Below are 72,089 nucleotides of genomic sequence, written 5' to 3'. Positions count from 1 at the left end.
GTCGGAGCCAGTGGTCCGGGTGATCTGGCCGATGGTGAACGTGAGGCCGTTCGGCATAGCCATGGAGCCGGGGATGACGACCATCTTGTTCGCTTGGAGAGCAGTATGCACACCCCCTACCTAGCGCGCCACTGTCGACGAAATATGGTCGGCAGTCTACCTAGGGGTATGCTCAAGGTAGTAGATTGTCGGCAGACAGATGCGCAAGCTACAAATAAGATGGTGACGCAAGACAGACACGAGGTTTTATCCAGATTCAGCCACCGTAAAGGCGTAATACCTACGTCCTGCGTCTGATTGTATTACTGTATGTCAATGAGAGATGTTTTTTAGGGGGGGTCCCCTGCCCGCCTTATATAGTCCGGGGGGCAGGGTTACAGATCTGGAAACTAATCCTAACCAGTTACAATTGCCATAGGTGGCCGGATAAGAATTCCTATTCTAACCAACCAGGATTTTGCTTGATCTCCAAATCTGCCTTGATTCCTTGCACGGGATTCCGAACAGATTGGCCGGGCCGCGCGTCGTCTTCTAGTGGGCCAAACCCCCTGGTCCGAGCCGGCCCAAGCCTAGCCGTAAGGGTATAGGGGGTTAATACCCCCACATATACCATCATCATTGACTTTGCATTGAGAAACGTTAGAAGAAACTTTTAACTCAATTTAATATGTATAATTATTTGGTACAAATATTGCTTTTAGTGAAATGTTATACGTGGTAACATTTTATATAGATATATACATATTGAGAATTATTATTATCATATTTATAATGGAGTCCAGATATGCTACTTTTCTTAAAAGTGAATACGTCTAGTCATGAACCTATAATACCCCATGAGTAATTTATTCTGATAGAACAAATTGAGGAATTCCATGTGCAAAATCCTGAGGAGGAGGATATTGTAGTTACTCAAAAGAGTAAGAGACAAATGTGTACCTTGTCGATGACACCAAGAACCATTGAAGAGGCATATTCTTCTCTTGATGATGCTGACTGTTGGAAGGAAGCAGTACAGATTGAGATAGATTCAGTTATGTCTAATGGAACTTAGGATTCAGTTATGTCTAATGGAATTTAGGAAGTCATTAAATTTGATGAGTCATTTGAGCCAAGAAATTGGTAATTGACAGTTGTACAGAGTTGGTACAAGTGGATGTATAGTTGCAGACCATCGAGACAGAACAATTATAGTTAAACAAATAACAATCTTTTTCAAAAATTGTTATCAAATTAAAAAATATAATGCTTTACAATGAAAAACACTAGCATCCCATGTTATTTGTGCAGGTCATCTTGTTAGTTTTTCTTAAATTTGCGGTGGGAGGTAATAAATTTTGTTTTCTTGATTCCAAATTTTCATTTTGTTTAATTTCTCATAATTGGTAGGACAAGTTATAGCATATCCAAAGGGCTTCGGTCTTTGAAGATGTTCATAAGCGTAGGACTTACGTGTGTGCATTTATAGAGGTGAGTGTGCTTGCGTTGTGAGTAGAGCGTTGTGCTATAATTCACCCAAAAAAATAGCTTAAGAGCCTCTTCAAGAGCCATTTTTAAACTTACTCTCTAATATATTATTTGAAGAGCTATTTGTATAATAATTGTTTTCTAGTATAACTTTCACCCTTATCCGCTTTTCATCTTATACGTACTCAAGACGGCTAGACTTGCTCTTCATCTTTTTCTAGCGAGAAATCCATAGTAAAAGGATGGCTAGATTTAAAGATCTCATTAGACAAGCTATTGAATGATATTATTTTTACCAAGATTAGTAGGAAGAATATAAAGAGGCTCTTTTTTTTAGTCCTCACTTCCAAACGAACTTAAAGATTGGGATGACATTGCCGTGAAATTTCTGGTGCTTTACTGTGGCCTGTGGATTGGACCGAACGGGCCCTTAAATCCTGTGATCAATCAGGAAACGCAAATGGCCCATTTATTTATGGGCCGGCTGAGAGCACCCGCTTTGGGGAAGTGCTGTTGCCTCGTCAGCTCCCTGCAGAGCGGTGGCGGCGACTCCTGCGAGCGCCGGCGTGACCACTCCGGCGACCTCCGGCAGGTCCGCTCCTGCTTCTTCCCGCCTTCCCCGCTTTTTAACCGCTATAAGCCTTCCGCTCGTTCTCACCATCTTCTTGCGCCGCCGCGACCCCCCGTTTGTTCACAGGCATGCCTCCGAGTAAAAGGGCAAAGCTGGACGGTGCGGCGTCGCCGGATGCTGGCGGCGATCGCATCAACGCGCTCCCGGACGACGCCCTCCATCACGTCCTCTCGTTCCTCCCGGCGGAGGACGCCGTGCGGACATGCGTGCTCGCCCGGCACTGGTGCCATCTCTGGAAGTCCGCCACAGGCCTGCGTATCGGGTTCGGCCATGGAGATACACCGCCGTTCGTGGACAGTCTCAGACACTTCGTCAATCATCTGCTCCTCCTCCGCAAGCGCGATTCCTGTCTCCACACATGCGAGCTCAGATTAGGGCCCCGGGTATACTGGTAGGTTGAAGAGCGAAACAATCTGAATCTCTGGATCCGGCATGTTGTAGACCGTGAAGTTCGGATGCTCAGGCTCGAAATCCATGACTCCTATTATGGATTTCACTTAGACAACCTGCCTCTTGTCTCTCAGCACTTGAAAACGCTAGCACTTATCGGTGTGTGCTTAGATAGTCTCTGCAACTTCTCCAATTGTCCGAATCTGGAACATCTAGAGATTGCTGAGTCTTACATTTATGAGGCCCCCCAGGATCTCGTCAAAATCCCTGAAACACCTGAGCATCAGCGATTGCTATTTTAGTTATAAGGGATTGCACACTCTTATTTGTGCCCCAAACCTTGTTTCACTTAGGCTAGATGGTCATTTCGCCTCGGTTTCAGTTTTTGGTAGCATGCCATCATTAAAGGAGGCATTTGCCAGAGATCATATTTGGGATTGTGGAAGTGAGGATTGTTTCTCTTGTAATGGTTTCATACCTGACGAATCCGACTACAAGAACAAATGTTTTCTTCTGCAAGGATTGTCGGAAGCTGAGAATTTGACATTGATGTGTGACTACAATGGGGTACGCTTACCTACACTTTGTCCATTAACACCTTTTATTACGTTTTTCGATTATTATTGTTATTTCCTGTTTTGTCTGATTATTATTTTTCAATTGCTATGCTGTCCAATTATCATTTTTTCCATTCTTATGTTGTCTCATTAGTCTGATTGATTTTATTTCTGCTGTGGTATTTATATCAAGTTCTAGATATTCATAAAAACTAAAACAGGGTCTGTTTTCACACTGAATAATAGTCGTTTTTTTTTTCTGTCTGCATTTTGTCCAGCTTGTTTTCCACAGGGATTTGGAGTGGTGCCCAACTTTTAACAACTTGGGGACTCTATTGCTGAATGAATGGTGGTGCTTGGATCCTGACTTCTATAGGCTAAATCTCATTCTCGAGCACTCACCGGTTCTGGAGAAGCTCAACCTTCATCTTTTTACTAAGGCATATATATTTTATGTAACTACTGCTTTGTTGAACTAGTTATATGTTATTGGTTGACACCGATGGATTATTGTGGTTTATCACAGGGACCTCAACATAAAGTTCAAATGATAGGAAGGTACAATCAAATGGAGAGATCAGCTACTATATTAATACACCTGAAGGAAATTGAAGTCAAATGTGATGTGGTCAACGAGCAAGTTCACAAAGTTTTGAAGTATCTTCGTACATTTGGCATACCTAAGCGAACTAGCAAAACACTTGGTGTTCTCTACAATTTATTTAAACTTTCCTTCATGTGTGCAAATTAAAGCAAGCATTGAATAAGCTCCTAACTTTCTTGGAAAGCGTTCAATTAACTTAACAATGAGGGTGACTGTTATCGTGGGAACGTCTACCGTCGCCGTGACAAGACCAGTGGCTGAAGAGGTGGGCCGCACGGGAACGCTGGTGCGCGGTCACCAAGCTGAGGGCGCGCCAACCGCGGCGCCCAGGATTTGCTCCGTCTGTTAGTTGATTCGAGTGATTAGGAGAAATACTTTTATTTGTTTGTTTATTCCTCAAGTTTAGCAGATGGGCTGTTAGGATTTTGTTATAAGTATTGAACACTTGGATGAATAGAGATTTAGCCAGAGATTGAGTTCTTGTAATACATTCACATGGCCTATTAATGTATAAGACTGTTGAGTGAAGTGTGTAACAGCTATTGTTTGTGTCAGCCACCGCGCAAGCTATTGATGGTAAGATGAAGTATGCCTTGTGTTGTTGCTGTATGGGAAATATTGCTTTTGGGCTGCTTTAGTTTGTTCCAGTGCTGCTTCCATCTGAGGGACCTTCAAATTTAAAAATCAACTTGTTATGCATGTTCTGGAAAAGCTAATGTTCATTTGACATTAGTGCTACCTATGTCAGGATTAATGGATTTAGCTAGATATTGTAGATAATGAGATAAATCATTTGGGCTAGATATCTTCTGGTGGTGTTTGTAGTGAATTGCATACTATGTGTTTGTTGTGCAAAGGGCCTGTTAGGACCTGTTAGGAAGCAGTAGCTTCATGTCCTTGTATTGACCAAGGACTTGTTAGGATCCAACTAGTAGTTTCATGTTGACCTGTTAGGAATGAAGCATTGCAAATTAAGTTTTCCCCTAACTTTATTTGATAGTAGCTTCATGTATGACTTTGGTAGCAGCAGCTTCATATAGCTTGATCCAAGGAACTTTATCTCATGTAATATTTTGATGATGATTACATATATGTATTGACATTGCTGAATTTAAATTTAGTGCCTTGTGGTTGAATGGCTATTTGAGCTAATGTGATATTAATTTGCATAATAATTGGTATGCAGACAGACAGTGAGGCCAACGCTTGTCTAGACGGTGTATTATTGAGTGGGGAAAGGGGTTTCCCTGACGGTATGTCACTGACAGGGAGGGCAATGAGGTTTCCTGATGGGTAAACGACCGACAGGGAAAGTTCAATTTTTCCCAAACAGTAAACCAAACCGTCAGGGAAGAAATTCCTGACGGCATATGTAAAAACGTCAGGGAAAGTTTACCGTGACGGCTGAAACCGTCAGGGTATAATCCGTGACAGTTTTCTGTCAGGAAAGGCTTACCTTCCCTGACAGTTCATCCCCGACGGCTCATCCCTGACGGTTACCGTCACGGAACAGTATTCCTGGCGGTTTCTGGTACTTTTCCTGACGTTTCTAGCCGTCACGGAAAAATTTCCTATGGTAGTGTTGTGTGTAAAACGCGAGATTTGTTTACCGAAGAAGAGGTGGAAAATAATTACTCCCTCCATACTAAGAATTAAAATAATTTTGAACAAGGCTTAGGTTAAACACTGAGAATGTAAATCATGAATAACTTTTACGTTGTTAAGTTTGAAAATATAAAAACCATATGAATAGATATGTCTTGAAAAATACTTTTTTAAAAATATACATATATCACTTTTCAATAAATATTTTTATAAAAATAAGAAGTCAAGGCTATGCTTTGTAGACCATGTCACTCTCCAAAACGACTTCTTTTAGTAACTTGGAGATAGTATATTTTTTAGACCAAGGAACCAAAAGTGTTCTGACCTCCCAAGCTCACGAGTGAATGAGTATAGCCCAACAAACAGACAAAGGTCCATGTGACCAAGTACCGCATATTCGAGCTCACGCTTACGTTACATCAAAAGCATGGGACACTCAAATATAGAGAAAGGCACCACATCTAGTTCTCTAAGCTCATCCGATAACTCCGACCCGTCTTCCAAAGATTTCTAGCACCATCACTTCTAACTGCTTGCAACCACTCTTCAAAGCCGTTCTCTCTTCCTCTTTAGACGACTGTGAACACTGTCTGATCCAATATGTCCCGTTGAATATTACCTGCAAGAAAGAGTTAGTAGTTTTTCTTATTGAATACCATATCATTTTTGTTCAACCACAAAGCCCAGCACATAGCTGCATGCTAATACAACTACGATCTAATTTCTTAGACTAGGAATAAAACTCCTCATCCATGAACCAAACAAGTATAAATTATTTTTGGATGGTTGGATGTTAAACGTGATGAATAGAGTATTCCACAAGAAATGAGCCAAACGACACTCAAAAAGAGATGTTTAACCGTCTCTTTTAGACCACACAAAAGCTACGGCTCTCACCTCCTTTTCCACCTCTCTTTAGCAAGTTATCCTTTGTCAAAATAACAACTCTTTTTAGGTAGTACAAGAAACTAACACACGATAAGAACAAAGATTTGTTACCCTGGCCGGCCGATCCTTCAGAATCACGTGTCACGATGGGCAATGGGGTGGGTGGCGGGATGGTACGGTCTCGGTTTTGTCGGCTCAATGGTCGGCTATTAGCATGCCCGGCTGTGCAAGGAGAGAGAATGTGGCGGCATCGCATTGGGATGGGACATCTGCATGTTGGTGAGCCGCATCGGCACGTACCAAGAAGTTGCGAGAGGATACTTTTAGTTATATGTAACAACAACCTTGAAATTTATAAGCATGTGTCACTTAGGTCCACGAACTTTGAAAACACATTTCTAGGTCCCTAAACTTGTCAAGTAATGCACTGCATGTCCATACCATCTGCATGGGAGATTCTTGCTGATGTGGTATGCCCACATCACATGCTTTTTTACATGTAACTCATCTCCTTCCCTCTTCTCATGTGAATAGATCCTTGTTTCCCTCTTCTCTCGCCATCTCAGGCGGACCCTAGCCCGTCGGACATTATGGCTACCCTCACCTTGCTATTGCTCTACGCATCACCCTTCTGAAACATCCTCAATTTTCCTTGAAGGGAAAATCCATAGAATGAATTTTAATATGATAAAACCAAGAAATGATTCCATCATATTATCATATTTCAGTCGATGTCACAGTCATACATCGTAAGATTACAAGAATACAAGATATTATATCACTGGGGAACACACCTATTACAGAGCTAATCTAGCGGAAGACTATCGAGCGAAGGCTCCTCCTTCACGGGCATCATCAGAGTTGGCGTAGTGCAGCGTAGATTCCATCTCCGAACCAAACTTGAGCGTAGGCACGAGACCTCCTAATCCTTCTAAAGTCAGCATCTCTGAGAAGCAGGAAATCTGCACACCGCCAGATGTGTGCAGGCCATGGTCAGCACCAATAAGCTTTAGTGGAAAAGATAAACAAGGGATCTGGCGATCCTAATATTTGGCTGTGGTTTGCATCCTTAGCGCATGAGAAGTAAATAACATTAGTAATATAATAATAATAATATCCAATTTTTAACACCTTCACCACCACACCATCCATATCCATCCACCAACCATCCATATCCATCCGCCAACCATCCATCCCAAACCATCTCCACACCACCACACCATATCTCATCCCACACACTCAGGTCGACAGGCCAACTCCCTCTCGGCCTTGTCTCAACGGCCCGCAGCCCCCAAGGCTCACGACCGGAAAATACCCCAACCCTAGAGGGAGGAAAGAAGGACTCATCTCCTATCTAGTTTAAGCGAAACCCAGGAAAGGTCCATAGCCGACAAGTTGGTATATGTATCGATCGATCAACCATACACTCTGCAGAGGTTTTACATACCCACAAGATTAGCCATCCTTGGAGTCCAGAATCTCCTAGGCAGAATTCCGGTCACTTGCTAGCCTAGAACGATGCCACCCTACCTCTCAGCCCTGGAACATCCCAAGTCTAGTCTGGGATGGCTGATACTGTGAGTCGTAAACAGAGCCAGGGCCCTTCGGATGTCAAGAGCCGGGTCCACAAGGCCTCATGAAGTTTCGGAAGGGTGTGGGGGAAGCCGTGCGCCCCGTACCTCCTTGCACACATTCGCCTAGCAGTAGTGGCATTGTTCTACCAAGTAGTCCGACCGTCCCGCACCATATAGGGCGAGTGGGATGTAAAGGATTCCCGGTAAGTCTGAGTACTAGTAAGTCCTTAGGAATTGACCAAGCCAGAATGTCTTCATCAAGGTTTCCATTTTACGTGCCACCACAGCACCTCTACCCCGGGCTCCACCTCTCCGAGGTTCACACCCAAGGACACCTCCAATTACCATTTACCCGCCACAGGTATTCCATATCCAAGTGCCTAGGTAGCACCACATAGCAAGACTCGCCCCAAGCTCGTCGTTATTCCAGCTCGGTCGACACAACCCTCACTCTCCACGCACCCAAGACACACGCAGCACGCTCACACACCACCAAGTCTGGCACCCATAGCCAAACCATTCCCAGGGGGTTCACCACCAGCATCATATCCCCGACATAATATGAAGTGGAGTTAATAATAAGTATAGTGGTGTAATATGCAAGCAAGCAGGCAAGTAAGCATATATAAGTGAGCGAATGCGTAAAGCAGGGTAACATGGTAGAGTGGGTTGCATCAGGGTAATAATGGCTCAGGTAGTAGCATGCATCAAAATACTATCAAATGAATAATTATAAAGCGCTAGCAGTTCTAGATATTATGCAATGTCTAATAGGATTCTCTAAAAGAGGGTGTTGCCATGACACCTGCGATGTAGAGGTAGTAGTGGTACAATTCTCCATTCGTTGGTGTTCTATTAGCGGGGTCACCTCCTCCTGCGTTGACTCCATTCCGCAGTCCTTGTCGTCGTCCATGTTCTCTGGGTCCGATCGTCAGCTACTCCGCGAAGCGACACGCCAGGCAAGAGAGCACTCAACACTCGAAAAGACGACAAGACACAGGAAATCCAATAACGTCATCGAGACAATAAGAGTTACACGGCTTAGCCCTCTCGGCGGTTGTCCTATTTCCTCGGGCCAAAGAATCACAAGTGGTGGTTTGCTAAGCACAAGCTTAAGTCATGGCCAAGCCAGTATGGCTTTAGAATAGATGGTTTAAGCCAGAGCTTATCTAGAGCAAACACCACGGCTCATGATCTTTCGATCCGGTGTCATGGAAAGGGCAGGAATCGAGGGACAGGCCCAATGAAGGAAGAACAATGTGGTTCGGCTCTTATAGTCTTTTCCCATAAGTCACTTTTTGGATACAAGAAGCAGACAGGAATGAATGACACTTTTGTGACTTGACTCCAATGTACTTCGGCTCGTCCGCTATGGTAGAAAGCAGTAGCGCAAAGAGATTGGAAATCAACGGTTCCCCCTCGATCCACATGACACAATAACGTCGGGAGCCGAGAAGAGGGTCGCTCAACACGGCAAAAGATGCGGGGGGTTAGCTAGGCACATCCATGTCATGTTCTCAGACACATCTTCAGGAAAGATGGTTTTAGACGGTCGATCGGGTCGATACGCATGGGTCCGAGGTACAACTTAGACCATAGCTTCGCTAACCCAAAGGGAATAGTCTAGTCTTTGATCCAATCGTCATGGGCAAGATGGAATCAAATAGAGCGGCTAATGGTGCAACAAGAGCAAGAACAACAAGGGACAATGTCTACTTCTTCCAACACTCGTGCCACGACGAAAGACGGGGCATTGGAAGGAAGTGACAAACACCAAGTGTGCAAACCACTCGTAGGGTACCCGACTTAGGTGCACTGGCACTAAGACATCTCTCTAATTCATAGCGGTGCGGTTGTCACCATGGGAATCAAAGAAATGCGATGGTCATACAAGGTACAAGCATACGGGGTTTGAGCACGAAGAGGCAAGTAAAAGCAAAAGAGTGGCGTAGCTCCATGGTCATGGCGAGGCGAACTCATGGCCACAAGCTACACCAACGAGTTGGCATCCATCGTTCCATGATTGTTATCTCCCAGGTCATCTCCCACAGGACTTGGTCATGGAGGGCTCAAAGCGTGCAGGTGATATCCGCATCGATGTTAGTATCGACATCGAATCCATCACGACCATGTTCTAGGGCCGAAGACAGGAGCTAACACTCGTGGTACTATGAAGTCAGCTAAAAAGCGAGGGGTCGAGTTACACTCGGCATCACGGTCATGGCAAGACGGATCCCACGATCATAATGTCCGAACGAGGTACGATCCCTCAGCCGGCTCGAAGGCTCGGCACACAGGCAACAACACCAACAACCAGCGATAAGAACCAAACACGACCGAAAGACGTAACAACTTGACACGACTATGGAGTAGCACATTCCATAGCTCGGTGATAGATGAATTCCTGCGATGTCGAGAAAGTAGTGGCACGCATCTCTAGAAGTTGGGGTCGTCCACCAACAGGGTCCATCACCTCCGGGTGCGTTGTAGGATCCATCTTGAGCTCGAGTCGTCGCTTGGATGAGCGGCGACGAGAGATGAATGGGGGGCTAAACAGCTGCCTCGACCGCGGCACGCATCTCACGGGCGAGCAGCTTCGGCTTCCAGGCTTCGACAGTGCGGCAACTTAGCAAGGCAGGGTCTAGGGCTAGGGCTGCTCACGATGCGTGCGTCTGCGGCTAGGCGGAGGTGTGCGGTGACTGCGAGGCGGTGGCTAGGAGCTGTGAACGACAAGGCGGGTGGCAAGGCAAAAGGCATGGCCTTGACTGTGATCCCTGGGTGACGGCGACAGGGCAACGTGCTCGTGCCGGTGGCCGGGCAGGTGGACTGCAAAGCAGCGGCCTAGCCGCTACCGTGCTGCGCGTGTGCGCTGTGGGTTTGGAGTTCCGTGTTCTTCCACCGGCTAGGCGAGGTCTGGGGGTTCCTCGTGCTGAGCAGGACGACGGGACTCAAGGGCGCGGCGGGTAGAGCAGAGCCGAGTACCGCGGCGCGTGCGGTGGTGCCGGGTCGCGGGCGTGTGCAAGGCTATGCCTTGGCCACGAGGGTGGCGAGGCAAGCACGGTGTGGCGGCGCTGAGGTCGTGCGGTGGCCATTGGTGGCTACCGGCGTGGATGCGTTGTGTGTGTATGGCCTCGGTGGTGTGTGGCGCCTTTAGGGCGGGTGTCCGTGTGTGTGTGGCTGTGCCTGTGTAGGTGCGACAGTCCGCGGCCGGGGCGATCTCGCCCTCGTGCCATGGCTCGATCGGCACGCGGGGCGCAGCGGCGTCGCGGATACGTGGTGACCGGCTGTCGCGACACGATCAGAGTAGCGCGATGGCCGGACAAAGGAGAACGGCATGAAGGACGGGTAGGCAGGTGGTGAAATAGGGGATGCTCACCGGGGGCTTGTCGGCGGAAGGTCGCGTGGTGCAGGCCAGGCTCGGTGCAGGTAGCGTCGAGGTCGCGTCGATGCCGTACGCACGTGCTCACGGTTCAGCGCAGGGCTCCGGCCGGTGACGAGGGGCTCCGAGGGGTCGTTCCGGCGTGCAGGAAGTCGTGTGGTGCGGGTGGCTCCGAGACGGCTTCGTGTCGTGGCCGTAGTGACTCCCGGTGCGACTCAAGGAGATGGCGCGGGCAGGGAGGAAGCTCGCTGCATTTTGGTGGTTTAGGGTGCTATTGTCCGAGTGACGCAGGGAGAGGTTGACGCAGCGAAGGCTCTGTGTCGCGGCGGCGGCGTGGTTGGCGCCGTCGCGACCTCAGGGTGGCAAGGCCATGGCGTTCTAGTACTGGGAATGGAGGCAGAGAGGAGACGGGAAGAAGCGGCGGTGGCTTGGAGGAAGAAGAAGAGGGGCGGCGGTGGCTCGGCTATTTATGCTCGCGGGCTAGGGCAGCCAGGGGTCGCGGACAGCAGTGATTCTCGGGATCCGCGCTCCCCGACCACGCGGTGCGCATCAAGCGGGGGTGCAGAGTGAGCCGAGGGCGCGGGGCTTGGCGTTGCGCGCACGCCAACTCGCAACGGGCAAGCGGCGGCGGCGTGGGAGCGGGGTCGCGGCGTGCTCTGCCTAGGGTTCCGGAGGGGCGACTTGGGCCGGCTGGGCAAGGAGAGGGGGGGCTCAATGAAAGGGGGCGGCCGCAAGGGGGCAGCTGGGCCGACCTTGCTGGGTCGCTTGGCTGTGCGCGCACGAGCGGGCCTGGCGGGGATGTTGGGCAGGCTTGGCCCGCGAACGCCGGGGAGTGCTGGGCCAAGCAGGCCGTGCGGGTGAGGACGCGAGCAGGCCGGCAGGTTGGAGAGCTGGGCCATCTACGGTGCTTGTCTTGGGCCAAAAGGAGGAGGGGCCTCGGCTGGGCTAGCTGAGAGAGTAGGACGAGCTGGGCTAACTTGGCACCTAGGGCCGAAATGGCTTTCCTGTTTTCCTCCCCTTTTCTAATTTCTTTTCTATTTCTATTTTCTACCTTCTAAATAAACCAAGGGCTTCTATGTGGGGTCCAGTCAAGGGTTGGCAATTCACAGGCATTGAGTTGATAAAGATAGTTGGTTGATTATACAATTTAGTTCAAGGGGTTCGAAACTAAAGAGATGAATTGAGAGAAAGAGAGGTAGAAGGATTCATGAGAGATTCCAGAATGAGTCAAAGGATTTGCTACGGACTTGTGCCCTCCAACACAAAACCCTAAACCACTAAGGAACTCCAACAAACTCATACAAGCAACACTATACGTATGCAACAATTTATTTATAAAGTGTTCTTTGTTTGACCTAGTATCTATATGCTTCAAACATTTGCATGAAAAGTTTTAAAAAGTTCGTATTTTTGGCTTCTCCAAAAACCCAGTTTGTTACACCTTCCGTCCCACCACAGGACAGCACCTCATCATTAGCACAATCATTAGTACAATCATCCGTATAACGGGGAAACTTGTCACTGCCGTCAACACGCGTGGAGAACAGCGCATCAACTTGTCGGTGGTCAAAGAAGAGTGACTCGCCGCGCATGTACTAGTGCTGCTCCATCCCCACAGGATATAGATCGACGCGTCTGCAACAACATGCATGCACGTGTGGACTTGCCGGGCCACCGACCATTAGACAGTAAAAGATTTGACAACCACTACTGTCACAGTTAATTACACTATATGCATGCATATGCATATGCGTCAGCATGACGCGTTGTAGCAGCGAGGCGAGGGAGTCTTGGCGTCCACGGGCTATGGTCACCGTGCGAGAAAGAGGGAAGCAAGGAGAGGAAAGGATCTATCTGTGAGAGCAGAGGGAAGATAGACGCTTAAATGTTGAAAAATATGCTGCCACATCGGTAAGAAACTTCTGCGTGTCTGGTATGGAACTACGGTGCACTCTCTTATTTGATACGGGATTGGAATGGCACACTCTTATTTGTGATTTTGATACGGGATCGGAATGGCACACTCTTATTTGTACGCCAAACCTTGTTTCACTTAGGCTAGATATGCATTTCAGCTCGCTTCCTGTTCTGGATAGCATGCCGTCATTAAAGGAGGCTTTTTTGAGAGATCCTACGGAGGATTGTATGGATATGGAATGTTACACTTGTTACGACGACGGACTGGCTGGATACGAATACACCGAGTGTATTCTTCTGCAAGGATTGTCGGAAGCTGAGAATTTGACATTGATGTCTGAGTACAATGGGGTACACTTACATTTTTGCCCTTAACATCTTTATTATGTTGTTGGATTATTATTATTTTCATTGTTGTGTTGTTTCATTATTATTTTTCCATTGCTATTTTGTCTGGTTATGCTGTCCGATTATTATTTTTTCCATTGTTATGTTGCCTGATTAGCCTGACTGTTTTTATTTCTGTTGCGGTATCTATATCAAGTTCCTGAAGCTACGTCTGTTTTCACACTGAATAATAGTCGATATATTCTTTTCTGCATTTTTTTCCAGGCTTATTTTCTCAGGGATTTGAAATGGTGCCCAACTTTTAACAACTTGAGGACTCTACTGCTAAATGAATGGTGTGTGGATCCTGACTTTTATGGGTTAAATTGCATTCTCAAACATTCACCGGTTTTGGAGAAGCTCACCCTTCATCTTTTTAGTGAGGTATATATTCTGAATAATTACCTACTGCTTTGTTGAACTAGTTATATGTTATTGGTTGATACTGATAGAATATTGTGGTTTATCTCAGGGACCTCAACATAAACTGGAAATGATAGGAAGGTACAATCAAATGAAGAGATCAGCTACTATATCAAAACACCTGAAGGAAATCAGAGTCAAATGTGAAGTAGTTAACAAGAAAGTTTACAAAGTTTTGAAGTTTCTAGGTACATTTGGCAATTGGCATACGTAAGTGAACTAGCAAGATACATGGTGCTCTCTATAATTTATTTCAATTTTCCTTCATGTGTGCAAATGAAAATAAGCACTGAATAAGCTCCTTACTTTCTTGGCAAGCGTTCAATTAACTTAACAATGAGGTTGACATATTTGAATCTTTTATTTTGGCAATCGTTGTGCAGAGAGCTACGAGATATACAGAGAGGAGCCAAAATTAAATTGCTCTGCATAAATCGTATCACATTATCTTCTGTTAGTTCTTAGTATTTTAATTAACTGTCAACATAAACACAAATATCATCACTGGATTATTCCATGATATTTTTACATTATTCTAAGCTTCCAAAGCTCTGAGCGCTACCTTCATAAATGAGTATCTCACACTAGATCTATGAGATGTTACATTCCCTTGTTAAAATATCAATCTTATTTTTGTTTGTAGAAACCAAGTGCATGTACTTGATTAGGCAACAAATCCATTCCTTTGGAAATATAATGGTAGTATTTGTGGTTTCTCAAATACTTGTAGCTGCATAAATAGTAGTGTGGTATCCTTACACCAAATCTTAGTTTCTGAATGCTCTCTTTGTTCTTGAGGAGTTTGCATATACTTATGTCCCATTGTCTTCCATCATTTCCTTTTAATTTTCTTCCTGTAGGAAATTGCTTATGATTTGTTGCATTTCGTGCTTGCCTTTATTTTTATAGGTTGGAAAGCTGTACTAATGTTTTTAATCATTTTATTTGATTTTCCTTCTTTCTACCATTCTTTCTACAAATAGTGTTAACAAAACACCAGTTTGGTTCTTGTTTGTTGAAACTAACAGCATGCATTTGATTAGGAACAAAAGCAATGCCATTCGGCATACATTATTTTTGGATTATGCATTCATTCATCACCTTCTCAAATATTTGTAGTTGCGTAGCTAGTAGTATGGTATCCTTACACTATAAGCTTAGTTTCTGAATATTCTCTTTGTTCTTGAGGATTCTGCATAACTTATGTACTAGTTTTTGCCATGATTTTTATTAGTTTTCCTTATGCAGGAAATTGCTTAGGTTTATCATACGATTTATTTTGTTTGATTTCCCATCCTTCTGCCGTTGCACAATATATTTTTTTTTTCAAAATAGTCAATTATGTGTTATGTGATATGCTCTGCAATACTATTCTCGTGGCACTAGCATGCGGCACTAAAGCATATGTGCTGTGTTTATGCGGATAGTCCTAACAAGATCCTCTATATGTTATTTAGGTTTCTAGAGCCTCCTTTTTTGTTACCATGGTGGAATTTATGGCACAAGGCCAAGGTACCAAAAGTAATGGGTGTTGTTGGGTTAAAGAACCTTAAGCCTGCTTGAGGCATCCTTTTTCCAAGTAGTGTGTGTATGGTGCTCAACTCGGCTTGTGGCCTCGCACCCTACCATCTTGTCTATTGAAGAGACGGATTCTTAGTCTGTAGGGCTCTGTTACTTGCACTTTTGTTTCAGGTTTTCTACTATAGCAGAAACGATTACCAGATGGTGATCAAACCGTCTTCTTGATGATGTCCCCCCACCCTGAGCTCAACTACACCGCAACAACAACACCTCCCTCTCTGTTGCGCCGCAAGATGATCCTTTGCACCCTCCATTCTTCTGTGATCCCAACCACCACCTGCAACCAGGGTGGAGTCATGGCTATGCAGAGCGTGCTGTGGGCGGCAGCGTGGATGGAGGTCTCCTCTGTCGACACCTGCACAGATCTCTGACGTTGGAGAGATAATGGAGCCCTGGTCTGCACTATTGCAGTTGCCTCATTCCTCGCTGTGCATTCTTCAGGGAAGCTGAGGATGATGAGGAAGAATAAGGAGCTGAGTCCTGAACATAGACAAAGACAAAGAGATGAGGGGTCGTAGACGGTAGTGATTTCCATGGCAGAGAGCTGCCGGAGAGGAGACAGGATAGGTAATGATGGGAGGACAGATACACAGAGGTGGCCTTATCACGTCTGTCTCGTGGTAAATATTTTCAGCTGCAGGTGACGCTGTTGATCGCACACCGTTTGCACGCATCCCAGAATGTGGGATTGATCATTCAGATAGCTAGTGAGGCGGACAACAAATCCATGCTGAATTGTGGCACAAGGCAATGATACTAAGGGCTCCTTCGGTTAAGTCGTTTTGACGCCAGGAATCAATCCGGCCAGTGGAGCTTATATAAATTAAAGTAATGATTTCGGACGGAATTCTTCCTGAGCTTCATTCCCAAAGAAGCGAACGGGGCTTAAATGTGGTTGGCTGGGGCTTGGGTTAAAGACCCTTAGGCCATGATACCAAGCAATAATTGTATGTGTGCAAACAAGACAAAATTATATTTTAAACCATCCATATGGTAGCGGCTGCAGCTGCCCTTATCACTTTTTCTACAGCTTTTTAGTCTTGCACTCACAACAGATGAAGCAGCGGCGGCTGCAAATAATAGATATCGAACAGGTTTGCGTCCATTGATAAGAAAATTACATTTTTGGGCTTGCAAAACTTGCGGCAATGGCCTCGTTCGCTTCGCTGAAAAAACAAGCCAAAACACTGTTTTGGCTGATTTGTTGTGAGAGAAATATTCTTCCGGCTAAAAAAAGCTGAAAAGTATGGATTATAAAAGAAGCAAACAGGGCCAATGCAAGCAAGCTTGAACAATATAAGTCGTCAACAATGCAGACTTTTTTTTTCTTCAAACGCCCATAATCTTTTTTTTCATTCGTAACGATTCACGATTTCCAGAGGAACCACACCATTTTGGAAAATTTTCAGCATGTTTAAACCAACTACCTGGCACAGCTTGTTTGAACCAACCTTGCTCCTCATGTTTTTTGTATTCACCCTTGAAGGATTAATAGGTTTCTGGGAGAGTAAACTCGATGCCTTACAATTTACAATAGTAGGTCAGAGCGCAGGACTACTGGAGAGAGCAAGTAGATTGATATATTTATCTGATTCTGATGAAAATAACGGACGGCAGGCACTAACCTAGTGTTGTGACTGTGAAGGAGGAGGATGGGGTTGGGCTGGTTTTGGGTCTTTGCCGAAGCCCATGAGGGCGTGGGTGAGCAGCATGGCGCCCCGCCGGCCGGCCTCCGCGAGTCGGCCCCACCAGCCACTATGTCAGATATGCTTTGTAGGGGCGGCTAATATGTATTTGTAGGAACGGTTTGGCCAGCCATCCCTACCAAAGTGTGGCTACAAATCGCCGATTTGTAGGGGCGGCTGTAGTACCAGCCGCCCCTATAATACTTGTTTGCAGGGGCGGTTCAATCTAGAACCTTGAACCGCCCCTACGGTACATTTTTTCGTCAAAAAAATTAAAATTTACAATTCAAATTCGACCAGAACATAATTCAAATCTGACCAGAACATATATAATTCAAATCTGACCACAAGCACATGAGTATTATATAAACTACCGTTACAAGTCCATTCACAAGAATATATACAATCCATCATTAAATAGACATAATTCACAAGTCTAATTCGTTGCACTTCTCCCTTCCCTCTCTCTGGCACACGGTGCACTGGGTGAATGGGGCGACAGTGGCGCAGCAGCTCTCTCTCCTCTCTGTCTTGAGGCGGTGCTCCTCGCCGGCGGCGAGCTCACGTGTTCTCATGGCTTCGTGCGCTCACGGCGAGTACACCGGTGGGCCAAGGGTGGTGTAGGTGTAGGTGTCGCGGTGTAGGTGTAGGTGTCGCGGCGCGGACGGCAGTGACCTAGAGGCGCGGCAAAGTCCGCACCGCGGCGAGGTGCGCGGCGGAGCTCCCACAAGGTAGGACCAATGACAAATTCCTTACACATTGTTGTCAACGACCTAGAGCTAGCCTTTCAGTCTCACGAAGGTGTTGGTTACCAAAAGAAAAGGTGATGCATGATCCCTGAAGACTAATGTAGTGGTACTACTCTGGTAGCATTCTACATGTCTGAGGGATATTGCGACTTCTACATTCATGTGATGTTTGTGATTTTTTGTGCACAGTTCTGAAAGAGAAGGAATGACTACTTGTCTCTAGGACACAAAGAATATGAAATTGCAGATCAAGCAATGGTTTTTTTTTCTCAACATGTGAAATACTTGCATGTTAGCATCAGGGCTTGGGTTGGGAAATAACAGTTTGGTTTGGAAAATTAACTGGTTACAAATCAGGTTAGTACATTTTTTGTGGTGCCACTCTTTCCACTTGATAAAAGAAAGAACACGGCTGAGTTCCAAGCTGTAAGCCTCTAATAGTACTTTCCCCTAAAAAGCTTCGATATTTCATTTCCTTTCAGTATTTTGGTGCCATTTATGCGTTATTTTGTGTATATTTTAATTACATGCTGTAGGAATCATGAGTCAATTTATATCTATACTGTATTGCATTAATGATTCCGGACATTTGTTGCATCAGGTGTCAGCAGCTAAGTTCGTATATGGCTGTGCTATCAATGCCGCGATGTGGAATCCCAATTGCCTCTTCGATTCTCTTCAAGCCGGCGTCATGCTGCTAGAAAAGTAAGGAAAGCTCCTAGCATCACTACATGTCGTTAGAAGCCTCTGTGCACATAAAAAGAATCCCTACCCTTTGAAAAATAATGTTTTCATATTGTCTGCATCTTTGTTCATGAACATTTATTGTTCAATACCTTTCTTGGAGTAATCAAAGCAAAATTACCACTTATTATATTATGGTTATGGCGTTTCCATCATTTTGTAGTTCTGTGTAGTACCTCAAACGCAGGCTTAAATGCTTCATTTTCTTTTCTTTTAATTTCAAGCTAAGATATTCCAAGTACATAAGTTTTGTCCAATTGTTTGTAATTTTTATTTGGTTTTGCAGGAGCAAGTAAGCAGCTCTTTGTCGCAGCTCTGTCTGTAGGCAACAGGAATTTGAGGCATAGCAACAGCAGTTCTGTCCAGTTTTGCTGTGGCAGCAGGACCTCATCAGTTTGAGGTTATGGCAGCATTGTATGACTGGTTTTAAGCATTCAAGCACGGGTTTAGTATATTCACCTTTCTTTTTTGTGTTAGCGTAAACTAATTGATAAGCATCATATCTATTTCAGATACAAGATGGATGTCTGATTTAGTATAAATTTTGTACTATCGCTTAAGTGGGTGTATGTGATTATAAGTCTTGTATATGTGACATTATCAATTTTGAAATATAATGTAACAGTTGGGACTCATTCATGGATGTGTTGCAATGAGATTTGGCTTTGTATGAGGACCGAACGGGGACTTGGTTGTCTAGCTCTGACTGGGGTTGATATGTCTTAACATTTTGTATAACTAGAGCAAAATTGCTTATGTAGAAAAAAATCTTAAGTAAATATTTGGATCTCAGCTGAATATTAAAGGGATTATTTGCCAAGAGACCTTTAGCCTTTGCAACAAATGGGTAGAGTACTATCTAATGTTCTGTGCAAAACTACTCTTAGATGATATTATGCTTTTGCTTAATACTGGCCATCCTTTTGCAAAACTACTAAATATGAAAGGGCCAGCATTTTCAAGAAACATATTGTCCTTTTATTTAATCTGGATCGATGCTGATTTACATCATATTATTATGGGTGGCTTAAGAGTCCTCTCTAGGGTCCAATTACTGCTTAAGTGCTAATAGTATCAGTTTTCTGAAAAAAAGAAGGGCTATTAATTTCAAGCTCTTCTCATCCTGTTCTGTCATTCTCTTATGCCATTGTGAACATCACCTTTTTCATGTCCTAGCTGTGTAATGATCTTGTGGTGAAATTGTAAGTAGCATTATGTGCAAAATGTGTGTGTGCCTGATCCTATTTTGCTGGAATTATTCGGAAGACAAGGACAATCATGGAGTGTTTGCACCAGATTTGTAGGGATTGTATAGATAAATCAATGCAGCTTGGGTATGGTTCCATATGTTATTTGTCTAATATGCCTTGCGCCAGTGTCATTTCTTAAAAAAAATGGAGTCCTAACCTGGTTGTATTAGCAAAACAATGAACTTCCAGTGCTATGAAAACAATGAACTTCTAGGTGGTCTGCTGCGTGCGCAATGCTACAGACGCGTGGCGGTCCGCCCCTGCCCCCCTGTGCTCCAGTGACGGTAATGTGTTGTGCCCGCTCTTGACTCTCAAGCACTCATTGCTCTGTGTCTGTACTTTTCTTTCATAAAAAAGAAGTTGGTTTGGATGTGTCAGTGCTTTTGATTGAGAGGTAAGCACCCGGGAAAGTATGGTAATTTGCATGTTGATGTTTTATTTAATCCGTTATAATGGTCGTATCTTTGATCGCTAGATATTGCCCATGAGTGATGTGTTTTTATGCTCCTCTACTGTAATTGTAGTAGAACATCTGAAGGCACGTGCTCAAATGTTTTTTAAACTTTTATAAGTTAAATGGTTTAGGGTTGGTTGGCATATATAAATTAATTGGTGATATGCACTGACTACGCCTAAAAAACTCACTGTTTCTGCAGTTTCGGTACTCTCCTATACTTAGGCTGCTACTTTTTTTTACAATTTCATTATTTTCATTGTGCTTATAACAACTAGATGTAGAATTGCCTTTTAATTGGTGTGCTGTGTTTTTCATGTTTCATTCGGCAAACAACTACACAGCTGCTTCTGAGGAGAGATTTGGGCAGCTCATCCAGAAGTTGAAAAAGGAAGGTGTTAATCCTAAGCAGTGGAGACTTGGAAATTTTCAGCGCATGTTATGCCCACAGGTATGGAGCATCTGTTCTTTACAACCTTGTTCTGCTGCTTCCAGTTTAGTGTCTTTTTCATGAATTATATCTATCTTTACAACCAAGCAGTCTAATTGATTTAAGACATGAATGATAAGAAATTGCTCCCAAGAAGTGACGCATCCTTAAATCATCCAATCAAATTGACTTGATTCAAGATAACGTTGCAAGTTGTTGTCGTATCATTTCTTTTTAGTGATCCATTGCATTTCAGATCGTTGAGCTATCTAGCGACAATAACGAACTATAACTTACACCGGCCCTCATGGTAGGTTGTCTGCTGTTGCTTCTCAGTTCTCACGCTGGACAAGAACAGCAGCTAGGTGGGAGTTCATTGTGGGAGCCTAATTCGACACATCGTGGAGACATTCGGCCAGGGGAGGATAGATATTTAGATTTTGTTTGTTTCATAAGCTTTTCTGAAATAGATCTACATGTCCTCTGCTTGGTGGGGTTGCAGGTGAGGACGCACGCGATCCGGACGGCGCACTAGAACATCGACAGTACCATCAAGGCCACCGACAGCATCCTCTCCCAATGGCTAGCTGAACTCGTTGCATTGAGAATATAGTAATCTTCCAAGTTTTGCTGGAGATGAGGGAAAACTGACAGAGAATGTGTGTGTTGTGTGTGCTCGATATTTTCAGCTCCTCACCCGAATGCTCACTCTGGTCAAGAATCATGAAGCGAAGGGTTACCAAACAGGCTCCAATGTTATGTGTGATTATATTTTAAGGAATGAAAAGAGTGGAATTTGTTTTTATCTCTTGATTATAGCCAGATGCTTTCCCTTGTGTCTATTAGGTTCTAGCACATTGTTACGCTGGGAGAATCGGTGGCCTTGTATATTGTTTTGTTGTCAGTGTTTTTGTCATTCTGTTACGAATTTCTAAAATATGAATGGCTATCGTTATGTATAAGTGGAAGAAGATTTACGCCATGGAAATCCAAAATAGGTATATAGAAGAAATTTTAAACAAAAGTGAATTTTATGAGATAACGAAAATGAAAATTTTATGAGTATTAAGCAAAAAAATCTTTCCTATGGATTGGAAAACACGTCGCTCATACGTATGTTACTCAGGTATCATTTTTTTCCTCTTGCAACATGCGGGAATTTGAAATTATAACGGTCAGAGCTTAAATTTCCTATATGGATAGGAAAACACGTTGCTTCCTTTACGTTTTCAAATCTTTGTCGGCAGTATTATCTATGTGACGGGCACTAATATTTATGTATATATACTCGAACCTGTGTATAGGATGGTATGAAGATACGGCGGAGCTTATTCGTGGATTTATTGACGCATGAAAGAAATGGATATCGGAGATTTTTTCTTGCCAATATAAAACATTATATTAGCCGCATCACGAAAATGTCTATACAGTAGAGTTTGTGAGCCCACGACACCGCACTCTTCGTGACTGTTAATTTCACAAACTTTGCTTTTTTGGATTAATATCACTTTAACATCGGTATTTAATTTCACAGTATTATTATCTTATCATGCGATCCGTATGTTTTTAGTATAAAAGTTTAGCTGTCCTGTAGCAACGCACGAACATGCTACCTAGTTAATTAAATTAATTATTAAGAGAAATGATGGATACAACATGCTGAGGTGCATGGCTGCCAAGTGCCAACAACGACGATGGACGAACGAGAGAGGAGAGACTCGACGTACCCGTGAGCACGCATGAGCGGGCCCTCATATGTCGCGTTTGGCGCGTACATCTCGAAGTCCCGTGCCATCGTCGCGCACGATCCATATCTTCACCACCAACACACACAGGTAGCAGATTATCTTCACCCAAATCATGTATAACAAAGATAAAGACTTGTCACGTGCGTGGGGCATTTAATTAAATGCCCAACACGCCCATGCGCACGCGCCCTCTCCCTCTCCTCACGTGCACGCACATGCACCCTCTCTCCTCCCCCCCTCTCATCTCTGGTGACCTCCTCCCCAATGCTCATCCCGTGCCACAACTCCAGCGGATCCCAACAACTGTCCTGCATCCGCACCCCACCGTGCCATGGACAACGCAGCTTCAGGTGGATCTAGCGTCGGTGGCCATGGACGACGCGGCTTCGGGGATCGGCGCCGCTAGCGAGGTGGCTGCTCCTCCTCCTCCTTCTAGATCTACGAGTTAGGGTTCCGGTGAGCTTCTCCTCTCTCTCTCTCTCTCTCTCTCTCTCTCTCCCCCCCCCCTTCTCATGTTCCTCAACTTCGGTGGGCTTAGAAGGGAAGGTTTGGGGGGAGGAACGCCGGCCAGGCGGTGGGAATGGGTGGAGGATGGTTTGGATGGTTTAGGGGCCTTGGTAGCGGTGGAGGCGGCTAGGCTAGGTTGGGGCGAGGGCTTCGCAGCGGCGGAGCTAGGGGAGAAGGAGGCCGCCACAGGCGCGCTGAGCTCCGACCAAGCCCTTGCGCGTCGCGGCGAGGCTAGGGTGAGGACGAGGAGCAGCGCGCGGCCACCGCGCGAGGAGAGAGAAAGGGGAGAGGGCGCAGGAGGTTGAAGACTGCCGTGAGATCGAAAGAATTCTTTCCTAACTAGTAACAATTAAAGAGCATATATTCTTTTCTGAAAACACGCACTGCACATATTTCATCAAGTAGATTAAAGAGCAAATCGAGCGAGCGTGAGAAGAGAAGCAAGCAAAGTTAATGATAAGCGAACTTACATGTTGAGGAGTTGCGGCATGATGAGGTCGGCGACGCTACCACCGGCCGCCGGGGGCTGGAACTGTGGCGCCGCCTGCTTCTCCTGCGACCCAGTCATGGCCGCCGCTGTTGCCGTGGAGAACTCCGGCCTGTGCATGCAGTGGCAGTCGCGCGGTGGTGGCGGTGGATCCTCCGGAGGCGGCCATGAAGCGAGGCAGAGGAGGTGGCGTCAGGGCCGTCTTAGGGGTATGGGCAGCCGGTGGGACGGCCACGGGCCCATGCCACGAGGGGCCCATCAGCTATATGTATGTATATATTATATATATTACTTGCATATTATATAGTATATGTAATCAAAATGAAAATTGAAAGATCCATACACTTAACACAAGTAATTAATCAGGAATTAGCTTATGTCGCTTCCTATTCTGATATTCAGCTATTCCCCATGGCTTTCAACATATGCCGCAAGTTAACTCTTATTACTAGTAATGTACACTTTAATTGTCATATTAAGAGTTTATTTGGAATGACACCTCTTCCGGTGCTCCTTCGGAGAGTCAGAGCACTTGAGTAGGAGCCACAAATTGCAGCTTGTCATCCAATCCCAAAAACGGCTCTAGCCCCTCTACTATTCACCAGAAAACGGATCATGGTCCTAAAGTGATTAGTTCGGATCCTTCGGCTCCTCCGTAGGAGTTGCTGCCAAAGTCAGAGCCGTGACAAAAAGATCCTTTTTTTAATCACCGTGACAAAAAATCCTAAAAGACTAGTTTGCTGGGTCCTTGCCGCTAACTTGCCCAAAGGCCCTTGAAATTATTGAGACGGCCCTGGGTGGCGTGCGACGGAGACGAGGCGAGGCGAGAAGCAAAGGGAGCTGCCCATCGAGTTGGAGGAGAGGCACCTAGCACAGGCTAGCTATGTAGGCGGAATACTGGAGTGAAGAACAAAAAAGAAGAGTCGCGTCACTCCATCTCCATTCTCCACCAAGGACCTGGAAGAGTCAGGGTTGGTTGTCTCGGCAGACAGCAAGGTAGAGGTAGAGGCAGAGGCAGAGGCAGGTAGAGGCAGAGGAAGACGGGCCCTAGGTGCCGACAGGGTCAGCACCAGACCCACCGCCGACCCCCTCACCTCAAAAAAAATTCTTTCCCCACTTCCTTCACTATATTAGGCCCAATTCAGTTGTATTCTCGGACCAAACAGCAGACCAGGAGCTTACAATAAAAGCCAAAATTGCTACCATCATCACATATCCCATACTTTTTGAGGTAAAAAAAGTCATATATGCTAAACCAAGTGTCCTAATTAAAATCCGATTGCACCATCGTGTTTCTTGCAATAAGCTCTTCAAAACAAGACCCCACATGGATATATTTCGATAAAAAATTTTAACGAACATTTATTTCATGATTAACCTGTATTTAAAGATATCACATTAACACTATACGAATATCGCAGAAAATAGCATAGAACATCATATGTATACTACGCGAACATCATATATATCATGAATGTAAAAAAATAAAAAATAAAAATAAAATTAGTAAATATTATTATAGTCAAATAAAAAGAAGAAAAAATGATACCAAACATCACAAATACATTGTAGAACATCACATTAAGACTACCAAAACATCGCTCAATATAGCATAGAACATCATATGTATATTACGTGAACATCACAAAAATATCATGAAAATAAAAAAATAAAAAAATAAAAATAAATTAGTGAAGTAAATCATAGAACATCATAGGTGTACTACGTGAACATCAAAAAATACATCATAAAACATCACATGTATACTACCTGAACATCACAAAATATATTATAGAACATCACATATATAATACCTGAACATCGTAAAAAACATCATAGAACATCACACGTATAAATAAAACATCGCAAAAAAATCATAGAACATCATAGGTGTACTACATGTACATCACAAAAATACGTCATATAACATTACATGTATACTATCTAAACATCAGAAAATAAAATAGAAAGAAAAAAAAGAAAAGGAAGAAAACCATATACATCTCATGAAATATCAAAATATAAATAAAACAAGAATTAAAAAAATAAATACTAATTAATTCGAATGAAATACAGATAAGAAGTAAATACGTAAAAAAGAAAAAAGGAATAATTACGTAGGATGAATGATAAAATAAGTAAAGAGAAGATAATGAAATTAAAATGTAATAAAGATCAGTGAAAACAAAAAGAAAAATACAAAGCAAACGATTCAAAAAGAAAAAAAGAGGAAGGTACGTAAGGTACCTGCATGCTACGAGCCGCGACGTGCGAGTCGTCTGTCGCGGGATAGAGGCCACGGCGCTGCGGGGGAGTAGACTGCGAGCGCGGCAGAGGAAGGCGGGAACGGCATCCACGACTATACTGGGCTTTGGGCCAAGCAGGCCTCGTCTCGGCTGGGCTGGGCTAGCCTGGCGATGGACACCCCCGAGGACCGAGGCCCCCCCCACAAACGAAGCGGGCCACTGCCCACGTGAAGTGAATCAGGCAGTAGAAGACAGCTTTGCCCTCGTCCCGTTGCCTTTTATTATGTACGTCGAGAGAAACTTGTGAAATATGGCTAGAAATCTACATTGAGTCATTAGCAAAGTTAAATTAATCCTACTTCATTGGGGATTCTTTAAGTGCGGCAAATGTGAATCACTTGCACTTTCTACAACTTATGTAGAAACTAATAGAACTCTAGATGTTTCAGAAAAGATCCAGCATCTAATACACTCATCATCGCAATTTTATGAAAAACAATAATGGAATTTTCAGGACCACCAAGGCAAAAACACGATAAACCAAAGGAGCCAGATTGATTTGACAAGTTTGCATCAGCTTTTAAGAGAGTTACAGTAAGTAATATGATCCGATGCCCTCGCTTGCCTCATTTACAGCTCTACAAAACTGGGCTGCCGGAGGCTCCCACATCAGTGAGGTCTGGGAAAGGGAAAAACCGAGGCAAGCCTTCCCTCCGCAAAATCTGCGGAGAGGCTGCTTCGAACCCGTGACCTGGTGACTCAGTGAGACAGCTCTCACCACTGTACCAGGCCTGCCCTTCTACAGCTCTACAAAACTGAACATAAAAAAAGATTTAGAGCTGCCTGAAACAGATGAAAATAGCACTCTTCTGGATCATTCATTCATTCCTAAGATTTCCTCCTGTTGGTCACCTGCTGATCAGGTGTTCGGACAGTTTGTCCCTCACCTTGATTCCATTCTCATCGGCTAACTCGCACACCTGCTGCCTATAATTAGCGTCATGGTCGTTCGGCCATGCCTGTGCCTCATCCATGGATGTTTCCTGAAGGTCTATGATTATGTTATGCAGCAAGCAGCAGACATGGATTATCCGGGGCAGCTTGTGCTTGTCGGGACGCCACATCTCCCCCTGCAGGAACTTCCATGTGTCCTTGAACTTGGCCAGTGTCCTTGGAGCGACTGCTCTCGCTGCAGAGTGCCTGCTGTTGAACTCAGAACTGGACTTTATGATGTCCTTCTCTTGGTATGGTGTGAGAAGCCAGGGAAGAAGGGGGTAGCCTGAGTCGCCGATCAAGTATTCCCCAATCTCTGATCCATCTGATACCTTCAGCTTGCTGCCATTCAACCGCTCACCTTTCTCGGAGAGCTTGAAAAGGCCAGAGCTGTGCAAAATGCTCGACTCTTTCATGCTACCAGGCCACCCAGTCACTATGTCTGTGAACCTCGTATCCAGATCAACAACACCTTGCAATACCATACTGTAATTCTTCTCCTGATCAAGCCAGATCTTGCAGTTTGGTTCAGCTGATGAAAGGCACATTGTGATGTGTGTTGTATCCACAACGCCGCAGCAGTTTGGCAGACCATGGATCTTCTCAAACTTGGACTTGATCTTCTCCATTTCACCAGAGTCTGGCCAGCGCAAGTGGTGGCTCGCTCGCTCCTCCATAGCCTCAATGAATCGCCAAGTAATCAGCGACACGGCTGAGTGGTTCACTCCAACTGAGGATCCTACAGTCGCCAGTGACCCACCAGAGTTCAGCCTCCGCAGAGCAATGGCCACTCGATCTTCTAAACACAGCATTGTGCCATCAAGAAAAGTATAGCTGCTGGACCTCACCATCATTTCATCTTTCACCAGGTTGCATACATAGTCAAAGGCTCTTCTTGGCATTTTGAATACAGACTCAAATCTCTGTGCATCCTCGATACAAGATAAGGTTCCTATAAGAAGGAAACATAAGACTAGTTATAAATTTATAACTTCGATAACTGGTTAGTGGTAAGCAAGAGCTTTCATGCAATGAGTTAAAAAGAGACCACAGTAATCACAGATGCAAAACACTAGAGCATTCTAGCTAGCTTTATTAAACTTGACAGCAAAGTATTTCTCTGGTACAGATCAAACTTCAATCTACATAATTCCCATCAATGATACGGTAAACTATGATCTTTTACGAACATGCCACAGTGCACCAATTAAGAAAGTCATAATAATCAACAAATTAGGCATAACCAACCCTACAAGTCGTAACTGCTAAGTAAGTTCGATGTCGAGTAGTCAAGCACCAAAAGGAAACAGTAATATTGAAACCGCATCTATTATCTATGTGACATCTATAAATAAAAAAAGGTTTCTTTTAAGTACTTGTTTGAAGTTATGCTCGGTAAAATTGGGACAAACAAGGTTAGCTTATGAATAATGGTTAGCTTATGAATAATAATTCAGAATAAGTTTGGGGTTGATCGTGTTTAACTAGGGGGGTCATCTCCCTTCCTCAAAGATTCTCAGAAAGAGCATCTCTACCCTTTGCGTACAACTTCCATCATGCTATGTTTCTGCTTCAGCAAATTAGGATTTGAGAAGTCCTTCAACTTCTGAGAAATTAATTGCAACAGAAATAAATGAAGTCCAATGTATTGTGCAAAAGTAGAATGGTTGATATCAGTCCTATGGACTAAAGAATCACATGGCAAACTCAATCAAAAAGCTAGTACCCCGTGCTTATAAAGCAAGAAAATAGCCACCGTGTTCGGATGGTGCCCAGCACAGTGAATTTCGGATGGTTTCGGATGATTCAATAGTATTCTGTGAGGGAGAATAAGCTGAAACAAGCTGAAACAAGCGAGCAGTGCACCAGCCGAACGCCATCCATATCTGTAGGCCGTAGCTATCAGTCCTATGGACTAATGAAGACCAATGTCATAGTCAAACCGGACCGAAGACCACCTGCAATTAGCCATTCAGCTGCACTAGGCAGTTCAGACCATAAAAACGAAAACTGAACTTTTTCGATCCCAGCTGAATAATCAGAGCCGAGACAAAGAACTCAGTGCTCAGTTCTTGCAAACCTAGTCCAATTCGAGAATGGAATCACACCTAACACAGGAATGTTCACTGTTCACACCTAAAACCGAACACATACGGCGACAGACACTGTCTCACTCCTCAATCCGGCCAGGCAGCATTGCTCTAACTCCAGCATTACCACCACACTAATCACGCCTACTCCCAACCACGATCGACAAACCCGCAAGATTACCGGCGTAATTCCTCCCTGACGCGACACAGTCTACCAATCGCCGCCCGAAGGTCGGGAGCAACCAGAACCACCGCGCAATCCGCAACAAATCCTAACGGAGACAGACACGCACGGCCACCAGACAGCGCCACAGACAGCCAGAGGCGGACGGACGGGGGAGGCAGACGCACCTGACATCCGCCTGCAGAAGGCGTCCCACCAGTCGCTGGGCGGGGCACCCACGGCGGCAGCCGCCATTGCGGCCGCGGCCGCCTTCTTCTCCGCCGCCGCCATCCGTCGGCGCTTAGCCCCGCGCCCGCGCACCGGCGGCATGGCACGGGCGCGGCAAGGAATCGGGACGAGCGAGCCGGAGGCGCGATTGCACGGGACGAAAATCAAGAAGAAGCCGGGGCGGGCATGGACGGCTCGGCGCGGCCGCGGTGGCGTGGGGGACTCGGCGGCAGGCAGAGGATGCAGGGCATGGGGAGTGCCGCTGGGAGGATAGACGTCGGCGCGCGTGCCTGCGCGGCGGCTCGGGATGTTTGAGGTGGGGAGGGGAGGGGAGGGGAGGGGAGGGGAGAAGCGAGTAGCGATGGCGAAGGGGCGGAGCCGCAGAGGAGGAGCACGGCGAAGCGGAGATGGAAAAGGGAGGAGCCTCTTTCTTGGGCCCACGCACACCGCACACCACAGCTCGAGTATGTATTTGTGCCTGCTATACAAAAGTGGTGTATTTGTGGTCGTATTGTGTACAAAAGTGGGAAAACAACGTGCGAGATACACATACTGAGGTGTGTTTTTATACTACTACTACAGTGCTACTGAGTAGAACTAGCAGCATATATGTTATACATGTGTAGATGTACGTATGGTTACATGTACATGTTCATGTGTTTATTTGTTGGAACGGTAATGCTGTGGGTAAGACGTAGGGTCACCGTTCGTCCATCATCCATGGAGTTTCCTTCCTCTTCTTTCCTAAAAACCTACTGCCGCCACCACCACCACTCAAGCCCCCACGCCCACCGGACCTCCCTTGTTGTTGCTCCTGCTCCGTCGCCCGCCCAACCTAACGGCGTGGGCACCGCCGCGCCCGTGCGTAGGGACCGCTTTCTCGGCCGTCAGCTGGCCACCGTGGGTGTTGTGCGCGTGCTCGTGCTCGACAACATCGACCGGCGCCACCGACGCAAGGAGAAGCATCAGGCCATAGCGCGAAAGCCGCGTAGGGTTGGGTGGGGCTTGGACGCCATGCAGGGTCGGCCAGTACGCAGAGTGCAGGCGCGAGCGTCCATCCGGACGTCCAGACGCTACCATTGTTGTTGTTGGAATGATAAAAGGCACCAAAAGAACGTTCTATAACACTAGTAACCATTGTATATATCGGCGAGCTCCACATGACATGAGGTAGACCAAAAAAAAACATGAGCGGGAAAAACACATACCATATTTATTATGTAAGTGTGGTTATTTATTCAAGATACATGCCAAAAGGCGCCAAAAGAATGGAACGGTTAACTGTTATACGTATCGAGAATGTTTTGCACCCTCGCGAGCACCACGTGGCATTAGGAGGTTGACAAAAAAAGTGGGTGGAAAACACACAACACGGTATTATATAGGTGTGTTTATTTATTGGAGACGTCAAAAGACACAAAAAAAAAACAGGGGGGGTGGGGGGGGGGGGGGGGGGGGGGGGGGACGGTTTTATAACTAGTAACCGTCACATATATTTGAAATGTTTTCTACTCTCACAGTCTCGCAAGCACCAAGTCATGTGAAGGTAGGTCAAAAAAATATGGGTGAAACACAGCATAATATTATAATTAGGGTCTAAGATATATAACAAGTGTGAGTCGAAAGGTATAATGTCTAGAGTGTAATAATATAATTAGCTCCTAATATATAACTAGTCTGATTTAATTTGGTTCGGGCAAAAAATGTCTGGTTTATAATCCATAAAGTATTTATACTTTGTTTTCTTGAGTAGAGTGGCACGTATGCAAATTTTGGCAGAGCACACAAGGCAGGGCACTCAACTAATTCTGTTCATCAGTCGCATCGGCGAAGCACCCGCAACGCAAGCCGATTACTCATAGGGCTGTTTGGATCCTTTTATTCGAAGAAATTCAAATCTACTTAATAAATTAAGTTATTTGACTTAAAATTTAACATTCCACCACTTTCTAAAGTTTACATATAAATCTATCTCAAATTCATAGAGTGGGAGTTAGAAATTGTTTCTATAGATCATCATTCTATATTTATACGTTACAACTTATAACACGCTTTCAACTCGCTCTCCTATAGTAGAAATGCAACACATAAGTATCTCTCATATAGCCAACAAATAATATATAAATATAATCCATATACAACCATATTAGCTTAATTAATATATGTTTAAATTATGATTATTAAAATGAATTCAATTTCTAATATCCAAACGGGCCTTACTTTTTTTTGTCAGAAGGAAAACACGGTGACTTTTTCGAAGTCAATCACGGAGGCCAAGCTGGCAGCAGCGCTCATTGTTGCCAAGCCTTGTGCAGAGACAGAGGCACAGAGCACGGCTGGTCAAAGCCTGAAGAGGAAGGGAAGGGGGAAAGCTGCTTGCCGTCGGCACCACGACGGGTCTGTCCAGGCGGCGGGCGCTAGCTGGAGCGGCGGCCACCGGCGAGGTGCTCGGCCGGCCACGGCCAGTGCCCAGTAGGGTGCTGTTCTCCATCACAGGTACGTTTCCCCTGCGCTTTGGCCTTTTCTCGGATGCAAAAACCATTTGGTGAGATCTTTTACGGCTTTTCCCAACCATCAATTTTGTGCATCTAGGTGTACATACATTTGAGGATATTGTTTTATTTTATTGGTTTAAATTAGGAACTTAGAGGAAACGGAAAGTTCCTACGTGGCTACTATGCTCCTAAATTTGCTTGTGAATTTTATCCATTATTAGGTCGCTTCATTTTTTTTTTGGAATCACAGAAAATTTTCTTGGAAGTATCCAAATTCCAAAAACTGAGTTCCTACGTGGAATCACAGAAATAATAATGAATGATTTATTATTGCCTTATTGGGACATAAAACTATGACTATCAATAGCCGTAACCAACGTACGTTAGCATATACAACCATGAAATCACATAAATTAAAACCCAAAACTTAAACATAAATACATAAGTAGTTATGAAGGCCAATTTAATAGCTTAGACAACATTAGTTGAGACTATGAAATAAAAATATTTGTGCCTTCTTTAATCATGCCTATTATTTAAATTTTAAATGAAATATTCCCAACCATTGTTGATTATTTAAACAATTAAAGCTCTCAAACTAAATTTTTCCGTTGGTTAGAACTTATTTAGAGAGAATTACTTAGTCTATGGTAGGAATAAAACATGATTATATTGTTGGACAATACATCTTATCTATATACTCTTATAAAGCTAAACCCCACTAGATGATTTTTCTTTTCATGCAAGATGTCCATATCATTCCCCAGTAAGTGACCCCGCTAGATGTTCTATCTCTTCGTGCAAAGTATCCACATCTTTCTCTTCATGCTTCTAGTTTTTATATAAGCCAAAATGGTGCCAAAAAGATAATTTACATTTGAATTAATATATTAAACTTAGACTTAAATATTAGGAAAATAATTATTATTAAAACAATGTACTTAATAAAATGGAAGCTAATTGAAAATTAAAATAAAAATATAAACTTATTTGGCCCAGCATCTAATTTTGGTCCAAATAAGCACAATGCAATTATGCCAGACCAACAAGATCACACAACCTGAGCCCTGGCTGGAAATTCTTAGTGGTTCGTCTTACCCCGCTTGCCTTCTTAAGCTGGCCGGAAATTCTTAATGGTTCGTCTTACCCCACTTGCCTTCTTAAGCCAGCAAACAACCTTCATTATTGGATGAAGATCGATGGCTTTGATTCCTTTGTTGTCAAACAAAACCTTTGCTGGATGAAAATTTTAAGAGCTTGTTCGCTTAGGGCTATTCCTGGCGAATCAATCTTGGTGAGAGGTAGCTATATAAATTACTGAAGCATTGGCAGGATTGGTTCTAGGGGGTGATTCCCTGGGAACCGAACGCAGCCTAAACCATTTTCCTCCTCTTCCCTCCGCCTTTCACGCTGCAACCGGTGGAGCGTAAAGGGGCGGACGATGCTGATGGAGCCAGGCCAAGCCATGACACTGCCGAGCATCTCGCCAGAGCGCGCGTGCAACTCCATCAAGAAGCCCGATGGTAGCACACGGAGTTCTTACTCTCTATTGCTCGAGATAGTAGCAAGTAGGGTTAGGAGGTGGCCACGCTCACTCACATGGCCACCATAACCATGCACTGGCACACAAGGTCAACATCGAATGGTTCAGTGTGGGCACGTGAGGAGAACCCCAAGCAATAGTGGCTTCCTCAACGGCAACACCCTGCTGAGGGAGATGGCCACTGGGAGTGCCGTACAGCAATAACGACGACCAAAGACCCTTAGGTGAGTATCCACTGTACCTTTTTTAGGTTAGGGTTAAGAATCTTTATGAAAAAATGGTTTTCTTGTGATCTAGGGTTCAAATTTGGGGAAAAATTGCTTAGGGCTTACTAATTGGGCTTAAAATTTGATGAGTCCCCTCCTTCATGCTTTGTCGAGGCCCTAGAGGTACTGAGATGATCTATAGAGCCAATTGTGACTTAATTAACCTTGCTCCTAAGCAATTAGTTCTAACAACAGACAATTAGGTATTAATCTTGATTGACATAGCTAGGCAGTTGCCGTTAATTACCACTTAATCAGAGATTATGGTTCATGGCACTACCCACTGTCGGTTCAAAATCTCTCTTCACTGTCGGATTTTGAATCGGCAGTGGCAAACCGGTAGTGATGTGGGGTTCACATCACTGCCGGTACTCAGAACCACCAATGATGTGCAGGCAAGAATGTCGGTTCTTGGCACCACCTAGTAGTGTTAGTTGAGCCAACACTGCCAGCTTGTGGCACGAGCCGACAGTGATGCTCAAGCAAACACTGCCGGCTTGTGGCACGAGCCGACAGTGATGCTCAAGCCAACACCTATTGTGTTTAAATTTCTTGTGCTGTCATTCAAAAAACCGGTTTCGAAAGGTAGAAATGTTAGATAAATAAGTAGATCATTTTGTTGAATTAACAGATATAAATAAAATGGGGATTATACACACCAAATGATTTGCCGCCTCCGAATTTACGCTGAGGTAGCGAAGCATTGCCCACATTACGTAGAACCCGCATTCATTGTTTCCCGCCGGCTAGTCTAGGGTCTCCAATTGCATTGGTGCAACCTGAAATGGGACCTTCGTCCCACCGGCCATTCTTGCCTGGACACTATGCCACATTATAAAGTGTGAAAAAGGGGCAACATTAGAATATGTTATGTGCGATTAGAAAATAATATGTTATTAGATTCGCTTACGCATTAAGCACTTCGACTAGGGGATCGAGCAAAAAAAGTGGCTTTATCTTCGAGTCCCACACCTTGATATGATTTGTTTTAATATCGACAACAATGAAGACGAAATGGTTGCTGCAATCACAAAACCCTAGTTAACGAATAATCATAACTACAAAAAACAAGCATAAAAATAAGAGCAGATAACACATACTCGCAGTTGTAGGCTAGAAGTATTTCAGTTTTATTACTCATCTTGAAATTTTAAAAAATGGCAGTCAGTGTCTCCGTCAGATCTTCCACTTTATTTCCATGGATGCCTCCGCATGTTCTCTCGTTGACTAGCTCGGGGTCCAAGAAAGACATATGAGCGTACTTTGTTTTAAAGCAAAATTTTTTGCTACACACCTGCATAATTCATGGGGAATGTGCAGTTGTTAACTATTTGTGTATCGAGAGAGTAGTTAATTATAATATCGTGCGAGTAGGGTACTTACATAGTCCACAGCATCAACATTTGTGTATCGAGATCGTGTCTCTTGAATAGCTAAAACAAGTGATCCCAACCGACAAAGTGCTTCTCTTCATTAGGATAATGGAAAACATGCGGCGGGCGGATAACATATTCGAAACCTGCCTGCCCCATCTCAAGTGCTTGGGCCATGTAATAATCATGCAAGTCATGCATATATGTTGTCAAATTTTTATACTCCTCCTCGTCCACCAAGAAATTGCCTCTTTGAAACTACATTGCCGGTCTTGCCGTCTCATATAGTGAATCATAATAGATGTTCACGACATCATCCCTGGTTAATCTGGGGTTGTCTTTGACAATCTTGTTTATCTTACTTTGATCTTCATGGTGTATTTCTTTGACTCTTAATTGAGTGTGCTTACTCTCTATTTGCCTATTGAATTGGGACTGCACCCTCCACTTAGGTAGTGAGGCAAATAGATTCTAGAATCTAACTTTGTCTTCCTTGGAGGCTACTTCTGGCTTTTGTTGGTTCATCAAGTTTGTAACGTTGCCACCCATCGTCCTTTTCTTTTTTTTGTTGGTCCACTTTGGGAGCATTAGCGACCGAATCCGAGGACCTTTTCTTCGACTGCGAGGATGCCTTAGATCTTGTATTGGGCTGTTGTGGAGGAGGAGGACGAGAATTATGTTTTCTTGGAGGTGATGAAGAGGGAGGAGGAGGAGGAGGAGTCTTCTCTTTTATTGGGGCTAATGAAGATGGAGGATGAGCAGGAAGAGAAGGAGACTTCTGTCTTCTCGGGGGTAATGGCAAGGAACCAGGGAAGGTAGTGTGATCTCCTCTATTGGGAGATGGTGAGTGATCATCTCTGGGTGGTGAAGATTCGTCATCGTCCTCATCATCATCCAAAGACAACTGGTGATCAAGCTTAATGAAGCGCTTGTGCCAGACCACATGAGTGCCCTTGTTCTGAACAAAGCATTGTCTGTCTTCCTGTGCGGGGTAATCAATGTGCATCTTGTTATACTTCTTATCAAGTATAGTATCAATGCTGATGTGGGCATACCCCATTGGAATTGGGCGGCCATTAATGGTCCGTCTCCCACAGGCCAGGCCTGGCCGACCGCCACCTTGTCAGTTGTCCATTGCTGACAGATGTACAACCTAACATTGACGGGTTCGGTGATGCTATCCACCATTTGAGGCGCATTCGCCTCTTCATCATCGAGTGGGGTTGATCCGTAGCTACTGCGACCCCTGAACTATAGGTTAAAGCTAGTCAGAACAGGTTCTTGTGGTACTACTCCTGATCCCATGGATGCCATAAGTACATTGACTTTTTCTTGAACCCTCTCATCAATCCATTTTTTGAATTTGTCTTCCATCTCTTTCAGAACCCTCATATACTCTGCTCTTGTGCCACTCTACCCCTCGAGCAGCTCCGATAAGTGGAAGATTCTTCCTCAAATGCTATTTTCCAAGGAACAAGACCGGCTCCTCTAGTGCGACCAGGGTGCTCCTTGTTTTTGAGTGCTTAGGTGAGCATGTCATTCTCCCTATTAGTACTATAGGTCCCTTTCCTCACTTCATCATTTACCTCGAAGATCCTCTAGATGAGGCTGCTCATGGCTAGATTTGTGGAGCTAAAGCTTCTGTCCTAGCCATGGTGTACCCCCCTTGCCATACAGAAATATATCGATCTAGGCTCCCAATTGGCAGTCTCAGGCACAACGCCAAGGCGTTCCACCTCCTCAAGTTTCCTTTCAAATGCATCCATCTTACTAGCGTAGCCATGAGAGCCGAGTTTATGAGGATTCGTCGCTTTAAGCGAATTCTCCTTATTCTTCCTGCTCAGTTCCAAGTACTCCTCAGATTACCTATATTGCTTGAATTCCTGCCAGAAGTCCTTCCACTTGGTGTACTGTCCACCATCCCAATTTGGCTCTTTATCCTCAAGGATAAATTTCTTGTACAATGTCCCCTTGAAAGTCTTGAAGCATGTCCCCATGATTTCTTTTGCTTTTTTCTTGACTTGCTCCTTATCATAGTCCTATGGGAAAGTGAAATACTATGGGATCCTTTTCTCCCATATGTCATCCTTCTCACTTTTGGGAACCCTCCACGGGTCATCATCTTTCCCAATCCACTTCCTATACTTAATCGGGATGTAGTCCCTTACAAGTGCCTCGATGACAGTCTTGTATTTGGCCATAGCTTTTTTAGGTGCGAGCGGCTCCCCGACTTGGTCAAACTCAGTGATGTGTCATTGTGCATTCCTACCAGTAGGAAGCTATGACAAGCCTCGCTTAGTTCTGGCCTTACTGCTACCCAAACCATCTGGCTACTCGGTCGGCTGGACCTCCTGCTGGAGACACCAAGTAAGCTAATAGACTCTCAATTAATTAGTGTGTGTGGCTACCTAGTCACATGATACCTAAGTTACCTGGTCATCTTGGTCATCTTGATCTAGCTCGAGAAGAGTGGTAGGGATCCATGGTACCTCGTTCTCACCGTCCTGATTGTTACCACCACCGTTTGTCGGATCATGCGGCTCTCTCGTCATACCGATATCAACCGCTTCTTGTTGCCTATCAGTTCTTGGGCGACGGGTTAACGGGCGACGACGAGTCATGGCTATGACATGATCATGGTCAGTTTTGGCTGCGTACAACTACTAGTAGCATTTGTGCATATATATATTACCCAACTAATAGAGATTTAATGCAAAGTCTAATAATAAGTCCACATACAGTTCATGTACAACAAATGCATTGTTTGATTGGCTTCATACAACAAAGTCCACCTACTATTCTATGAAACAAAGCCTACATCAACTTCCAAATAACAAAATCAATGACCATAGCATAAATAAAAGCATGGCATCTTTCCAAGACCAAGGAGCAATTCTCCTAATCTTCATATCTCTAGCGGCTGGCTCCTCTTCAATCTCCAGTGTTGGTGGATGGCCATTGTTTGCACTCATTAGACTATAGTAGGCCCTCAAAGCTTCAGCTTCTGTGTTGTATTTTTTGTAACAATTACCTGGGTATTGATTGACTTGAGCACATCAATCTTCCTAGGTCAGGTAGATCCCAGGCACCCGACCAACATGCACTACATACCATAACATGGTTGCCTATACATTTAACCAAATTAGGTTGATAGTGCTATGTCATTCAAACATATTGTAGACCAAGCAAACTAAGTTGAGACTTTTCCCTGTGTGCCCTTATAAAAGATCGTAATTCCCTGTGTGCCCCTGAAAAAATTCAGCGGTCTTCAGCGCCACTACTCCAACTTTTTCGTGTCATCCATGCCACTTCCGTCAGCTTGGGCTCTAACGCCGTTAAACTGCAGGTGTGAAAAGATGAAAATGCCCTTAAGTTCAAATATGTTATTAATTTTTTTGGGCATCTTAACGACTTCAAATGAAAAAACTCAAAACTAGAAAGTTGTAGATCTCGTCGAGATCTATAATTTTCATATAAATTTTTTTTTCATTTAATTTCGCAAAAAAAATAATATGATTTTTCTAAGATATATTAATCATATCAAATCATATTTTTTTGTGAAATTAAATGAAAAAAAATTTATATGAAAATTATAGATCTCGACGAGATCTATAACTTTCTAGTTTTGAGTTTTTTCATTTGAAGTCGTTAAGATGCTCAAAAAAAATTAATAACATATTTGAACTTAAGGGCATTTTCGTCTTTTCACACCTGCAGTTTAACGGCGTTAGAGCCCAAACTGACGGAAGTGGCATGGATGACATGAAAAAGTTGGAGTAGTGGCGCTGAAGACCACTGAATTTTTTCAGGGGCACACAGGGAATTACGATCTTTTATAAGGGCACACAGGGAAAAGTCTCAACTAAGTTTAGTGTATCGAGCAAAGTTGTAGACTATATTCAAATATTCAAACTTCAATTTTCCAACACAACTAAATCATGAATTTCAACATCTAACTCATTTCAATGTATGTTTGAGCACTAGTATGTATTCAACCATGCTTCAAATGACCATAGTGTTTTAAGCTAATTTGATTGCCATAGATCAAAGAACATTTGCTACTAAGGAAATTTAAAGTGTTTCTACACGAAATCTAGAGAAAATGGGATAAACATGCTACTGTCATCCTCATGGGCATTTCAACGAACACCTAAGGGGCAGTGCTAGATGAAAGCATCTAGGCCCCTAGTAGGGTTTCGGTGATTAATGACAATACAAGATTACTATGACTAACGTGTGTTTTGCAGAGGCAATTAAGTTAGGCCACGGTAATGGAGATCGATTGGGCAATCATGGTTGTCATGCCCCTACGATGGAAATCATTTTGGTTTTCAAAGGATGGATGACAAGGTTAAGGATGGACTAGTTCTAAGTGTCGATTGGAGTTGGAGAGACACTTAGAGTAGTTTAGGACTTTGTTTTTCCTTTGGTCATAATATTAAGGGGGGTATGGATGGGTAGCTTGACCTAGGTGAGTCTAGTGAGTTAGGTGTGGTGCACACTTGTTAAAACTAGCACTAGGTAGCTCCAAAATAGCCCTTAGATCCATTGGAGCAAACTTCATTTACATATGATCGAGAGTTGGAACTGAATGAGGGTCAAATACTGACCGGACGCTGGCTCCGGTGCGACCGGACGCTGGCTCAGGGTCCGGTTAGTTCATTTGACCAAGGTGATTGCGTCTGGTTTGACCGAACGCTGAGAGGTCAAGTGATCAGATGCTGAGAGGCAGCATCCTATCGACTCCAGTAAGGTTCTAGAGGGGGAAATCGTGACCAGGCGTGTCCGGTCAGTGCTGGCCGGCCAGCGTCCGGTCACACTACAATCACTAGAGTTCGGGGTATACTGACTGGAGCATCCAGTCAACATGATCGGAGCGTCTGGTCACCCCGCAGAGGCACATAACGGTTTGTTTTTCAGCCCATGTTATAAATAGAGCCTCCACTCATGTGTGGGGGTACTTTTGCTCATTCCAACAGCTGAGAAACACCTTAGAGAGTGCCAAGAAGAGCAAGGTCCTAGTGAGGTGATTGAGATTTGAGAATCCAAAAGAGAGCCCTCATTAGTGAAGATCAAGAGTAGCAAAGTGTGCATCCACCTTCTCATTAGGCTTGTCGTGGTCAAGTGAGAGTTCATGCTTGTTACTCTTGGTGATCGCCATCACCTAGACGACTTGGTGGTGGTTGGGAGCTTGGTGATCATCCGGAGTGCTTGTGGATGACCCAACTCACATTGTGAGCGGTTGTGGGTGATTCACCATTACAGAGTGTCGAAGAATCAACCCATAGAGAGCACTTGATCCTTGCGTGGATCAAGGGGGAGATACACCCTTGCGCAGGTGCTCCAACGAGGACTAGTGGGGAGTGGCGACTCTCCGATACCTCGGCAAAACATCACCGTGTTTTCTCTCCTTTCTTTACTTTGTGTATTTACTTTGAGCATTTACTTTGAGCAATTCAATACTTGTCTTTACATTCATAGAATTGCCATGCTAGAGTAGGATTGGAATTTAGGTTGCAAGTCTTTTGTGTGGTAGAACACTTAGAAACACTTTCTAGGCACAAGGGGTTAATTGGGCTAACCGTAGGATTTAATTATTGCAAAGAAATTTAGAATTAGCCCAATTCACCCCCCTCTTGGGCATCTTGATCCTTTCAATTGGTATCAGAGCCTCGTGCTCACGTTTTTAGGCTTTACCGTCTAGAGCAAGATGTCTCACAGGGATGGACCTCCTCCTATCTTTGAGGGAGATGATTTTCCTTATTAGAAAATTCGCATGGAGGCGTATTTGGAAGCTCTACATGTTGGTATTCTTAGAGCTGCCTCACAAGGCTTCCCAAAACCTCAGGATGCTACTCACCTACAAGGCGATGAGGTGGATTACGAGAAGTGGAATGCAAAGGCTCGAAACACCATTTTTAGAGGCCTTTGCAAAGATGTGTTCAATCGGGTGAGGAACCACAAAGACACCCATGCACTATGGTCGGACATTTGTGCGCTCCATGAGGGAATAAAGAGTGAGCGTGAGGAACGCTATCATCTTGTCATGAAGAAGCTCAACTCTTTTGAAATGCTTCCTAAAGAATGTGCTAATAAGATGTATTCATGTTTGAATGTTCTTGTAGAGGAAGTTAATGGGCTTGGACTCACTCAAATGTAACCATCCGATGTTGTAAGAAAGATATTGAGTGTCCTCCCCATTGACAAATATGGGCATATTGTGACCGTGCTACATTAATGTGATCTTTCCACCGCTACACCGACACAAATATTAGGAAAGATCAATGCTCATGAGATGTACATGCACATCACACCTCAAGATGGCTCATCCTCTACAAAGAAGAAAGAAAAAGACTTAGCATTCAAAGCTAGCCAAGAGAAGGGCAAAGCAAGGCTTGAGTATGAGAGCTCAAGTGATGATGAAGTTGATGATGAAAGCCTTGCTCTCATGGTGAAGAAAACCACCAAGATGCTAAAGAAGCTCAATAAGAGTGGCATGAAGTTCAATGGCAAGAAAAAGAAGTTCTTCACAAGCTCAAGAAGAAAGCCAATCTCCGAGATGGATTGCTACAATTGTGGCGAACTTGGTCATCTAGCTCACCAATGCACAAAGCCCAAGAAAGACAAGTTCAAGAACAAGAACAAGGGCAAGAAAGATGACTCAAGCAATGAAGATGAAGATGAGAAGAAAAAGAACAAGCCATACAAGAAGAGAGATGGCAAGAAGGACTTCCACAAGAAGAAGAAGAGTGGAAAGGCTTACATTGTCGGTGATTGGCTCACAGACATTGATTCATCTAGTGGATCATCCAATGATGATGATAGTGATGATGAGAAGGTGGCCACTATTGCTATTGATTCTTCATCATCTTCACCGCCACCACCGCCATCATCCTCTACACACCTATGCCTTATGGCCAAAGGTGAACAAAAGGTATCACATGATGATGATAGTAGTGGTGATGATCATGCTCATAATGATGATAGTGATAGTGATAGCGATGATGATGAATATGAGTCACCTACTTATGATGATCTTGCTAAATTGCTAAAGAAATACACTAAGATAATTATAAAGACTAAAGCTAAAAATGAAAAGCTTGAGATTAAGAATGATTCTCTCTTAGCTAAATGTGACAGCCAAAAAGGCTAGTGTTGAGCTTAGAGAAGCAAATGAAGCTATGTCATCCAAACTCAAGGAGCTCAAATCGTCTAAGAAAGAGCTTAAAGATAAACATGATAAACTTGAGTGGGTGCACAAAGAGCTCATCACTAGCCATAACAAGCTAAAAGATGAATATACTACTCTCAAGATTAATCATAACAATCTTGTTATTGCTCAAGAATTTTTACCCAATGAGCCACATGATGCTACTAATGATGTTGTTAAGATTGGTATAGCTACATCATATGATGATTTAATTGATGAGAGGATTGAGCAAGGATCTAGTGGCAAAGGCAAGCAAGTGGTTGAGTGCAATGACTATGATGAGTATGTCAAGCTCAAGCACGATAATGAAAAGCTCAAGAAAGAGTTTGAAGAGTTCAAAATCCACAACACCATTGTGCTAGAAACTCTTGATCATGATGGTGACTTGATTCTTGAGAATGAGAAGCTAAAAGAAGAAAACAAGAAACTCAAGGAAGAGAAAAACAATGTTGCACTCAAGGAAGATAAAAGTAGTGATGCACTAAAGGAAGAGAACAAGAAGCTCAAGTTGGAAAAAGAGCATCTCAAGATTGGATTGAGCAAGTTCACTAGAGGCAAGTATCTCCAAAGTGAGCTCCTAATGAACACCATCATAAAGATGGATAGAAGTGACATTGTGTACATGGCAAATCAAGAGAAGAAGAAGGCTCAAGCTCAACAACAACAATCAAAGCCAAAGCCAAAGCCAAAGAGATGTTTTGAGTGTGGACAAGAAGGCCACTTTGCTCATGAGTGCCAAACTCCACCACCACAACCTTTGCCCAAGCATGCTAGACCCTTTGCCTTCAATGCTCACTACATGCTTAGAAAGATTCTAGTGGAAAGATGAAAGTGATGTTCTTAGGACCTCCAATTAAGAATAGGCCTAAGAAAATTTGGGTTGCAAAGTCACTTGTTGAGAAGGTGGAGGGCCCTCAACAAGTTTAGGTTCCTAAAGCTTGATCTCTTGTGTGTAGGTGAACTACAAGACCGGTGGAAGTCATTGGGTTATTGATAGTGGTTGCACACAACATATGACCGGTGATCCTCGTATGTTCACCTCACTAGATGAAGAAGTAGATGGACAAGAAAGAATCACATTTGGGGATAATTCAAAGGGCAAGGTTAAATGATTGGGAAAAGTGGCAATATCAAATGACCATTCAATCTCTAATGTGCTATATGTTGCTTCATTGAGTTTCAACTTGCTATCTGTTGGGCAATTGTGTGATCTTGGCTTCCAATGCTTGTTTACCGAGAAGGAAGTTGTTGTATCTAAGAAGGATGACGAACAAGTGATATTCAAAGGATTTAGATACAACAACCTATATCTAGTGGACTTCACCTCCGAAGATGCAAACTTGAAGACTTGCCTATTCACCAAAATAACACTTGGGTGGCTATGGCATAGAAGACTTGCTCATGTTGGGATGAGCTCACTCAAGAAGCTAATGAAGAATGATTTGGTGAGAGGGTTTAAGGATGTGAAGTTTGAGAAGGACAAGCTTTGTAGTGCATGTCAAGCCGGCAAGCAAGTTGCAAATACTCATCCAACCAAAGCTTTCATGTCAACCACAAGAGTGCTAGAACTCCTTCACATGGATTTACTTGGACCAACAACATACAAGAGTTTGGGAGGAAATCTTTATTGTCTTGTGATTGTTGATGATTATTCAAGGTATACATGGGTATTCTTCCTTCATGACAAATCTGAAGTAGCATCTTGCTTCAAGAAGTTTGCCAAGATAGCACAAAATGAATTTGAAGTGAAGCTCAAGAAGATAAGAAGTGACAATGGGAAAGAATTTGACAACACAAACATAGAAGCTTATTGTGATGAAGTTGGAATCAAACATGAAGTCTCCACAACATATACTCCTCAACAAAATGGTGTAGTTGAGAGAAAGAACCGGACATTGATCACTCTTGCAAGAACAATGCTAGATGAGTACAACACCTCCGAAGCTCTATGGGCGGAAGCTATCAACACCGCATTCTATGCATCTAACCATCTATTCCTTCAAAAGTTTCTTGGCAAGACACCTTATGAGTTGCTCAATGGGAAGAAGCTGGATGTCTCTTTCTTTAGGGTGTTTGGATGCAAATGCTACATCTACAAGAAGCGGCAACACCTAGGGAAGTTTCAAAGACGTTGTGATATTTGTTTTCTTGTTGGTTACTCATCAAAGTCCAAAGCATATAGAGTATTTAATTATGCCACTTGCTTGGTTGAAGAAACATATGATGTGGAATTTGATGAATCTAATGGCTCCCAAGGAGCACATGAGAATCTTGATGATGTAGGTGATGAACCATTGAGGGAGGCTATGAAGAACATTCCGGTTGGAGACATCAAGCCTAAAGATGATGTATAAGTGATTGATCCACCCTCTTCATCAAGTGTACCACAAGATGGTGAAAAAGATGGGAGAGTAGAAAATGAAGACACTCATGTCTCCCATGAGCAAATGGTGGTACAAGCACAAGATGTTGATGCTCCACAACCTCCTCCTCAAGTGGTCAATAGAAGAAATACACCTCTACTACAAGATCATCCATAAGATCTCATCATAGGGAGTCCATCAAAGGGTGTAATGACTCGTTCACAAAAACTTGCTTCATTTATTACTCATCACTCTTTTGTCTCTTGCTTTGAGCCTACTAAGGTTGAAGAAGCTCTTCAAGATCTGGATTGGATAAATGCCATGCATGAAGAGTTGAACAACTTCACTCGCAATGAAGTGTGGACTCTTGAAGAGCGGCCAAAAAGGAGCAAGAGTCATTGGAACAAAGTGGGTGTTACGAAACAAGCAAGATGATCAAGGTGTTGTTGTGAGAAACAAGGCAAGACTAGTTGCAAAGGGGTTCTCTCAAGTTGAAGGTTTGGATTTTGGAGAGACCTTTGCACTAGTTGCAAGATTAGAAGCCATTCATATCCTCCTTGCATATGCATCACATCATGAAATGAAATTATATCAAATGGATGTGAAAAGTGCATTTTTAAATGGCTATATTAATGAACTAGTCTATGTTGATCAACCTCCTGGATTTGAAGACCCTAGATATCCTAATCATGTTTATAGGTTGTCCAAGGTATTATATGGGCTTAAGCAAGCCTCAAGAGCATGGTATGAGCGCCTTTGGGACTTCCTCATTGAGAAGGGCTTCACCATTGGGAAGGTCGACACCACACTATTCACCAAGAAGCTTGATGGGCATATCTTTATTTGTCAAGTATATATTGATGATATCATCTTTGGATCATCAAATGAAGATTCTTGCAAAGAATTTGGTGAATTGATGTCGAAGGAGTTCGAGATGTCCATGATTGGTGAGCTTACATTCTTTCTTGGTTTTCAAGTCAAGCAAATGAGAGAAGGGATCTTCATCTCTCAAGAGAAATATACAAAAGATCTTCTCAAAAGATTCAAGATCGATGAATGTAAGCCAATCAAGACACCAATGCCAACCAATGGACATCTCGACCTAGATGAGGGAGGTAACAAGGTTGATCAAACTCTCTACCATTCTATGATTGGTAGCTTGTTATATTTAACCGCATCTAGGCCCGACATCATGTTTAGTGTGTGTCTATGTGCTAGATTTCAAGCTAAGCCTAAGGAATCACATTTAATTGCTACAAAAAGAATCCTTAGGTATCTTAAGCACACACCAAGCATTGGCCTTTGGTATCCCAAAGGAGCTAGATTTGAATTAATTGGCTATTCTAATTCAGATTATGCTGGATGCAAAGTTGATAGAAAAAGCACATCTGGAGGGTGCCATTTGCTTGGTAGATCACTTGTGTCTTGGTCCTCCAAGAAACAAAATAGTGTGGCCTTGTCCACTACCAAAGTAGAATACATTGCCGTGGGTGCTTGTTGTGCACAAATACTTTACATGAAACAAACTTTGCTAGACTATGGTGTAGTTCTAGAGAAAGTGCCTCTTTTTTGCGACAATGAAAGTGCGGTAAAACTTGCAAATAATCCGGTTCAACACTCTCGCACTAAGCATATAGATATCCTCCATCACTTTCTTAGAGATCATGTTGCTAAAAATGATATATCACTAGAAGGTGTAAGGACCGAGGATCAATTGGTGGATATCTTCACTAAACCGCTAGATGAGGCAACATTTTGTAGATTGCGGAATGAACTAAATGTGCTTGATTTTAGTAACTTCAATAAAAATTGAGCTTGTGTTGTCCCTTGCATTGCATTGTAATATACAATATGTTTAATGCTTTATATTGCATATAGGGCTTGTCTAACATGGTTAAGATAACCGCCGAAAGGCGTGTGAAGAAGCTTAACCTTGGAACAAACTTGACAAGCAACTAGATTTACATTCAAGTATTGCATATGCATGAATGTTGTTTTGTCGTTTGTCTTCAAATCACCCTCTTTTCGCCTATTTTCTTAAAAAGAATTATAGCCTAAGGCAAAATATTTTGAAAAACTTGAGGGTTTGAGAGAGGTCACTCACATCAGTCCCAATTGGTGTTTATTTGGATCTTATTGGAGTTGGGACTTGATTGGGAATAGGCAGCGCGAAGGACTTTGAAGATTTGTTGAAGAAGGAGTGACCGAACGCTGCACCGGACTCTGATGTCCAGCGTCCGGTCAGTTCACAGGAGGTGAACTTGCTACGAAGGAGTGACCGGACGCTAGAACAGTGTTCTCTCAATGTCCGGTCAGAAGGAGCTTTAGCGTCCAGTCGATCATGAAGACATCAAGGCTAGGTGACCGGACTCTGCTGCGTCTGGTCGGTGTCCACTGGACGTGTCCGGTCGTGATTCTAGAGGAATTGGACCTCTCTGGAATCGACTGGACACTGGGTGGTAGCGTCCGGTCACTACTACCAGAGCGTCCGGTCAGTAGAAATCGTGTGGCATCAGATCTCTTTTCTCCGTTTCCTTTTATGATCTATGGGGGCCACCTTATAATCCACTGCTACGTCGCGCGTTTGCCCTAACCCGCATCTACTCCGCACCAACATCGCTGATTTTGCCTCCACTGCCACAGACCCGCGCTCGCCTCTTCCCAGCCGCTGAGCTCGTCTCCGCCGCCGCAGTTCCACCCACATGCCCTCGAGCTTCACCGCCGCACTCGCGCTGAGCCAGCACGCTCCCGCGCCGCCAGCGCCTCCTCGAGCCACGCCATGCCCTAGCTACTGCATACCACGCAAGCTCGGCCCACGCCCTCACCGTGCTTCAATGCCACCCTCACCGTGCTTGCCCTGCTCTAGCCGCACCACCGTGCCCAGCACCACTGTGCCCTAGTTCCACTATTGAGCAAGCCTCTGTAGTGCCTTGCATCCTCGCCAGTTCCTCCACTGAAAATCCTCGCCGTTGACTCATCACTTTGCGTCGCCGTTCTTCATCGAGTCAGAACCCTAACCCTAGCCGAGTTGGTGGTTTCCCGTGGATTGCTTCTCTTCTTTTTGGATCACTGGTTTGTCAGGTAGCATGCCCGCATTTCAATTTCGTACCTAAATTGCTTGCTTCCTAGGGTTTCGCATCTATTAGGTATATTGTATTTATTTGTATACCCTATCTATTCTATCATGTAGCGAGTCGGTGCCGTTGAGGTGTCAGTGGTAGTTGTCAGTTAACTTAGAGCCAAGCTCACGAGTATGGAATGAGGCCAAGCCTTGAAAGTGTCAGAGGCAGTTGTTTCCTATCAGCGGCAGTTGATTCTCTTTAGATTCATTAGATGGCTCGCACGAAGAATGTCGGTGGTGGTCCAGGAGATGTGGATCCGAGGCATCCACCTCGCTTGCCTGCAGATCCTAAAGGCAAGGCGATGAAGAAGGTTGCATCAAAGAAGCGCAAGTGCCCTAATGCAGAGACAACCAGAGCAGCTACAGTCGCTGAGGCCACAGAGCATGCCGAGAGAGGAGGTACTCATAGTGGAGTTGTTATTGCAGATCATTTGTCTCTAGAGGCGTAGGGTCGACTTGAGCATATTGAGCGTCTTCATGGTGGTCCACCTGGGACTATCATGATGGCAGGACGATGTCTTGCTATTGAGGAGCCTCAGCCTCAGGGGGGAGCCACAGTAGCAGCCCCCGCCAGTAGAGCCGATAGAGCAGGCTCAGGAGGGAGAGCAGGCAGAGGAGACAGAGCAGGCACCTCAACCATAGCTTCGTCGCTCTGGTCATACTCGTGCCCCAGTCACGCCGAGGGCTGACACACAGCGGAGGGGTTCTCGTCCACCACCTAGACCACAGGGTCTGCCTCTAGTGACCCATCTTGACTTGAGGGCCGCCACGGCCAAGCAAGTACAACAGCTAAGGTTCATGGACTTTGAGGTGTGGTTTCCCCTGAGGAGGGATGAGATAGGTTCAGAGGGCTTCTACACTCCACTACAGGAGGATTTCTACAATGCTTATCTCAATAGTGGGGCAGTTTTTAGATCTCAGAGGGTGTGCCACATTGACTCTATAGTTGCAGCAGCTGGAGAGCACATTCGCCCCTACCTTACATATCTGCTAGGGCTATCAGGTTTGATTAGACAGATTGGACTATATGTTCCATCTTGGGTTCGGCAATTCTATGCTTCCCTCTAGATTGACCCGCGGCATAGATATATTCACTTCGCATTCGGAGGAAGAGACTACCGCCTAACAAGCCAGAGGGTTAGGGAGATACTGAGACTTTAGGAGCAGCCAGTTAGACTTCACGAGGTGCGCTATGGCTAGAAAGCACCCCCCAGACGCCCTCACGGTGGTAATGTGCCCCCTAGTGACTTGGTTCACCACTGCTTCACTGAGCCTTTTGGCGAAGGATCACGCAGGTACCCCAGTGACTTAAATCCCACTGCTCGCATACTTGAGGCTGTTATGAGGAGGATAGTGCTTCCCAGGATGGGATACAGAGAGGGCTTGACACGTATACAATTGTGGCTGATCAACTCTCTGATGCAGCAGACAGTCTTTGATATCTAGGATCTTATTCTATCAGAGATGGAGGACACTATAGCTGAGGGCTTCAGAGGACACAAGCAGCTACCTTATGCTCACTGGATCACATGGCTTATCCATAGGGCAGTCACATTGAGGCCACCAGAGATGCTTGCTGAGTACAGTGGTGCCACCACAGAGTTTCCTGCCTATAACATGACATAGATGATCAGGCATAGTACACCTACAGCACCCAGTCAGCCGCGTTGATGTCCTGAGGTGCCAGAGACTGTAGCCTAGTAGGATGATATTATCAGGGGCATAGCAGCTACTAAGGAGGAGGAGCTTGCTTAGCAGGAGGGTGTAGTCGTGAGCGACCTCAGTGATAGTTCTGATGATGACTACCAGCCTATTCCTCGGATGCCTCCACAGCGACATGATCATGAGGCCGACAGTTCTAGCTCAGCGCCACCTGCCCCACAGACAGACCCCGCTCTCCTTGCTATACTTGAGCAGATGAGGTAGGACCAGGCACGCTAGGCTCTGGAGACAGCTGCTACATTTGCACAGTTCCACACTTGGCAGGATGAGTTCCAGCAGTAGCAACAGGCGATCCAGCAGCAGCAGCTAGCTATTCAGCAGTAGACTCAGGCTCTACAGTAGTAGTAGCAGGCCATGCATCAGCAACAGATACTCATGCAGCAGCAGCTCCTTGGTTTTATGCAGCATGTAGTGACAGCCATTGGGGCTCCACCGACACAACCTTCGCCCCAGCTTGGTCAGGCAACCACTACTTCGATGACTCCAGCGTTACATCCCAGTGGGCTTCAGAGTCAGGGATAGCCACCAGTGCCGTTTGCTTCTCCTACAGAGCAGGTGTCCTAGTACTGTGCTTTGCCAGCACTAGCCCCATAGTTCACACCTTTTTAGACAGGCTTCACATCGGCTGGGACGTCCTCGCTGCTTGTACCAGAGACCATCATGTCCTGGAGTCTTGGTGCTTCATTCAGTGAGTTGACAGGGATGCCCACTCCTCCATATCTACATGTCCCAGGTCCTTCTATAGTGCACCTGTTACCGGGACTACAGAGATGCTCCCTTCCTTAGTGGCATCATCAGAGCCTACTATAGTCATACCAGCTTGGTCTATAGCAGCTCCAGTTACTGATCCGACCTAGACTGCTACAACATCTCTTCCAGCTACAGAGGGTCAGACTGCTCAGAGCTCAGGGTCAGATAATGATGGCACTTAGTTTTAGCTTGCTCCTCGTACTTCAGCGCCCGACTCGTTCGCTGCAGCCCCGCCGACCGACCCTTAGATTTTGGTGTTTGACACCAAAGGGGGAGAGGGTTCGAGTATGATAGTCTTAGGGGGAGCGACTATTTATGAGGAGCTTAGTTATTATATTAGCTTATATATTACATTTGGAGTTTTTATGTGTGATACACTTTTATGCATTCAACGTGTGTTTACCTTCATGCATTGAACTATATATATGTGATCGTGATATATGACATGTGTGCTCTCTACTTTGAATTATTTGTTTGTCATATCACTTGTGCAATGCTCATTTGCCTTTGCTTTTGTGTTTTACTCCGATGCAATTGAGCTTTATTACTTGTACTCATGCCTAATTCATATCTTTTGAGTACATCATGTTGGCTTGGTTCATATAAGCTCGCCTAACCCTTTTGTTCTTATTGACAAAAGTTTATATGACCCAAGCATGTTAAAAACCTCAACTCTTTCATATACTCGAGGTGGTATTATCATCAATCACCAAAAAGGGGGAGATTGAAAGCATCTAGGCCCCCAGTAGGGTTTCGGTGATTAATGACAATACAAGATTACTATGACTAATGTGTGTTTTGCAGAGGCAATTAAGTTAGGTCACGGTAATGGAGATTGATTGGGCAATCATGGTTGTCATGCCCCTACGATGGAAATTGTTTTGGTTTTCAAAGGACGGACGACAAGGTTAAGGATGGATTAGTTCTAAGTGTCGATTAGAGTTGGAGAGACACTTAGAGTAGTTTAGGACTTTGTTTTTCCTTTGGCCGTACTATTAAGGGGGGTATGGATGGGTAGCTTGACCTAGGTGAGTCTAGTGAGTTAGGTGTGGTGCACATTTATTAAAACTAGCACTAGGTAGCTCCAAAATAGCCCTTAGATCCATTGGAGCAAACTTCATTCACATATGATCGAGAGTTGGAAGTGAATGGAGGGTCAAATACTGACCGGACGCTAGCTTCGGTGCGACCGAACGCTGGCTCAGGGTCCGGTCAGTTCATTTGACCAAGGTGATTGTGTCTGGTTTGACCAGACGCTGAGAGGTCAAGTGACCGGACGCTGAGAGGCAGCATCTGGTCGACTCCAGTAAGGTTCCAGAGGGGGAAAATCGTGACCGGACGCGTCCGGTCACACTACAATCACTGGAGTTTGGGGTATACTGACTGGAGCATCCGGTCAACATGACCGGAGCTTCTAGTCACCCCGCAGAGGCACATAACGGTTCGTTTTTCAGCCCATGTTATAAATAGAGCCTCCACTCGTGTGTGGGGATACTTTTGCTCATTCCAACAACTGAGAAACACATTAGAGAGTGCCAAGAAGACCAAGGTCCTAGTGAGGTGATTGAGATTTGAGAATCCCAAAGAGAGCCCTCATTAGTGAAGATCAAGAGTAGCAAAGTGTGCATCCACCTTCTCATTAGGCTTGTCGTGGTCAAGTGAGAGTTTATGCTTGTTAATCTTGGTGATCGCCATCACCTAGATGGCTCGGTGGTGGTTGGGAGATTGGTGATCATCCGGAGAGCTTGTGGATGACCGAACTCACATTGTGAGCGGTTGTGGGTGATTCACCATGACGGAGTGTCGAAGAATCAACCCGTAGAGAGCACTTGATCCTTGCGCGGATCAATGGGGAGCTACACCCTTGCGCGGGTGCTTCAACAAGGACTAGTGGTGAGTGGCGACTCTCCAATACCTCGGCAAAACATCGCCGCGTTTCCTCTCCTCTCTTTACTTTGTGTATTTACTTTGAGCATCTACTTTGAGCAATTCAATACTTGTCTTTACATTTATAGAATTGCCATGTTAGAGTAGGATTGGAATTTAGGTTGCGAGTCTTTTGTGTGGTAGAACACTTAGAAACACTTTCTAGGCACAAGGGGTTAATTGGGCTAACCGTAGGATTTAATTATTGCAAAGAAATTTAGAATTGGCCTATTTTACCCCCCCTCTTGGGCATCTTGATCCTTTCATTGGACACACTCATCATAGGGGGAGGGTGGTAACAACTTTCCACGAACTCCTAAGGGCCTCAGTCTTGGGAGTTGCAAGCATGGCGGTGGGGGCACAACCTACATCGTGGAGCACCATAGGGTGGACGAGGAAGACGAAGGTAGTGGCAGTGCTCGGCGGTGTCGAGGAAGAAGAGGGCGCTGACGTGGCAGGGACAGCATCGGGAGTTGAAGAAGAGGATGGCACGATAGCTATGGACGGCGGTGTGGGTGGAGATGGAGCTCTGTCGACATGGAGGAAGATGACGGCGTGGGTGTGGCTGGGACGGCAATGATGGTTAGCAGCAATCCATCGAACACCTAAGGGACGCAGTGAGGGAGGCGCTCACCCTGTCGGTTGGGGATGCCGCTATCCGCACGCTCCTACAAATCCACACTATGTTGGGAGTTGTCGGTGTCGCGGTGGGAGGGGTCGTGGAGGACCAGGGGTGGGGGACGCCATCGTGGAGGACTACGGGGTGAGGGACGCTGGGTTGGAGGACGGTGTCACACGTCTTCCTCACTGCCGCAAGCCGCAATGGGACATGCGAACATCGGCGTTGAAGAAGAGGAGGGCGCTCAGGCTGTGGATGGTGGTGCGGGGGTGGCGTACGACGGCGTGGGGGGGGGGGGGGGGGTTGTGATGCTCCATCGGCTTGGAGGAAGTGGATGGCGCGGGGTTCAAATGACTTAGAAAAATTTCACCCCACGCCATTAGGCTATATACTTGTGGCACATCATTGCCGGTGCCAACGATAAACCGACAGTGATCACTGCCAGTGCCAAAGGCAAAATGGCAGTGATGGCCAACTCCACTGTCGGGTTGTTTAAAAGATTAAAAACAAAAGAGAACCTATACTAACGAACTCCCTATCCTAGCGCAGCGGTTAAGGCCATGCACTCTCGACCCCACGACCCGCGTTCGAATCCTAGGTGGGCGAAACTTTTTTGTTTTTTATTTTATAATTTAATAGTGCATTAGAACAGGATAAAAAACAAAAAGAACCTAAACCTAACGAACTCCCTACACTACCGCAGCGGTTAAGGCCGCGCACTCTTAACCCCGAGACCCGTGTTCAAATGCCAGGCGGCCCAAACTTTTTTGTCTTTTATTTTATAATTTAATAGTGTGTTAGAACAGGATAAATAAAAAAAACCTAAACCTAACAAACTCCCTACACTACCACAGCGGTTAACGTCGCGCACTATCAACCCCAAGACCTGCGTTCGAAGTCCAGGCGGGCCAAACTTTTTTATTTTTTATTTTCTAATTTAAATAGTGCGTTATAACAGGATAAAAAGAAAAAAAATACAAAACCTAATGAACTCCCTAGACTACCACATCGGTTAATGCTGCGCACTCTGGACCTCGAGACATGCGCTCGAACCTAAGGCTGGGCACAATTTTTTGATTTTGATTTAAAAAATATAGATATTACTGTCAGTTTTCAACAAGGAACGGACAATGATACTTGTCATCACTATCGGTTTTCGACCCAACACCGCCGGTTTGTGAAACCGACAGTGATGATTATATACAATCGTTTCTATTTTAAAACTGAATAAATTCACGCATTTATATTCCTGTTGCACCTATGTCCAAATGGTTTGAATTTTTTTGCAAGCATGTATATCCAAATTATGGCCCCACACAAGCTCTTAGTTTTTTCTGATCAATTTCTTTATTATTATATTTTTCTTTTGTGCTGGATGGGACAAAAGAGGCCCAATTACATGTTGGACACACTGAAATTTTGCATCCACATTGACTAAAAATTGGTTCCTATGGCACATGATACCCTGTGGAAAAGTTTGGTACCATTCTGGATGGTTTCGGGGTTAGGCTCAGTTCAACCTCTATTTAATCGATGATGCCACGTGAAAATTCAATTAAATAGCAGAAAGTACCAAACCATCTCAGAAAAATTTGAAACTTGGTGGTTCCTTTGCTCGTGGCATGTGCAAGCCTGATAAAAAGTTTGAGACCAATACGACTTCGGAATGCATATGAACCACTGAAACCTTAGGAACCTAGTTGTTTAGTCATTGTAACATGAGATGGCTTCTATAGGTTTGTGAAGCAGGTATGTACAGCCTATGTTCAAATGGCTTCAATTTTTTTTGCAAGCATGTACACCCAAATTATGGCACCACACAAGATCTTAGGTTTTTCTAATCAATTTTTTATTATTATATTTTTCTTTATGCTAAAGGGGACAAAAGAGGCCCAATTACATGTTGGGCACACTAGAATTTTGCATCCACCTCGACGAAAAATTGGACCCTAGGGCACATAATAACCCATGGAAAAGTTTGACACTATTCCTAATCGTTTCGGTGGTAGGCTCAGTTCAACCTCTAATTAATCGGTGATGTCGCGTGGAAATTCAATTAAACAGTAAAAAGTACCAAACAATCTCAGAAAAATCCCAAACTTGGTAGTTTCTTCACCCGTGGTACGTGCAAGTCTGAGAAAAAGTTTGAGACCAATATGACACTAGAATGCATATGAACCACAGAAACCATGAGAACCTAGGTGTTTAGTCATTATAATATGAGACGACTTATATAGGTTTGTGAAGCAGGTATGTACCGCCAATGTCCAAATGATTTAAATTTTTTTGCAAGCATGTACACCAAAATTATGGCCCCATACAAGATCTTAGGTTTTTCAATCATTTTATTTATTATTATATTTTTCTTTGTGCTAAAAGGGACAAAATAGGTCTAATTACATGTTGGGCACACTAGAATTTTGCATCCACCTTTACCAAAAATTGGTCTCTAGGGCACATAAGAGAGACTTTTCCCTGTGTGCCCTTATAAAAGATCGTAATCCCCTGTGTGCCCCTGAAAAAATTCAGCGGTCTTCAGCGCCACTACTCCAACTTTTTCGTGTCATCCATGCCACTTCCGTCAGTTTGGGCTCTAACGCCGTTAAACTGCAGGTGTGAAAAGACGAAAATGCCCTTAAGTTCAAATATGTTATTAATTTTTTTTGAGCATCTTAACGACTTCAAATGAAAAAACTCAAAACTAGAAAGTTGTAGATCTCGTCGAGATCTATAATTTTCATATAAATTTTTTTTCATTTAATTTCGCAAAAAAAAATATGATTTGATATGATTAATATATCTTAGAAAAATCATATTATTTTTTTTGCGAAATTAAATGAAAAAAAAATTTATATGAAAATTATAGATCTCGACGAGATCTACAACTTTCTAGTTTTGAGTTTTTTCATTTGAAGTCGTTAAGATGCTCAAAAAAAATTAATAACATATTTGAACTTAAGGGCATTTTCGTCTTTTCACACCTGCAGGTTAACGGCGTTAGAGCCCAAACTGACGGAAGTGGCATGGATGACACGAAAAAGTTGGAGTAGTGGCGCTGAAGACCGCTGAATTTTTTCAGGGGCACACAAGGGATTACGATCTTTTATAAGGGCACACAGGGAAAAGTCTCCACATAAGACCCCTTGAAAAAGTTTGGAACCATTACGGATTGTTTCAGGAATAGACTCAGCTCAACCTCTAATTAATCGGTGACGTCGCGTGGAAATTCAATTAAATCGGAGAAAGTACCAAACCATCTCAGAAAAATCCTAAACTTGGTGTTTCATTCACCCGTGGCACGTGCAAGCCTGAGAAAAAGTTTGAGATCCATACATCACCATAATTTAGAGTTCTTGTTCCATAGCACATGAATTACATGACAAACACAAGCCAAACTAAACTTAAACCTTGCAAATTAAACCTAAACAAACTCTAATAAGGGGGTGGATGCACAGCACCATACATTTGCATCCAAGCATGGTAATTGATGTCATGGATTCTGTAACCACAACTATCGATGAAGGCAAATGCCCGTACGATTGCACTCTCTCGTGCCTCAATAGACCGGTGACATGGATAGGGAGTTCGATTAGTTTGCTTTTCTTTTTTTGATTTATTAATAGAAATAATGCAGTTAGTTTATATTTTAAAATTAGACAAAAATTTGTGTCTTGATTATTTAATTCTATGATAATTAATTAATGGTCTATAATTATCAAATAATAGTGTTTGTGAACATCATCTTAATATTTGATTACATAATCAATAATTTAATTATAGAGATGTGCACAAAATATAAATTAGATATTCAGTGCGAATTGCTGATACAATGTATGAATAATGATTACATAGTTAATAATAATCTAACTATCTTCTTTCGGACATAAGCAGGTTCATCACCCTCTTCAAGGATAGGTAGGGATATGTTCGCCCTAAATGCAGGCATTTCCTGATAGCTCATATAGTCTTCTTCATCCGTCAGTCCATCGACACTGACAATCTTCCTTTTTTCTTCCAGGACTACTTTTAGCTTTCCTTTTGTCTTGTTGTCCCCTGCATAAAAGATTTGCATAACATCTTTGGCAAGGACGAAGGGGTTATCTTTGTATGCGGTCTTGATGAGATCAACGGTAGTGAAGCCCTCTCTGTCGGTGGTGATTTTCTCAATCTAGACCCACTAGCAGCGAAAAAGAGCTGCCTTTAAATGACCATAGTCTAACTCCCATATCTCCTCTATGAAACCATAGTACATCGCCTACACATTGTTGTTTTTGTCATGAGCATCAAACGAGCACCACTGTTTTGGTTTGTGCTCTTTCCATCTTGCTTTTTTATGTAAAATGTAAATCCATTGATCTCATACCCTTGGTACTTAAGCAATGTACTCAAAGATTCCTTGGCTAAGATATCCAGTTGATTACCCAACATTGTTCCAATCAAGTGGCATTGCAACCAGCTGACAAATTCCTCCTTATGTTTTTTATTAAGCCAAGCCTACGATCAGCTTGGATATAAAGTTTGCAGTGATTGCCTATGCTTGTCAATGTATAGCATCACATCCTCTGCTTGCCGGAGAACAATGAACTATGCCTATCTGAAAGAAACGAGGTCGTCTACTATGATAGATTTCTCTCGATCATTCCTTTGCTACCTAGTCTTCCCTCATGACGATATTCTAGAACTCTGACCCTATTGATGTCTAGACAATATGTGCAGAACTCAATGGCCTCCTCTATTGACCATCCTTCAACCATGCCCCCTTCTGGCCTAAATCTGTTCCTAACATACCTCCTGAAAACTTTCATCAGCCTTTCAAAAGAGAACATCTGATGCAGGTACATTGAGCCAAGGGCTATAATTTGGTCAACAAGATGAACGAGCAGGTGCACTAGATATCAAAGTAAGTCAATAGGAAATGCATCTCAAGCCTAATGAGAGTTTTGGCTATGTCCCACTACAACTAGTCCAACGTGGACACATCAATGACCTTTTTTGAGATCGCGTCGAAGAATGAGTACAACTTTATGATTAGGGCACCGATCTTTGGGGGGAGGATACCACGCAGGGTAACACGGAGCAGTTGAGTCATAATGGCATGACCGTCATGGGCTTTTATACAGCCATAGTTGAACTTGAGTTCTCTCATGTTCACTAGCCTCTTCGGGTTCACACAGTAGCCCGTTAGGACTTTGAGTTCATTGAAGAAAGAAATAAGCGCATGCTTTTCTTCCTTCTTCAAGGTCCACGACACAACCAAAAGTTCAAATTGGCCATCCTATAGCGCCATGGGATGCAGCTCTTTCCTGATTCCCAAGTGTTGCATGTCTAGGTGTGTGGCTAGTAAATCCTTCGATGTCCCCCCGGTGTCCATCAAGGTGTTAAGCGTGTTACCACACACATTTTTAGTAATGTCCATGGGATCAAGATAGTGGCATACACTTAGCACTAGCCAGTAAGGTAGTTTCCAAAAAAATGATTTTTTTTCTTCTAGACGCTCCCATTAGGCGCTGCTACTGCATTGTCTCCCTTTCCAAGGACAACCTCTAGTTTGTTGACTTCTTGAAGTATCGCAGGCACATCTTGATATTTTGGAGGTAAGTGTTTCTCAATAGTCCCGTCAAAATCTTTTCTATTCCTACGATAAGGGTAATCCTTAGGTAGGAACGTATGGTGTCCCATATAAACTATCTTTAAGTTCTTTGGTAGATGTACTGCATCAGTGTCATCAAGCACTCGACGCATCCAGTATAGTCTTTTGTCTTCGCTCTGGACAAGCTACCTCAACCTGGCAGGTTGATGATTGTAGCGATAAGTACTGCCTTGATCGTGACATGTTCCTTTTTGTACTCGTCCTAAACATCCTCTGCACCCTTTTCAAACATCTCCACTAGTCCATCGATAATTGTTTCCAAAAACACATTGATGTCATTCCTAGGTTGTCTTGGCCCTTGGATCAGTAGTGACATTTAGAGGTATGACGGCTTCATACAGAGCCAAGGTGGAAGGTTGTATATACAGAGTGTCACGGGCCACGTGCTATGATTGCTTCTAACTTGGTCGAAAGGATTCATCCCATCTGTGCTCAAACCAAACCAAAGGTGCCTTACTTCTCCAACGATATTCTTATAGAACATAGTATTGACTGTCCTCCAGTCCTTTCCATCGGTGGGGTGCCTCATCATTGTATCTTTCTTACGCTCTTTGCCATGCCAGCGCAACAGCTTGGCTGACTTTGCACATGAAAACAACCTATGCACCCGAGGAGCTATAGGGAAATACCAAACAACCTTCATGGGATCTCCTCTAGTGTAGGTACCCTCATCTAACGGTCCTTCCTTATATCATGGAGCTTCACACTTGGGGCACGCATCCAAGTCTTTGTATTTGTCTCTACGGTACAATATGCAATCATTGGAATACGCATGGATTTTTTCAACCTTGAGGCCGATGGGGTAGATCATTTGGTTGACCAGGTATGTCTTTTTTGGCAACTCATTTCTTTCAAGGAGCATTTTTCTTATTATAGCTACCAACTGATCGAAGCCTTTATCGCTAAATCCGTTTATCGATTTGAACTCCAACAGCATGATGTCGGCTTCCAATTTGCTCATGGACAATTCTTATACAATGGTGTTTTACCATCTTGTTTTATTTTCTCTAGCTTTTTCAACTATCTTTCACTAAGATATCCGGTCTCTACATTATGTAGCAGCTGAGAAATGCCATTATTATCCTCAATGTCGTCAGCTAGCGTGTTCCTAAACACATCATTAACTGTGGCCATAGGTTCTGTGTTGACACCGGGTTCCTCGTCAGCATCGTGGATGGCTACGTCAGGTATGGCCATGTCATCATCGTTTTCCTACAGAATATTCACACCAACCTCGCAATGCATAGTCCATATTATATAGTTTAGCATGAACCCCCTGGTAATCAAGTGCATTCGTACATACTCAATTTGAGCCCATTTCCTTTGATTTATGCAATCTTTGCATGGGCAGAAGACAGGGTTCCCATTCCTAGCTTGAGCTTTGGCATTGGTGATAAACTGGCTAACGTCATGCATGTACCGCTTGTCTATTCAGGACAGATGCATCCACTCTCGATCCATCTCTACACAAAAATATTAAGACAATAATTACAGAGAAATTAATAAGAAGTCGAGCTTCATGAACAACAATTGTAGCTCGAAAGTACCATTTATTCTACACTTATTTAATTTAGTCACCCTATTTTTGAAAAACATTATTATACACTAATTATTGGAAAATTAAAATTGGTAGCCCCGGCCATTTAAATTGAAAATCGTAGCCCCATAAAAACAATTATTGCACAATAACGAAGAACAATTATTCTACTCGATGCCACATAAAAATGGAGACACTAATTTTTTAAAAAAGATTAAAATTAGAGACATGACCATAAACAACAATGTAGCTCCAAACAATGTGTTGGTAGGTGACACATGGATTAATTTGCTCACCAAAATTGTAAAAGAATCTACTCTACTCTTATCAAAAACTAATTATAGCATCACATACTAACAATGATCTTGACCACCATGTAATTAGCTAGCATTTTAAATGTGTTCAAAGATACCAACCTTTTGGATGATGGATTCACCACAATTTGCTTGGAAGCCTTGCACAAAGTCCAATTGAAAAAGTGCTCTCTAGAATGGAGAAAGAACTAGAATGAGAATCAAGCAATGTAGCCATCAAAACAACGCTAATTAAGCTACAAAATCAAAAGAGTGGATGCATGTTACTAACCTTAAAGCAAAAAGATTAAGCCATTCTTCTAAATCCAAGAGCTAGCTTCACGGTGAAGAGTAGCCGCAACAATGGAGGGAGTGGCCCAAACGCGCGCCTCTATGCTCGGGATGGAAGAGAGCAGGAAGGAGAGGACGGCGCCAACTTTTTGTACTGCTATTTTATCACCGTCGGTTGTTGGCTCGAACTGATAGTGATAGCACCAAATCATTGTCGGCTCTTGGTTAGAACCGGCAGTGATAAGTGGCCGCCAACTCACTATTGGTGCAAGCCACAAACCGACAGTGATGTGGTCCTTCACTGCCGGTTTTAGTCCAGCCCCAATCATTTTCTCATTTTCAAGCTTAGAACCAGCAGTGAAGGTACATCACTGTCGGTTCTCACAAATCCGGCAGTGACGAGGCCGGCAATGATGTCCAAATCTATAATAGTGTGGTTAAGCTAAATCAGCTATGATACCATATGTTAGATTTTTAACATATCGGGGACTTTAATTAACCTAAGCACATAAACACCTATTGCACTTCTCAATTAATTCTGCTTAAGGGTTACTAACCTAGAGATGAAGATGGCCCTAAGGCCGTTGAAGTCCCCATGCCTACTTGTCCAATAGTCATGGCGTTGAGCTGTTGACACTATCCGTGTAGACATTATGGTGGATACTGACCCTTGATGGGTAGTTTTAGGGTAGGTTAATCTAATTGCGTACTTCCTCTGTCTTAAAATAGAAGTTGTTCTCGCTTTCTGAGAAATAAATTAGGTTGTGCATCGAGCCCGAGTTGAGGAGGACGAGCAGAGTGGCGCAGCAAAGCTGGATGCGCACCTACATTCAGTGGCAGGCCCAGGATTTTTATCTTGGGTATTCAAAATGTGACAGGAGTCAAAAAAATTTTGACAACATAAACTCCTAGTACTGTTACACAGTACACATATTGTTGCCTCCACAGATCCTCAATTCATACCTAAAAAGTTGCTAGAGACAATCAGATTCTTACATAGGAGGAAGCTATAAATGAATGACATTCACCATTCACATGGGCAATGAAGGGGAGCTTACCAGCCAAGCAAAAGGCACAAGCTGATCAAACCTGAAAAAAGGCACAAAATCTATTTAGCTATATGGATGTTAACAGCAGAAATAACAAAATGTCCAGTTCGACTCAGCAATGATCTAAAGTGTTGTACGACCCAACAATTCAGAGAACCCATGTGTTTTATATCACATAAATGTTTTAGTTCACAACTACTAATCTTAAATATATAGACCGTACCAGTTGCTACCACAAAAAGAACCCTTTTCAGATCACTACACAAAGATATGCACTCAAAAAAAAAAAAAACATTAAGGCCCTGTTTGGCAGCTTTGTAATTTTATTCACTGGTAATTAGCTTTCAGGTATAATATCTTGTGCACTAGAATACAACTGTAATTTCTTTCGTCTGTTAAATAGAGCCTCCACGACATGTCTGTGCAGTCTTCGACAGGAGACGTCGCTCTCTGCGCCGCGCAGGCTGCCGGAGCTGCTGCACGCCTTGCCAAGGGTCGCAGGCTGCCCGACTCACGACACCGTCGGACATGTTGCCTGCCTTGCCGCGAGCTGCTGCCTGCCTTGCGGAGTGATGCCGAAGCTGTTGCCCTCGCCTCGTCAGGCAGGCTGCCTGCAATGCAAAGAAATGCCCGCCCCAAAGCTCGAGCAGTAGCAGCTCGGCTTCAGCTAGACCGTGGATCAGAGGCTAACATATCTGGCTTCGTCGGACACCGCCATGTTAGAGGATCTGGAGTTCTGGACGGATGACGCATTTCATCAAACGATTGGTATTCGCAAGTCACAATTGGAAGAAGATTTGACTCTGCCAAAGCACGCGAGACGAAGGATGGATCCCAGGCTACTAACCTTGGCAGAGGAGATGACAGGGTCGCCGGAGTGCTCAACGGCTATGACCATGCCACTGCAGCCGCCGGAGTCAGAGGAGAGCTCGGCGAGGTACGGGAGCCCCACCGCTCCTCGGGAGGGGGCGCCGCCGAGCTCCCGGACCCGGAGCCCGCTGAAGAAAGTCAGAGAGAGGCATCGCTGTGTCTCCGTGAGAGAGGGAGAGAGAGCAGAGCAGAGGCGCGAATGGAGAGCTCGCTGCAGCCGCCGCCGCGACAGACTTTTCTCGGTGAAGAGTAACCATGGGAGCGGACGAGAGGAGGCCGATAGTTGTCGTTTTATTTTCCAGAGCTGAGGAGAAAATTATTTTTATCCGATTGTTTTATTAGTAGGCTCACCTATCATCCAAACAATCAATTTCAGTTTGGGTTGGAAAAATTTTAGGACCAGTAATTTACAAGGGTTTTAGTCTAAATACCGGACTTTTAAACAAGCCCTAAATTTGTAGATTATCTGAAATTGAATCCAGCAATGCCACTAGTTTTGAACCATAACTGGAATCAAAACAATACCATGTCCCCATCTCAGGACTGACGTCGAAATCTGTAGGTTTCAGATCCTACTATCGAATCAGATAAAAAAGAACCTATAGCAACTAAAAGAACGAACTCGAGGGCGCCATCAAGCCGGAGGGTGGTCTGCGCTGGCTGCGGTAGCCTGGGTGCCTGGCGGATCTGTGGCTGTGCAGATGCGGAGCCCCGGCAGCCCTTGCAGGAGGAAGGGGATGGCCGGATGGCCGTACGCGGGGCAGGTCGGCACTGGGGCTCACCTTGTCGACAGTGGCAGTGTGGTCCAGGTTGGCGCCGAGCACAAGCGCAGCTGCGCTGGAACCGCCGCGCACAGGAGAGGTCGCTCGCCCATGCAGGAGACGCCGCTGGCACGTGCAGGAGACGTCGCCAGCCCGCCGCCCGCCGCCGCGTAGGAAGTCACTCTATCTATCTATCTATCTATCTATCTATCTATCTATCTATATGGCACTAAAGGAAACTAGGAATTCCTTGAGTGTTTCCAAATACACTCAAGTAAATACATATTTTTCTTCAGCATACGAAATAACACTCAAGAAATATATATTTCTTGGAAGGTTTTCAAGAACTGCCAAGGTAATATATATTTCTTGAGAGTTCAATCTCGCCACTCAAGGAAATTGGTGACCCTCAAGGGTATTCCATTTTGTGGTAGTGATAACACCACATGGTTCTAATAGTATAATATATAGCACATATTTTTAGTATGATTTCATAAATTCATAGAATTTTAGCATAACATGAAATTATTGAACAATTAACATAAACAAGGGCCAATAGTTCAATGTACCAATGTAGCATTGTTTCAACATCCAGTATTTGTGGTAAATTAAATCAGAGGACTGTAAATTGGGGACTAATTAATTTCCAGACAAAATCAGGCTATTCTCATTCCATTTTACAAGTGATTCACCAAGAAGCTAAGAGACTAAATCTTGTGTTACTTGCCCGGCCCTAGGGGGGCGCAGGAGGGACGGCCGTCCCAGGTCCAGAAATTGGATGGGCCCCCTAGGTATGTATAGATTAGTAGTAATATAGGAATTCGGAAATACGATATGCTAGACGCCGACTCCCCATTCCCCGTGATCAGCAGCGCGAGTCGCGACTCTTTCCTTCATGCGCAACTGCTCGAGTGCTCGTGCGGCATGGTCGCGTCGTGTGAGGCCACGTGGGCGCGTGAGGCTGCGAGGGCCTGGCAGCGTGCTTTCCAGCGGAGCAGAGGCCAAAGAGGCGAAGCGAGAACCTCGGCAGTCAGGCCGCACTGCCGCAAGCGCCAGGCGGCAGCCAGCAGCAAGGGCCCTAATTCTCTATCCTGATCGGCTGATCCCTATTCCTCATCTCTGTTCGCACTACTGGATCCGCCGCCTTTGCCGAGTGCCGGCCGGACTCGGCAAAGAAACCTTTGCCGTCGGCAAAGGCTTTGCTGAGTGCGGCTCTCGGCAAAGCCCACTCGGCAAAGAAGTGGTCGGCAAAGGAATCTTTGCCGAGTGCCACGTGGCAGGCACTCGGCAAAGGATTTGCCGAGTGTCACACCAGCTCTCGGCAAAGGTAACGGGCGCCGTCAACTTGACGCCACCCTTTGCCGAGTGCCGACGTGTCAGGCACTCGGCAAAGGAAATTTTTTTTTGAAAAATTCTTCGCCGAGTGCTGACGTGTCAGGCACTCGGCATTTTTTTTTGAAAAAATCTTTGCCGAGTGCTAGCACTCGGCACTCGGCAATGCTGGGAAATTTTTTTTTTTGCTTTTTTTTTTCTGTTTTCTTGCATTCCAGACATGCAATTTCACATATATTAATGACAATAAACTAGAATATCACATAAAAATCACATTTCATCATCAAATGACGTCTCAACACGATATAAGTTCATAACAAGTTCATAACATGTCCAAAACCTGCAAGAAAACAACGGCGCAAAGGCCGATAACCACAGCGGCACGAAGGCCGACAAGTCTACAAGCGGGCAGTAGAGGTACCTAGCTCGACCCAGCGTCCCAGGGGCCCCAGAGCCCCCACCTTGCTCCCACGGAGACCACCCTGACTGCGGCGCTGCCTGGAACGTCGAGTAGGGTCCGGAGTGCCCCTGCTGCGTCGGTGGAGGAGGAGCGGTACCTGGTCACGTGAAGCCCTGAGTCGGGAAGGTCGGGTGAGCCAGCCACCCGTGCGGTGGAGAAGGGCCCAGTGGAGGGCTGACACCTGGAGTCGGGTTCGAACCCGCTGACTGTTCCTGCACAAAGGATAAGTGATCTCATTAGTACCTACAGGATGGCCGCACAAGCTCAAGCAACAGGCAATATACTCACCGGAGTCGCTGTAGGAGTAGGCACAGGAAAAGGTGGTGGAGCGAAGATCGAGGCAGGGAGCTCGTGCTGCTGCATTCCCGGGATCTGAAGGCCCCGGAAGTAGGCGGCAAAGTCCTGCATCTGACGCTGGTAGTGCTGCGTGACAGCCGCCAGCTGCCGCTGATGGGCCACCGCCATGTTCTCCTGGTTCGTCTGCAACTGTGCGATCTGGGCCTGCAATATTACACCCGCAAAGTTGATGGTATGTGAAAGCAAGGTACATGTGTGAAACGAGTGAACGATGAATGAAACTGCACTTACCTGAAATGCCAAGAACATTTGCGCGTTGCTCGGCTGCCGAGGCGCTATGGGGATGTCGGAGGAGCTCCTGGTCCCGTCTCGTCGAATCTGGCTCAGCGTGGGAACAGAGGACGACTCGATGGCGCTGTTGGCCATCCAGTACCGGCCATGCTGCTTCCCTCCTCCCAACCTCATCAAGAGGTCCGTGTCCAGGGGGTCGGTGGCGGGGTCGAACGTCTCCCCATGGCGCTAGCGAGCCGCGGAGGTGTACTGGTGAGCTTGGGGTAGACGCTCGCGTTGGTGTACGCGTCGGGCCCGTCCGCCGGGTCGTAGACGTTGTCCGCCGCCGTCGCTTTGCCCTTGTGAGCAAGGGCATACCCCGTGAACTCGTTGACGACATGCCCACCATGCGACTGGGTCTGCGAGGAAAACACAAACATGGTTACAAGTAATGACAATTGAGCACTAGAATTAATAGATCAACAGAAGCATACCCATCTTTCCATGAACACTGGGAGGGACTGGTTCCCTTGGTGGTGTGGTGCCCCTCGCATCTACAGGCGGCCCTCCCGACGTTCTCTGCGCCTCTGGTACACTGCGTCCGTGGTCCACTCACGCACAATGGCCGCCCAGTAGTCCTTGTAGTTGTCGCACCACCTCGGACACATCTGCATGACATCAAGTATTTGACATGCCAGAAGATGAATTAAATGTTTCACGGAAGGAATCAGAACGAATGTTTCCTACTTAATTACCTGCATGTACTACGCCTCTGTGAGGTCGGTCTCCCTCTGGAGTATCATCTCCCTGACTTGCGGCTTCTTCACCACCTGGCCAAGCACGTTGGCGTAGTAGCTGATGACGCACTAGAGATGCGCCTCGTGGTACAGGTCCTTGAGACGATCTTTGCAGACCGCCTCCTGCACTCGCGCCGCATGCTGCTCTCTCCCCTCCTCGCACGTGAAGAAGTCCTACACACAGACATCATGTATCATTTCATTGTTTCAAGAACGTCCAACGAATGCGTAGTATTGAGAAATGCGGTGCGATGAAAATACTCACACAGAACTCCCTCTTGATCTTCGCCGCAAGGGTATCGCCGTTGGAGTCCGTGACACTGGAGAAGTGCTCCCACTTCATGGGCGCCTGTACCTCACCCTTGTGGGTGACGAAGCCAGGGTAGTACTCCCTAATCAGCAGGCCCTGGATGCCATTGATATGGCGTGAACTGCTCCCTCCGCTCACAAACGTCCAACTACTGCACGAGTCATTAACAACAATTGTTAGTCTGCAGTTTGATTTTCAACATGTCATATGAACAAGTAGTGAAATCAACAATGGTTACTTACGTCTGACCCACGGGTCGAATCATTGGGCGGCGGGAAGGGAGTGGCCATGGCTCAGGGAGCGATGAGGGCCCGCGCTGGTAGGGCTTGCTCGAACCTGAGGAAGCCGTCTCGCCTGGTGTCGGCTCGCCCCCGTCGTCGTCGTCGTCGTTGTCGCCGCCGCCGTCACCGGTCGTCGTCATCGTTGTCCCCCCTTGCGGGGCCTCCTCGAACTACAGCCTCCTTGTTGACGTGCGATGTCCGCTGCCCCCCCTACTGGTCGACGGCTCCACCAACTGCTCCTCATCATCGGCGGCGGCCGCCTGCTCCTCGTGGTGGATCTGGTACTGCGAGCGGACCTGTCGATGCGGCCGCTACCGCCTTCCGCCCGGCATTTTGTCGAGTGCCTGCAATGACAAAGATTAAAATAGTTAGCATAAATAACTGACAAGTACTTGTAAAGAAACATAATTGCAAGGTAATAATAATAACAATATAGTATTAAATGAATTAGAAATTATCTCCACGAACGGCAATATGGCTGGCGTGTAGTCGTCATCACTATTGTCGTCATCACTATTATCGTCATCACTATTGTCGTCATCACTATCAATATTGTCGAGCTCTCTTAAGTGTCGGGCATCATCTCCATCGTCCTCATCATCTCCATCGTCATCATCATCTACATCGTCCTCAACTCCATCGCGCTCCATCTGCCATCGCTCAAGGATTCGTAAGTCCTCAGCATCCTGCACCTCATCACCCTCGTCCTCATCGATGTCGTTGTCTACTTCCATGCCCATGAGCGAAAGAATGTCTATCTCCAAACTCCCTTCTAGCCCCTCAGGTTGATTGAACTCATCTTTGTTTGGGTCAAAGTTGTAATCATCATCGTTTGGGACAGCCGCTTTACCGCGCGGCGAGACCAAGTGCACAAGGCTCCAACCCGCAAGCTTCTCGTCTTTTTGGCATGCCCATGGGAGGTAATACACTTGCGTGGCATGTCGGTTAGCCACAATATAGACATCGTCTCCTTTATAGTTGGAATCCTGTCGAATTTTGACTTGCCCAATCTTAAGGTCTTTTTTCGTGACATCAGGATCGAACCAATGGCATTTGAATACCACTGGCTTAAAAGCTTTGGCACCCTTAAATTTGAGCTCGTATATCTCTTCGACTATGCCATAATAGTCCTTCTCATCCATGCTGGTCATACGAACTCTACTGCACGTGGTTTTTAGGTTGGCCCGACTCTCCTCGTAGGCTCTCGTGCGAAAGCGATAGCCATTCACATCATAAACGTTGAATGACTTGACCCTACAGGAGAAGCCACCGGCCACCTGTTTCAATTCATCACCCATTTCCACATCCGTGCGGGCCTGCAAGGTCAGGACAGGTAGATCGTTACATTACTCGCTCCTAGGAGCAAAGTGGAATCTTCTAGGAGCAAACGAGGTTAGTTGGATGGTACCTTTGTAGAGAACCAGGAAATGAAATCAGGCACACCATGTCTAAGAAGATGGTCTTCTTCTTGCTCGGTAGGAGCCCTATTGCCTCTCCAGTGTTCATTAATATATTCCCTAAAAAAACAAGAGACAAGGGGGTCGGATCGATAGGTGGAGGATAGTCACGGCATATGTAACAAGCTCATTGAGAACTTACTTCTGATAAGGAATCACTTCATCAAGGTTCAACAACAAGTAGATCATGATAGTGCGCCACTCATCATGGGTCAATTTCTTGTTGGTACCTGCGCTTCCTCTTCCGAGATCCCCTTGGAAAAGGCTGAGGTTTGATGAGTTCTTGTCGGCGTTGTAACGAGGGGTTGGATTGTGCACGCTAGGAAGTTTCTCAGTATAGTACGCCTGTGTGAATGTCGACACCTCCTCCAGAATGAATGCCTCTACCACGGAAGCCTCAATTATGGCTTTATTTCTACACTTTTTCCGAAGAAGCTTTAGACACCTCTTGATTGGATAGCACCAACGGGCCTGCACGACCCCCCCCAACCATGCCTCACGTGGTAGGTGCAAAATTAGATGCTGCATCGATAGGAAGAAGCCGGGTGGAAATATCATCTCCAACTTGCAGAGCAACAGAGGTGCAGCCTTCTCCAGGTCAACACAAACGTCCCGAGATAACTCCTTGGCACAAAGCTAGCGGAAGAAAAAGCTCAACTCTGCCAGGACACGCCACACTGGCTCGGGGAGGTATCCCTAGGTCATCGCAGGAAGGATCCGCTCAATCCATATGTGGAAGTCATGACTCTTCATCCCTAAGACTTTCATAGTCTGCAAGTTCACTCCCCTACTCAGATTCGCCGCATACCCATCCGGGAACTGTAATGTCTTCATCCACTGCAGTACTTCCTTCCTATCGGCCCTTTTCAGGATGTAATCGGCCGGGCCCCTTTTCCATCTCTTGCCTGGCGCAGGGGTCTTCATCACTAGCTTTGGTCTATCGCAAATCTTTTCCACATCTAGTCTAGCCTTAACGTTGTCCTTTGACTTTTTACCAATGTCCATGAGTGTTGCCCAGAGTGCCTCGACGACATTCTTTTCTGTGTGCATTACATCGATGTTGTGTGGAAGAAGAAGGTGCTTGAAGTACAGGAGCCTAGTCAAGCCCTATATATGAGTCCACATGTGGTTGTTACCATATCCAATAAAACCACCGTTGACTTCATCAATTTGGAGAGCCTCTATCTCGGCAAGGACCTCGGCAGGGCTCTTAACCTGAGGAATGGGGTCGGTGACTTGAACACCTTTCGTGAAGTGCTTTTCATCTTGTCTCAATTCATGGTTCTCAGGTAGGAATTGACGATGTTTGTCGAAAGAAGAATACTTGCCACCCTTGTGCAGCCAGGTGAACATCACATCTGCCTTGCATGTTGGGCAAGGGAACTTCCCGTGAACACACCACGCGCTGAATAAGCCATACGCCAGGAAGTCATGCATTGAATACTGGTACCACACATGCATTATGAAGTTCCTCTTTGTAGCTCGGTCGTACGTCAGTACCCCCTCTTCCCAAGCATGTTGCAATTCATCCCACACTGGCTACATGAACACACCCATATTGTTGCCCGGGTGTCCAGGTATTATCAGCGTCAAGAACACGTTCCTGGGTTCAAACATGACGCCGGGGGGAAGATTGAGGGGGATCACGAACACGAGCCAACAAGTGTACGGGGCCGCCATCATTCCAAACGGGTTGAACCCATCTGTTGCCAACGCTACGCGTACATTCCGAGCCTCCATAGCCTTGCTAGGATTCATGTCATCGAAGTGCTTCCATGCATCACCATCTGCTTGGTGTACCATCTTGTTAGGACTGTATCTTTTGCCATTCTAGTGCCACGTCATTTGTTTCGCGGACTCCTCTATCATGTACAGCCGTTGGATCCTCTGTAGGAAAGGAAGGTGCTGTAAGACCATCTCAGGGATCTTAGACTATTTCTTCTTGCCATCACTGCCTTCTACCTCCACAAACCTAGAGGCTTTGCACTTTGGACAGTGTGTTGCTTTCTCGTGGTCTCCCCTGAATAGGACGCACCCCTTCGGACAAGCTTGGATCCCCTCATATGGCATCTTAAGTGCACGAAGGAGTCTCTGTGACTCGTACGTGTTCTTCGGCAGGGTGTGAGGATCCGGAAGCAGTTTGCCAAGAACTGTCAACACGAGATCAAAGCCATCTCGACTAATGCCCAATTGCGACTTCAACGCTATTAGGCGTGAAATGGCATCTAGTTGCGAAACCATTGTCTTCTCGTGAAGGGGCTTCTGTGCCGCCTCCATCATGGTGTAGAACGCCTTTGTGGTTTCCTCTAGATCATCCTCCACCACCATTCCTTCAACGAACCGTGCTTCATGAAAGTCTGCCATCATGTCTGCCATCCCGGCATCTGCATCATACTCCTCAAGGAGGGGTCTCACCACCTCCTCCCTAATACGATGGTGTTCACCATGGTGGATCCAGCGGGTATAGTTTGGAACGAATCCGTTATTGTGAATATCTACTCCCACGACACGCTTTCGTTTCTTTTTCTTGTTCTTACACTTGCTACAGGGACACGGCATCCGACTCGACCCTTTAGCAGCTGGGCCAAATGCATGCTCCAGGAAAGCATCGGTCCCCCTAACCCATTCAGAGCTCTTACTTGCAAAACCCGTGTACATCCACTCACAGTCAGCCATCCTCTGTCATGCGCCAATGTAAGCGGGTAATAAAACATGTATTTGCATCTACACGGCGTTCCTACCATCTAATAGGTGAAGGATAGGTCCTAATCCCACCCGTGGATGCATAGATGGGTTAGCTTCCATGTTCTGCCCCCGTCCGAGTCGGAATTTCGGCAGCACCTCCCCGTGTTCTCCGGATACACACGGGGAGGTGCTGCCGAAACTCCGACTCAGACGGGAGCAGAACATGGAAGCTAACTCATCTACGCATCCGTGGGCTGTCCAAAAAACGTGGACAATCCAAAACAGATACGGTCGCAGATATGCAAAGACCTGCATACCTCCGACCGTATCTCTTTCGGACGGGAGACGCCTAACTGGGTGACAAGATCTACGACCAAGGTACGGGTACAGGGGTTATACCTAGGGTGGCGGTGCTGTGGTGAGGCGACGCTATGCAGGCAGACCGGCACGGCGCGGGGCTACTCCAGATCCGCTCTTCTCTGCAAAACAAGAAAATATTCTAGATTCAGAAGGTGGATTTGGCTCATTAGAGATGCAGGTAGATAATTTCTAAGTTTATATTTATAATTTCTGACTTATAAAAAATCTGCAACCCAAAAGATAGCAATAGGAAAACAAGGATATGAATCATTCTAAGGAAAAGGGAGAAAAGCATTAACCAAATATCAAGAATATAGCAAGGGCCGCGGCGGGGTTTGAGGGGTTAGCGAACTGCAACTTAGGTAGCTATTTTGCTATCCTTAGCGCAAAGTCGCAAACATAAATGTCTTCCTGTCTAACCAGTCCTCTTCATACTATACAATCTCTATGTTCATGCAGGCCTCAACAGGACAGGAAAGAGCTGCCGCCTGCGGTGGGTGAACTACCTTCATCCTAGCCTCAAGCATGGCCGCATGTCACCACAAGAAGAACGCCTTATTATTGAGCTCCATGCTTGGTGGGGGAACAGGTTTGATCTCAAGTTTTTCTAGATAGTAACTTCTCTCAGTTACTAAATTTAGGTGAATACAGAGAGATTGCTGAAGGAAATGAGAAGACATGCAGCAGTATCCCCTGTCATCTACCATCACCTGCTATGTGGGACTACAAATATCCTGAGGTATTCTGGAAGATGGAAGATCAAGAAACCATGATGTGATAGAATATGAAGAAACCATGATGTTGGCTCCACTATTTGGTTATGG

The 72,089-nt window shown here is 45.0% G+C and overlaps 2 protein-coding genes and 2 pseudogenes across 2 annotated transcripts; 1 reads left to right on the top strand and 3 right to left on the bottom strand.

The window, feature by feature from the left end:
- The first annotated feature begins 1,964 nt into the window (after positions 1–1,964).
- On the top strand, positions 1,965–4,583 carry LOC136490092 (F-box/FBD/LRR-repeat protein At5g22700-like; annotated as a pseudogene).
- A 12,445-nt stretch (positions 4,584–17,028) lies between these two features.
- LOC136488492 (uncharacterized) lies at positions 17,029–23,577 on the bottom strand. Its single transcript, XM_066485411.1, has 3 exons — positions 23,441–23,577; positions 22,443–22,529; positions 17,029–17,158 (listed from the first exon to the last, which is right to left on the bottom strand). The coding sequence occupies exons 1-3, from the start codon at positions 23,575–23,577 to the stop codon at positions 17,029–17,031; spliced, it is 354 nt and encodes a 117-aa protein (XP_066341508.1).
- A 2,736-nt stretch (positions 23,578–26,313) lies between these two features.
- On the bottom strand, positions 26,314–29,373 carry LOC136490158 (protein ALP1-like). The gene is made up of 2 exons (XM_066486643.1): positions 29,138–29,373; positions 26,314–27,648 (listed from the first exon to the last, which is right to left on the bottom strand). The coding sequence occupies exons 1-2, from the start codon at positions 29,277–29,279 to the stop codon at positions 26,612–26,614; spliced, it is 1,179 nt and encodes a 392-aa protein (XP_066342740.1). The 5' UTR covers positions 29,280–29,373; the 3' UTR covers positions 26,314–26,611.
- Positions 29,374–67,074: 37,701 nt separating this feature from the next.
- LOC136488490 (uncharacterized) lies at positions 67,075–70,023 on the bottom strand (annotated as a pseudogene).
- Between the last annotated feature and the right edge of the window lie 2,066 nt (positions 70,024–72,089).

This window comes from Miscanthus floridulus, chromosome 10, assembly GCF_019320115.1.
Source record: "Miscanthus floridulus cultivar M001 chromosome 10, ASM1932011v1, whole genome shotgun sequence".
Taxonomy (NCBI): Eukaryota; Viridiplantae; Streptophyta; class Magnoliopsida; order Poales; family Poaceae; genus Miscanthus; species Miscanthus floridulus.
The sequence above is the reverse complement of the archived record's forward strand: the minus strand, read 5'-3'. Positions and strand labels throughout refer to the sequence as shown.

Coding starts and splice junctions, on each gene's coding strand:
- LOC136488492 (XM_066485411.1), bottom strand. CDS start 23,577: ATGCACAGGCCGGAGTTCTCCACGGCAACAGCGGCGGCCATGACTGGG. Junction 22,530..23,440: donor ATGCCGCAACTCCTCAACAT/GTAAGTTCGCTT, acceptor TTGGTGGTGAAG/ATATGGATCGTGCGCGACGA. Junction 17,159..22,442: donor CCGCTCATGCGTGCTCACGG/GTACGTCGAGTC, acceptor TATCTGACATAG/TGGCTGGTGGGGCCGACTCG.
- LOC136490158 (XM_066486643.1), bottom strand. CDS start 29,279: ATGCCGCCGGTGCGCGGGCGCGGGGCTAAGCGCCGACGGATGGCGGCG. Junction 27,649..29,137: donor CTTCTGCAGGCGGATGTCAG/GTGCGTCTGCCT, acceptor TCCTTCTTATAG/GAACCTTATCTTGTATCGAG.